The sequence below is a fragment of the Taudactylus pleione genome, unplaced genomic scaffold (genome assembly GCF_031769625.1).
Source record: "Taudactylus pleione unplaced genomic scaffold, aTauple2 ptg000094l, whole genome shotgun sequence".
Taxonomy (NCBI): domain Eukaryota; kingdom Metazoa; phylum Chordata; class Amphibia; order Anura; family Myobatrachidae; genus Taudactylus; species Taudactylus pleione.
This window is the reverse complement of record NW_028284496.1, coordinates 2,686,931-2,759,019: the sequence shown is the minus strand read 5'-3', so window position 1 is coordinate 2,759,019 and position 72,089 is coordinate 2,686,931. Positions and strand designations below refer to the sequence as shown.

The 72,089-nt window shown below is 43.6% G+C and overlaps 1 protein-coding gene and 1 long non-coding RNA gene across 2 annotated transcripts in view; one reads left to right on the top strand and one right to left on the bottom strand.

Annotated features, from left to right (window-relative positions):
- The window catches only part of LOC148526774 (uncharacterized), a 25,885-nt gene extending 20,210 nt beyond the window's left edge, over positions 1 to 5,675 (top strand). The window contains exons 2-3 of the long non-coding RNA XR_015878221.1: positions 4,760 to 4,903; positions 5,551 to 5,675. This is a non-coding gene — a long non-coding RNA (uncharacterized LOC148526774). The remainder of the gene's footprint in view (positions 1 to 4,759; positions 4,904 to 5,550) is intronic.
- A 31,709-nt stretch (positions 5,676 to 37,384) lies between these two features.
- LOC148526773 (ly6/PLAUR domain-containing protein 5-like) lies at positions 37,385 to 68,520 on the bottom strand. Its single transcript, XM_088469861.1, has 5 exons — positions 68,466 to 68,520; positions 58,614 to 58,733; positions 45,022 to 45,195; positions 40,097 to 40,240; positions 37,385 to 37,773 (listed from the first exon to the last, which is right to left on the bottom strand). The coding sequence occupies exons 1-5, from the start codon at positions 68,518 to 68,520 to the stop codon at positions 37,385 to 37,387; spliced, it is 882 nt and encodes a 293-aa protein (XP_088325987.1).
- Positions 68,521 to 72,089: the final 3,569 nt, after the last annotated feature.

Here is a 72,089-nt window from a genome sequence, read left to right as displayed (position 1 = left end):
ACATGACAGAGTGATAAAAAATATGCTCTTATTTATCACTTTCTTCAAATGTAAATATGGAATATGTAATGCCCCCCTCAGCATCTACCCCACCCCCATAGGGCTTGCACTTAATATTTTTCAGCCACTGCTTACCTGCGGCTGCTCTCTTGCTCTCCCGTCCACTCCCCACAGTGACGGCCGGCACGCAGTCCTTATTACAGTGGCGTATTGGGATTGAAAAACAGCGCAGTATATCTCTAGTAGCAGCCCTAATAGGGATGGGTCTGTTGAGAGGGTGGGGTCTGTGGAGGGAGCTTGGGTATTCTTTCCTCATAGGGCCTGATTCTGTGATTCGGTTGGACGCAGTCACGACCATCCTTACATCTTTTGCTGCAGTTGCACCTGCAACTTAATGCTAATGCCACTACAATGCCCTTCCCTGGTGTACATCTGTGCGTCTGAATGTGCTAGAACTGATTCGCTCAATGTCAGTGTCCACAGACGCAATCATGCCTTATGCATCTTTAGATGCCACCATCAGTCGTACCATTGAAACTAGCACCAGCCATATGATAGGTGAAGATCATACGCCCAAGTATGGCCGCCAATTTGAACAGTTCAGTATCCCTGTAAACAACTACTTTCATCAACACACCTGTGTCACTCTGATAACATGCCTGCCAAATCTGCGATTAGCCACAGCCATTACTCCCTGCAGCATACTACATCATATGTGTATACAGTAGGGGTGAGCGGGTTCGGATTTCTGAAATCCGACCGCCCCCCCCCCCGATCCGAGTCAGGCTTGACTTTTCACGCCTGACTCTGATCTGAAATCGAGGCAAAATGTCATCATCCCGCCTTCCGGGTCTCGCGGGTTTTGGATTCTATATAAGGTACCCGCTTCGGCGCCATTTTCTCACTCGGCTGTGGACAGTGAAGAGAGAGGGTGGGAGTTAGGGCTGGCTGGGCTGTGTAGTGTAGTGCAGTGTAGTGGTGTGCTGTGCTGTGCTGCACTGTGCTGCTGTTGTCCATAGGGGCTGTGTCCACTCCTCCAAAGTCCATAGGGGCTGGCTGGACTGTGTTGTGCAGTCAGTTGTCCATAGGGGCTGTGTCCACTCCAAAGTCCTGTGCAGTGTCCCAGTCCTAAAGGGGTGCTGTAGTGTTGTCCAGGGGGTGCTCTGTCCATCAGGGGTGCTCCCCCAAGTGCCAAAAAAATAATATATTTTTTCTGTGTTTGTGAATTGTGTGCAGTAGCCGCACGTGCATCAACAAAGTAGTGCCAAGCGTGCATCTGTGTCATAAGTAAAGGGCCGGCTTGCTTGACCGTTAAAGGGTGCTGTAACCCCAAAAGTGCACTCCAAACCAAATAAAAAATATTTTCTGTGTTTGTGAATTGTGTGCACTGTGGCTGCACGTGCATCAACAAAAGAGCAGCGCCAAGCGTGCGCCTGTGCCCATAAGTAAAGGGCCGGCTGGCTCATTTCTTAAAGGGTGGTGTAACCCACAAAGTGCACTACTCTCCAACAAAAATAAAAAATAATTTTCTGTGTTTGTGTGCGCCTTAGCCGCACATATATATCAATATAACATAAAAGGAGGACCAAACTTTCTCTGATAAAAATAAAATAGGGAAAGATCAAGAACCACTTCCTCCTAGTGCTGTTGCTGCTGCTGGGAGTTGTTCATCATCCCAGAGAGGAAGTAGGGACACCACTACTTTTACTAAACAATTGACCCTCCAACAGTCCTTAGCGAGGATGATGAAGTACAACAGCAGTCATCCTGAAGCATAACGTATAACTGAGGCCTTGACTGCTATGTTGGAGTTAGACGTGCGTCCAGTATCCGCCATTAGTGCAGTGGAAATTAGACAATTAATGGAGGTAGTGTGTCCCCGGTTCCAAATCCTGTCTAGATTCCACCTGCATCCTCAAAGCAGCAGCGACAAGCGTGTGTCTGTCTATTAATGGGTGGTGTAACCCTCAAAGGGCGCTCCATAAACAATAAAAAAATTCTTCTTTTTTTTGTCTTTGTGAATTGTGTGGGCTGTAGCCGCACCTGCATCCTCAAAGCGTCAGCGACAAGCGTGCGTCTGTCTGTTAAAGGATTACATCGGTGACAGCATCCAAGTAGGCATGTCAGACAGTCCATACCTGTATTAGCAGGAAAAAGAGGCAATTTGGAGGCCCCTGTACAAACTGGCTCTATTTTACCTGAGTTGCCCCCCCCTCCAGTGTGCACTCCGAAAGAGTGTTTAGTGCAGCCGGCAGCCTTGTCAGCGAAAGGCGTAGGAGGTTGCTTCCACAAAATGTGGAGAAGATGATGTTCATAAAATGAATTATCAACTCATCCAGGGAGACCAGCCTCCAGAACGTACAGAGGGATCTGTGCTTGTGGATTCCAGCAGGGACGAATTAATACTCTGTGAGGATGAGGATGTACACAACACTGAAGAGGGTGAGGAATCGGTGGATGAGGAGGATAAGGACGACATCTTGCCTCCGTAGAGCCAGTTTGTGCAGGGCCAGATTAATTGCCAGCTTGTTTTGTGGGGGCCCAAACGAACCAATCATTTCAGCCACAGTCGTGTGGCAAACCCTGGCGCTGAAATGATTGGTTTGTTAAAGTGTGCATGTCCTGTTTATACAAAAGGGTGGGTGGGAGGGCCCAAGGACAATTCCATCTTGCACCTCTTTTATTTTCTTTGCATTATGTACTGTTTGGGGCCTAGTTTTTCAAACTGCCATCTTGTCTGCCACTGCAGTGTCACGCCTAGATGGACCATGTGTTTGTGCCACCCACTCGTGTCGCTTAGCATAGTGATCCAGCTACCTCGGTGCAACCTTTTGGACATGAAAACACTATTGTGAGGTGTGAGGTGTTCAGAATAGACTGGAAATGAGTGGAAATTAAAGTTATTGAGGTTAATAATAGCATAGGAGCAGAAGAACCCACAAATTCTGTGATTTTAGCTGGTTTTATGCTTTATTTAAAAAAAAAAAAAATACAGATCCAAAACACAAAACCCAGAACCCAAAACACGGTTTTGGCAAAACCAATCCAGATCCAAAACACGAAGAAAGATCCAGATCCAAAACACAAAACACGAAAAGTGGCCGATGCACACCCCTAATATACAGTATATATTTTATTTATAGATATATTATACACAATACAGGAGATCAGGAGCAATAGAACTATAGACTTGCCCCCTAACAGTGCTGTCTGTGCCCCAGATCCCCCTATACCTGGATCTTTGTGACTTTGCATGTCCCTATGCCCATGTCTGTGCCCTTAGGCCCCCTCTGCCCAGACTTCTTTGATCCTGCATGTCCTTACACCTATATTTGTGCTCCTGGTCCCCACTGCTCAGATCTCTATGACCCTGTAAGTCCCTTCACCCATGTCTGAGCTCCAGTCTCTCTTCCAAGGTATACTGTATGGTACTAAACACCCCTTTAATCATACCAGTGCATCTGAGTCCCCTCTTCCAGGAGATGTGTAACCCTGGCCGCCCCTATATACCCAGGTCTGCACTCCACAGAGCCTACTGCTTGTCTCTGTCACAACATGCCAACCTGACTCACCCATCAGAATCTGTATCTGCTTCTTGCTGAAGAGCTGGGTGGAAGAGTGAGGAGATGGTGAGGCCCGTGTTCGGGGTCCGTAGTGGCCGAGGTACTGGCTGCCCGGGCAGCATTACAGCTTCAATAAGCTTCTGCCCAATCGGAGGTCAGCAGCCCAGCCGGTGGTGCAGTGGGGAGGGGAGAGTGACTAAAGGGGGAAAGAGACTGGCCCAGTGGGAACTGGCCTGGCACCCAATCTGCCCCTGCCTCCCTATACATGCCCAGCTGCACTGTCTCCCGGCTCCTCCTCTTTCGGACAGGCTCAGGGTTGCGGTCACATGTTATGTGACATCTGCGACCAGAGCAGAGTCCAGGTCACAGATGCTGATGCTAATCAGCGTGGCTCCTCTGTTTCAGCAGCAGGTACAGTAGGACATGGAATGGGGGACAATGGAGGAGGTGCCCCCTTCAGGACTGGCACCCGGTGGCAACTAACTCCATTGTCTCCCACAGTTCCGCCACTGCCCCTGCTACATTTACGATCCCAGCACTGCAATGGAGGTCGCAGGCTGGGATCACCACCACGACCATCGCGACCATTAGTGGTCAATGGTGGCGATGGTGGATTGCTCTGACCAGCTGAGTAAGCCTCAGCTTACTCAGGCTGGCCAGTGTGCGAGCCCAGGACACTGCATCCTGGGCTGGCCACCCCTGGAAAACAGGGCGGACATGCCCCCATCTCCGAGAATGCCGGCCAACCCCACTGCCGCACCACCCATTAAATACCTCTGCCTGTCAATCAGGCAGAGGCATTCAATGGTCTGCACGTGTCAAAGCAGGATCCATTCTGCACCCTCACAGAATGGGTCCTGCACACGTGCAGATTCCTTATAATGCAGATTCCCTATATTACATTTGCCAAATTTAAAAAGTATTAGAAAATTCTCACATGTTCTAAACTCTCACCCTGTTACATTTGGCTCTATATTTTTGTTCCAAAATTACTTTTAAAACCACAACTATCATTTACCTTCTTGCCTTTAGTTTTCATGTTGATTTCAGCTTCCTGAATCAGTTAAAAAAAATCAGACAAGTTCCAAAATATGTTGAATTGTTTTTAATTACTGTTTGGAGACACAAGAGCTCTTTCCCATCTTTTGGTATTTGCAATGTTTTATATTAATAATTGCTTGTTCTCCAATGACTAGTGCCATGGAAAAATACCACAAAGAATGGATTTGAATGCGGCTCCTGTTTTGTTGAAGATGGACTTACATGTGAAGAAAAACCCAAAAAATGCGTTTGTATGGAATCACAGTGCCTTAGATACACTGGGCCAGCAGCTCGGCCAGGTAATTGCAGTACTCGAAGATAAACCACTAAAGGAACTATGGAAATTATAGTAACTAGTTTACACGCATGCATGCACGCACACACCCACACATATACTGTGTGTGTTTAAGGAGGCTGCTCCTATACTTGCCCTGATGTTCAGGAAGAAGCAATATTGCAATTGCTTTATATAACTAGCCAACAAAAGCAGGCATATACCTCTTTACCTTTGAAAACCATAGAGCACTGAAACACCTTAGTAAAAACATTTGAATGGAGTACTTTACATACAGGATACCCCTATAAACCTCCCTTTTGATTACCTGCTGACCACTTGACATTTTAATCCATATAAGTATATTTAGGCATATTAATGATCGAGACATCATTTTATCTTACACTACCGACCTTGTTTTCCTGACCTCCCTGGCCTGTAGACTTTGGAGTAATTAACAAGATTGGGCCCCTTCAAATGTATTAATAATGCACATCACACCATGCCAATCTAAATGATGTTGTGCCGAGAAGCTAGTTAATTGAAGACAGATAACTTGAAAATAGTATTTATCTTTATGACAAGGGAGATATATTTTAAATTAGATTTTGCTTTGTATTTCATACATACAGTATTGCTTAATAATCGCGTTCCTTTCCTTTCTTTTTGCAGGACTTCCTATCAGGGCTTATGCTTTCTCTGGCTGTGTCACGAAGGGAGCGTGCCAAGTTGCAATGGATGATTTATTGACATCAAAGGCATATAACCCTTTGGGGCTGAGTTGTGTTGATGCATAGAATAATAATCTGAGATGCAATTACAGTAAAATAAAAGGAATTGCACAGCAAAAATAAACAGTTTGTCTGTGTCTTCATTGTAATCTGTTAACTAAGCTAAATGGCCACAGACCCGGCTGTTCAACAGGTTAAAAATTATTTTTGAAAGATCAGAGCACCCCAAACTTAATTTATTCACATGGTAGTAGATACTGTATAGAAGAATAAATGATATATTGTATAAAATAATTGCTTCTCTCAGGGCAGCTGTATTGAAGGAGTAAGTCAGTCTCCATGCAGCGTAAACATAAATAGAATAAAACAGTGCACATGATCCCTTGGCCTCAATTGATATCCAATAGTAAATATAGATATATGTATCAAAATATGTACTGTTTTTAAAAAAAATAATCATATATAAAACAAATTCCATTAGGATAACAACATATATACAGAAGAACATTGGAAAAGCAGTAGGTTACCAAATATGTCAAATTAACCATCAGCAGTAATTCCTCATTCTCCAATTTAGGCTCTGTGAGATTGTTCAATTAAGGGCCTCAAATACTGTATGTGTGTCTGGTTCATTAAATAAATTAAACTGTCCAGCTTTATGGTAGTAATAATATTACCAGCTCTGTAGAGATGGTGACGGGATCCTGAATTAGCAAAGAAGGTCAACATACAGTCTGTGGTTCCTCTTTTTGTAGAACAATCTTATGCTGGAGGTCCCAATAAAGAGAGAAAGTCCAGTAGTGAAAATGGTGGAGGTCCTTGGACACAGGTCAATGCCGACAGGATGGGTCAACTGACGTGTTTCGCCATTAAAACTGGTAGCTTTTTAAAAAGTATATCCACAAGAGACATGGCATACTGTGCCCAGCATGGCTGCTGATTAGCAGCTGTGATCCGTTAACATTCCTTACTGTACATAGAACAATGCAACAAATTCACCAAACATATAAGGGTATATATAAGAGGTAAGTGTAAGGGGTCTAGTTACTAAGCAGTGTTAAGAGAAGAGGGAAAAGTATTAAGATGCCAGCCAATCAGCTCCTATCTGCCATCTCACAGGCAGTGTTTGAAAAATGACAGTTGGGAGCTGATTGGCTGGCACCTTATCACTTTTCACTCTGTCTCCTAACACTGCTTAGTAAATAGACCCCAAAGTCTTTATATAAAGATAATAGTTATAAATGTATATGGAAGCTGTTATTAATGAGCAGGGTATTGATCTAAGCTGAATTTCAACTGTGCGGCTGAGCCAGTCACGTGATGTCAACAAACCTCATGTGGTTTGGGAGGGGAAGTAAAGCATTCCCTAGATGCCAGTAAGAAATATTAATGTACCAGTATCCATTCTAGTTCACATGATGTAAACAGATATAGTGACAAAAGAGGAACTCGTCTAATGTGGAGCGCTGCTGCAGTTTTAGGAATGCAATCACCATTCAATATATAATACTGATATAAATGTAATAAACATAAGCATAAATAAATAAAAAAAATGGGATGACCAATAGCAATATGCATCAGGATAAAAAAAATACAATAAATAATATGACCAATAAAAATTAATAAATATGGGTAGGCATGAAAAAAGACATATAAATGGGGCCCAAACTCTTATTTTCACATTGAAACAAGTGAAGACAAAAGTACCTCTGTTTTTTGTCACACTAACATATTGTCCCACAATCATGAGATTGAATTTCTTGATGGACCTTTGCACGATGGTACTGTATAATGGTATACAACTTCCAACTAACATATATATATATATATATATATATATATATATATATATAATGTGTCTGTGCCCAAAAGATCATTTCTCATAGATTGTTATAGTCTGGAAATACTGCTTTAGCGTCTCTCCCTGTAGCTGACTCCGGTTTAGATAAGTAATATTAGTCCTACCATCCTTCTGATGATATTCATCACAGAATTGATCAGGCTCTGCTGACTGGTAGGAGTAGTGATGTATCCGTCAATAAACGTGTATTGTTCCGGTCCCACACGTGAATCTGTGTACGCGGCTGCAGTCAAGATTCTCCCCTCCGGTCTCATCTCTATTTCATACACCGGAACCTGTGTTGTCAGCGGTGTGGCTATCTCAAGCACAGACGGGAGAGCACAGGATGCTGAAGTGCAGTGGATGGGGAATCCCGGTCTACGTCACAGTCAAGGGGTGTGGCTGACACGTTTCTCGGCTAACTGCTGTTTCTCCAAAAAGCTTCAACATATTGACATATAGTGACATATGTCATATAGTGACAACATTTTTTTCTTCTAAAAATGTGAAAATTGGTGTTTTCACAACATTTTCAAATTATTTTATTATCACCTAATTGTATCAATGGGCAATTGGAGGATAAATCGCAAATTTCTCCTCCAATCCCATTTTAATTATAAGTAGATCGCAATTCCTACACTTAATGGGAAATTAAATGAGCTCAAATTGACTAAAATCTTATTGTGAAAAAATAATGGGGGAAGCCTTGCGATATTCACTTAATCCAGTTCTACTCTGACAGTGCTCAGCCTTGTGTGTCTAAATAGACCAGTCTGATCACAGTAAAAAAAAATAGTTAAAGAAGACTCAGGGACCGTGATCGGTGATCCGGTGAGCTACTCTGTAACTCTGGTCAGCTGATCTCTGGACTCCTACTCTGTAACCCCTGTCAACTGATGTGTATTGTAAACCACCTTCACATTTTAGGGTCCCTATTATGGTAGTCACTAAAATACTTCAAAATGCTGTGTGTTTGAACTAGAGATGTGCGGTTTGGTTCCAGCTCTGTTCTGGAGTCCATTTGGAACACTGATATAAAACCAAACTCGGGATTTGTATTGCATGTAATCAGATCCAAAAAAACCAAAACCAGAACTGAATCCAGACCAAAACTATTATGGGTGGTTTTGCCAAACCAAAACCAAATTATGGGGGTCCACGTACATATCTAGTTTGAACCCTGTTAATAATATTTTGGTGATGCTATATTAATCTAAACTGAGAACACTGGTAGTCCTTCTGGGAAGGTAGTCAGCACCCCAGCAGATGGGATGCCTATGGTCAAAATACAAGTGCCGGAATACCAACAGTAGTCGGGATCCTGCCTCCAGAATCCTGACCACCATAATCCCGAAGGTAGGCATCAGTAGTTAGCAGGAGGGTTAGTGTTATGGTTAGGGGTTAGGCACTAGGGGGATGGTTAATGTTAGGCACTAAGGGGGGACTAGGTTTAGGGTGAGGGGAGGTTAAGTTTAGGCACTAGGGGCATGTTAGGTTCAGGCATCGGGGAGGGAGGGTAAGTCTAAGGATAGGAGTAAGGGTTAGCATTAGATTATGTACCAAATGGTATCAGGATCCTGACCACTGGCATCCCGACCGTGGTGTTCCCATACCCAACCTGTCCTGCTGATATAAAGCAAGTTACATGCCAACAGTAAAACATCCTGAGACCATTCATGTGTGGGGTTGCTTCTCAGCTAAGGGAGTGGGCTCACTCACAATTTTTCCTAAGAACTCAGCCATGAATAAAGAATGGTACCAAAACATCCTCCCAGAGCAACTTCACCCAACCATCCAAGAACAGTTTGGTGATGAACAATGCCTTTTCCAGCATGATGGAGCACCTTGCCATGAGGCAAAAGTGATAACTAAGTGGCTCGTGGAACAAAATATCTAAATTTTTGGTTCATGGCCAGGAAACTCCCCAGACTTTAAACCCATTAAGAACTTGTGGTCAATCCTCAAGAAGCAAATGGACAAACAAAACCCCACAAACTCTGACAAACCTCAAGCATTGATTAGGCAAGAATGGGCAGCCGTCAGTCAGTATGTGGCACAGAAGTTGATGACAGCATGTCAGGGTGAATTGCAGATGTCTTGAAAAGGAAGGTCAACACTGCAAATATTGACTATTTGCATAAACTTAATGTAATTGTCAATAAAAGCCTTTAACACTTATGAAATGTTTGTGATTTCACTTCAGTATACCATAGTAACATCTGACAAAAAGGTCTAAAAACACTGAAGCAGCAAAACTTTGTGAAAACCAATACTTGTGTCATTCTCAAAACTTTTGGCCATAGCTGAGATATCATTTTTTTACTACATTCTATAAAATTATAGCTAATATCTGATGTGGTAGCTATGGGCAACATCTCAACTTGTTCTCTTTTGAAGGTTTGATATATTTCCCTGTTAGTAGCTAAAATATGACTCAAATAGGTCTGTTTAATAGTGACAAATGTCTCTTTTTATATGACATGTGTAGTGAAATTAATCTGTGATCTGGTTGTTCGAGAACCAGTCTGGATGATAAGCATTGGGAATCCATGAACGAGATGTTTTTTGAATTACGCATTTTTAAGAATTAACAGCAAAACCACTTAAACTAGTTTAATTGAGACCACATTAGCCATTTGTACCCTTTTAGGCCAAGGTTATTGCAGATGGAATATATGTGTGGAAATAAGTAGAAGAATTACATCACACTTTATAATCATCCCATGTAGACTGTAATATTGACCAATAGGGAAGCCGCTACTAAAAAAGTTTCACTATCCATGTTCATTTTGTGTTTAAGTTATAATATAATAATGTAGCCACACCAATGGTGACACAGAGGTGAACATTAACATAAATTTGTGAAATGTGACGTGTTGTTGGTCTTGGGGTGGAGCAGGACCAAGCAGTGATGCTGCAGAATGAGCTTCAACACCACAGCAGCAGTAATCTCCAGAAACCTCAAGCAGGTCATTTATGTCATGACATAGGAGTACGACTAAAGTATTTTTAAGATCTTGGTGGCAGAATAGAAGCCCTGAACACATACATTTGACAAGCTAATGCATGGCTACAAGAAAGTAGATGTAGAAGTCTCAGATTGTGCAAAGCTAGAGAAACTACTGTACGGGGTTATTCAAATAGCTGTAAATCACTGGCTGCGGAAACTTTAATAGATGGTAGCATTGACAAAACAACTAATTGAGACAGAATAGGCAAAGAGTCCTGTGTCCATGAAATCCCAGGGAAGAGAAGAGATACCTTGTGTTTAAATATATTTTTGGGTCTGGTGGAACTACGAAACCCAGGAGAGCCGTGAAGTGGAGAGTTCCTTGAGGTGACTCAGAGGAAGTAATACAATACAGTCTATCCAAGATATGATCATCGTTTTACATTAGTTCAAAATGGCTGTGAATATATCCAAACATTGCATTTTGCTGTTCCATTGACTAAAAAATAAAATACATTAATCTTTTTAGTGTTATGCGAAACGAAGTAAGCTAACTTTTCCTTTTTGCCAATATTTATTTTAAAATGTTGCATTCATATTTTATATTTATACTGAATGGAAGCAACCTCTGTTATAACAAATGCACAGTTATCTCATGAATAAAAAGTTATTAATGCTTTGTGTCTGCTTATCACTTCATGTTAGGATGGTCTACAGCACCTCAAAGGACAAAAAAAGGGATAAAAAACAAAGAGTTATTATGTATGCATTAATATTCCTATGATATGTTAGCAAAAAAATATCAGTGTAAAGTGAAGTGAAAATTAGAAACTGAGGGCCTGATTCATGTTTATATGAAAATGCCATCGCAGCTGCGATCTCTCACGGATCACAATTGCGAAAATATGCTAATGACTCATTCGCTGTCCAGTGCTTAGAGATGCCCACTGACAGCATGTCACATCCACCGCTCACGCACAAAACCAGAAACATCGGAAACATTAAACGCAGATGAGTCAGCCATCAGCTTTCTGAGTCTTTGCTGCCGCAGACACAGTGGGTCTCTAGACACGCAGAGGGCTCTCCTGCTGCGAGCAAGGACTCAGCGGCTAATTTATGGACACACAGAAATTAGTATTCAAACAGTCCGACACAACTGCATTTTTCTTACCACCCCGTTACCTCCCCCAAATGCTGACTACCTGTTACTTACTTTGGGAGTGAATCCTTTGTGTGAGCGCATTCGCAATTCAATCGCTGAACGTGCGCAGTGCAGCTCACATGCATGCAAAATGCCTAACAGATCACTCAATATGAATAAATATCCACATTGCATTCATCTGAGAATCAGGCCCTGAAAGACTGTAATAATCTCTCTTGCTCATCAATAATAGTTAAACATTATTATTAAATAGAAATAGAATTGCTGTATTGTCAGCAGTATACGTTTAATTGTTTTTGTCAGGAACAGACAGGGGCGGATTGGCCGCTATCTTAAGCGGGAAGATTCCCGGTGGGCCGATTGGTCTCTGGGGCCGCTTATCATCTATGGCCCCGCCCCACCAAATCGCATCATCTTTCACTGCATTTTTGTATCGCAGGCGGTTACAGCCAGGCTGAAACTGCGCCGCCATGGAGTTGGGGGAGATCGCGGGAGGAAGGGGCCTTATACAGGTGACCAATGGTGACGATTTTATTTACTACTACCGCCTGCAGTCATCAGACTGACCCGGCGGCGACTGTGGGCTCCTTCACAGTCTGAGTATGAGGCAGCAGCAGACGATGATGTCACTTCCTGTCAGCAGGAGGGAGAAGCCCAGCTGCAGGCGCTCCCTGCACAGAGGAGCCATGTCGTCCGTCTGAGCGGAACAGGGAACTGCTGCATCCTTATCAGTGTGACTGTGGCTGGATACAGGGGATCTCTGGTGACGCAGGGGCCGAGTAGCAGAGTGCTACACAAGTAGCCGGGACAGTAGCACCAGACTGCAGGGACAGTACCCACTATATATCTGACCTGTTCTCTTCTGGGGCTCCTGGACACCTGCTAGTGACTACAGAGACACGATTGTCCCTTAGTGATGTGGAACAAGTCACCTGCACAGGGGAGAGTGAGGGGATCACCTGCACAGGGGTGAGTGAGGGGATCACCTGCACAGGGGTGAGTGAGGGGATCACCTGCACAGGGGTGAGTGAGGGGATCACCTGCACAGGGGTGAGTGAGGGGATCACCTGCACAGGGGTGAGTGAGGGGATCATTTGCACAGGGGTGAGTGAGGGGATCACCTGCACAGGGGTGAGTGAGGGGATATGCATGGGGTTATGGGATAACTTGGAAATGCTATGCATGGAGATGGCTGGGGCAGCACAAACATTGTGGTGTTTCAGTGCAAAAGGAGCTGGTTACTGTGTATGGGGTCATATGGGGGACAATGTGGGGACATATATGTATTAATTTGTCAAACCACTGTTCAGGTTTTGCCTGTAAAAGAAACAGAGTGATAATAAATGCCTCTGCATTCCTTATGCTGGCCATACATGCTACAATTATCGGGGCGATCCGCCTAATACCGGCGGATCGCCCTGATAATTGTAGCATGTGGGGGGGCGACCGAGGGTTAAATATTGCTCGGTCGGATTGTCCAGCATGCCCGACCGATGCGATATTTCCCGGTAAACTGTCGGCCGCATCGGGCAGTGTATGCCCAGCCGCGGCCGACAGACAGACATTTCCTGTGTTCCTTCCTACGGAAATGGGAAATGTCTCCTCCCCCGGGGGCGGAGGCGGATGTCTGGCTGAAACACTGTGAGAGAAATCTCACAGTGTATGCCAGCGACATCTGCGGCTGGCAGGCTGCCAGATAAAATGTCTGTCGGTCTGACAGACATTTTATCTGCCCGTGTATGCCCAGCATAAGACATCACAAATGCATGGTGATGTGTAGATATGCAACTAGTAGTGATCTGTAATTTGTACTAAAGTGTGCGCCAGTGAGTCATGTGAGCAAGATCTAAACAGACTTATGGAATTTTCTGACCGAGTCAGAAATGGCAGAAAACGTGGGGATGCCGCAAATGCAAGAAAAGGATTTTAGCAAGATTTATTTCTGCTGAATCCTTGAGATTTATGTATTTGTAGGACACTAAATTATTTAACTCTTCATCTTTCTGAGGCTCCATCCCAACATTGTTTTAAGGAGACATTGGAATAAATTAGTTTGATGAAGAGTGCACTTCTAAAATGGTTGATGTGATGTTGAAAGTTGCTGGGCATGCCCCTAGCATAGCAAAAACGAGGGGAGTGGCTTGCGGGTGTGGCATTTCACATACGGACACACCCCTTTCCACAAGGTCATGCCCAGTTTTGGCTAAAATGGCTACTGCTTAAAAGACAAAACCAAATTCAAAAGAAATGAAACGCATTGATCTCATCAAACCCATCTCCATTGTTGTCAGAGTAGTTTTTCTGGATACACTTTTTCAGGTAGGGATGTCACTTCCAGTCCATACAGGAGACAGTGAGGTCGATTCAGACCCGGACCCTAAGCCGCGATCTCTTGCAGCCAAAAGGAGCCGGGTATGCAAATTCCACGATCGCACTGTGTGGTGTAAGGATGCCCTCTATGTCTTAGAGAGCAACGGCAGTGAGCGCACGCTGGGGTATAAAGACAACCCACTTTCCTTTCTTAATACTTTGTTACTACACGTCACCTCCAGGAAGTGTATGATTAATCGATAACCTCGAGAGACATCGGAGCTGCACACAGCGCTTGAGGTAGACCCTACCCCGCCGCAAGCACTGCGATCAGTGCTGGCTGAAATACAACCAAGTGACGTGTACAATGACGCCTCCTTGGTAATTATGGACGCCCATAAAATGCCGTTGTGATGCCCAGACACGCCTGCGTTCGCACCACCACTCCCCCGTTCACAAGCACCTTCCCCTGTTACCACCCACAAACGGCGCTGTCACTCAAAGTAGCGCTTTTCCGCGGGCTTCCAGCGAGCAATTCTCCATCCCACAGACTGGTTCGCACATGCGCAGACGGGCAAAAATCACCCATAGCGAGAAATCGCGGCTTAACATCCGGGTCTGAATCAACCCCAGAGTCTGACTTCCAGAAAACACTGGATAACAGATAACCTGTTACTGTTTTTATCCTATGTACGGGTTTTATTGTCTCATTAAAATCCTCTTTGTACAGTAACATTTTACATACTGTATGAAAGGCGTCTCTGCCTTGTCTTATTTATTTAGTCACAGAGATTTTATATAGTACAATATCTGACATAAGTATAAAGCTCAGATTCATAGAAAAACCATCAGATAAGCTGGAATCAGTATATCAAAATTGTATGCAGAACAACTTTTGTGGCTTATTGTAGATGTATTTACTGTACATAATAGACTATACTTGCTTTTTTTTTCTTATGTCTTTTAGAAAGTCATTATTCCTGTTTGATCTGGGAATTCAAGGAAACAGCTACTAATTTCATTGTATATTATTTTATTACATTTATATTCAGATTATAGCTAATTATAATTACTCTTATGCATAAATACAGCTTAGATAATTTATTGATTTATTAATAGATCATGTAAAAACCCTAATTCTGGTTGGTTACAAAAACAGAAGTCAATAAGTGAAGACATTGTAAAGATAAGCAGCAGTTGTATACTGTTCAGCAACATCCTGTTAAATACACATAGAAATATATTACAATTGGTTTTTCATGACCACTTTTTTCTCATTTTATTTAAAAATAGAGGATACAATCCAAAAGGCATCACATGGTATGTACAATAAGAGCAAGCAGGATAATAATCAAGGTCAGAATCCTTTAACAAGTAAAGATTGTGGGGTCAGTTCAGACTAGGGGCCTGATTCAGACCCACTCGCGAGCGGCTGTACGCTCGCAAGTGGGTCGATGGTCTGCACTGAGCATGCGCACGACGGAGGGAGCCCCGTCGTGCGCATGCGCCAGACACGACGAGCGAAGGACTTTCCTTCGCTCGTTGTGTCCGATCAAAGGGGGCGTGCTGTCAATGTTGATTGACAGCACGCCCCCTTTGGTGGGCGTGCCGGGGGCGTGCCTCCCTGACGGGGGCGTTCCCACGGGAACGCCTCCCGTCAGAAGCCGGCCCACTGACATCACTAGTGATGTCAGTGGGAGTGATTTTGGCTCTGATAGAGCCAAAATCACTCCGGAGCTTGCGGTTGAAAACCTCAACCGCAGGCTCCGGCTCGCAATTTTGATGGTCGCGATGGTCACGACCATCGCGGCCATCAAAATGCACGCTCGTATAGCCTGTGGGTGGTGACCCACAGCTATACGAGCATCCAGGAGGACGCTCCATGAAAAAGGAGCCCGGCCCTCATGCAGAGCGTGCGCTCTGCTCAGAGCGTACGTCTCTGAATGAGGGCCTAGGTACACAGAACAATCACCTAGCACTGACTGCTAGGTGAAGTCTCACTCTAAGCAATTAGGGCATGTGTCTTACTCACTGGTGTATAAGTTGGTAACACCTGTGTACAGTAGATAGTTTAACTACACACTGGGAGATAAGCATCCATTTCAATATGTATGCAATATTCTGGAACCTTTGAGAGTAAAATTGCTGGGCTAATCTATGGAAGTGAGAACCATGAGTTCTCAGATAACATAACATATCATGCTTTGAAGATTATTAATGCCATTGTACAGTCAAAAGTGTGCTACATTTTTTTACAGCAAGACCAGCTAGACTGCTCAGTGCCTAGGCCGAGTGACAGTTCTGCCGTTAAGCAGGTGCCAAACCAGGGATTCATTTTTATCTAAACCCCTGCTGATACCACACAATGGTGAGAACCAGACCTGAGATAAAAGAAGGATAAGACCCACAACAGAAGTCTTCTACTCTAGAAATTACTGGCTAGCGGTTATATCTCCAGTTTGATTGGTCACTGATCATCGCTTGGTTCCTTAGACTTCAAGACTCTGTGAACTTTGTCACATTGTGCACCCTCCAACAGATGGACCATTTTGAATAGTGTAGCTCTTTATGTACTGCAAACACTAGCCCCCTCCACACACACACACACACACACACACACACACACACACACACGCGCACACACACACACACACACACACACATTAAACTTAACAGGTTATGCTGTGAGAGCAGTATACCTGTGATTTATGCCTGTGCATTGTACAATAAAGTATATTTTAGCTTTGAACTTATTGACTGGCTATATGATTCTGATTCTGAACCTTCCATGTTGACTATGCCAGGCTGACACAAGGAGCAGAGGCGTCACTAGGGTTGGTGTCACCCGGTGCTGTAACTCATGGTGTCACCCCCCAAAAAAGAAATCAGGAACAAGGTGCGCAGCTCTGCGCTCTCTCCCCCTACCAGTCCAGTACTCAGCGCTGCAGTTCTTCTCCCAGAATGCCAGGTGGCACGAGGCCGGCGTAATGACATCATACCCTACTTTCTGGGTAAAGAGGACCAACTGAACCAAAACGCTGCTGGTGCCAGTCCATCCTCACCGCCCCCGCAGCGGGGGTGGTAGTGGGGAGTGGACTGGTGAGCGGGGGCAGGGATGGATTGGGATGAAAAACCAGCCCGGGAAGTTTATGGAAGCAGCCCCAATGAGGGCAGGGTCTGTGAAGAGGGGTGGGAACACTCCTCCTTTAGGCTAATGCCACTACAATGCCCTTCCCAGGTGTACATCCATGTGTCAGAATGTACAAGGACTGAGACGCCTACTTTCAGTGTCTACAGATGCTGCAATCTTGCTTTGTGCGTCTTTAGATGTCACTATCGGTGGCACCATTGAAACTTTTACCAGCCCTATGTTACCTGCATCTCATCCATCTGAGTATGGCCTCCAGTGTGAGCAATTTCACTCTCTCTACACGACCACTTCAATAACATGACCCACGTCACTCGTATAACATGTGGATGCTAAGTTACATCTGCGTCTAATTAACCTTCCTCCTGTAACCACCTATGAAGGCCCAACACATTTCTAATACACTACACTACTTGGTGCGTGCGTCTGCATCTGTACTGCAACTCTGTACAAACACCATCGGGACGTATGCACGGTGCAACGCAGTCTCATGCTCAGAAGAAAAACGACACAAGAATGAAAAAACTTGGCCCTACAGAAATAAAAACAAACACATTAGCCCTACAGGAAAAAATAATACACATTGGCCCCTGACAGGAAAAAAACATTGGTCCCTATGAGAAAAAAAAAACACACAACAGCCGCCACAGGGAAAAAGCACACATTAACCTATACATGAAAAAAATTGATTCAGTGATTGCCCCCGCAGGAAAAAATAAAGCAAACATTGATTCCCACCCAGTCTCCTAGAAAGCCTGAGTGACTTAATTCTGGGAAGTCACCGATAGCTGCGGGAGCTAATTTCAGGAGACGAGCCTCCAGCCGCTCCAGAAAGTCCAGACCAGTGGGTTGGAACTTAAGGGGAGATTCAGACCTGCTTGCTAGGCAGCATTCAAACGCAGCCGGCCGATTGTTGCAAACTGCGCATGCATAAAACACGCAGTGCGCGTGCGCGAACCAGACACTGCAATTGGGAGACGATCGCTCAAGCACATAGCCAGCCTGCTAGTTTGAGTGACAGAATGGGCCGTTTGTGGGTGGTGACAGGGGACAGACAAGGGAAACGGGGGTGTGGATGTGCGTACGTAGGCGTGTCAGTGCGTTTTAACACCATTTAAAGGGTGTGCATAATTAAGATGCAGTGTCAGCATACACGTCATACGAGAGAAATAAAGACAGTGGTGCTTGCAGTGCTTGGCTAAGGGGTTGGCTAAGGTCTACCTCAAGCACTGCGTGCAGGTTCGATGTCTCCCGATGGTACCAATATTTTCATACACTTCCTAGAGATGAAATGCACAAGTGGGCAACTAACTTCACCCGGCGATTGCACGTTAAGACATAGGAGGCATCCTAATGTCTGTGCGATCACGACATTTGGATACTTTCTTTCCTTAAGGCTGCGTGCGAATGCAGCCTAGCGAGTAGGTCTGAATCATGCCCTTAGTCCCGCTCCCTCTCTCACTCAAAGAGCACCCAGCACCTTATCACTGTCCTCTGCTCTCTTCACCTCAGCATTTTTCTGCCCCATCCTCTGCCCCTTACCACCATCCTCTGCCCCTTACCATCATCCCTCTGCCCCTTACCACCATCCTCAGCCCCTCATCACCTTCCTCAGCCCCTCATCACCATCTGCAGCGCCTCATCATCTTCCCCAGCCCCTGTCTTTCAGCCTCACCATTTCCCAGCCCTGTGTCTTCAGCTTTAAACCTACCTCCTTGACACTAATTGGCCACCGCTGGCATTTTCCCAGCGTATTGTGCATGCACATTAGACTCTGCGCACAGACTAGTGCCCAGAATCTACTGCTGTGGCGCTGCGCGCTCAAATAGGCTCAGTGCTTCCGGCCACCGGAAAGAGAGGAGGGCCTAGGACAGATTCTGCACACGGGCCCCCTCCTCTCTTAATACTCCCCCTGAATAGTGTGTGTGTGTATATATAATATATATATATATATATATATACTAGCGCATGCAGGGGGGTTTCTGAGTACACAGAAACCCCCCCCCTGACCAACTATTTTTTTTTTTTCAGAGACAGACTTGTCTCCATCTCTGCATAGTCAGCGGGCCACCCTCAGAGCTGCCCAGCTGCTGCCTGTTCAGCTGTCAGCGCTTCTGCGTCAGGTGCTTTCATACCTACTGTCACGGAAACGCTGACAGCTGAACCGACAGTGGCCGGGCAGCTCGCAGTGGTCACCAGGGACTGGACTGGAGGCCCGGACAAAGAGGGGGGCCCGCACGACCGGCACCGCCGCTCCCGACCCACGCGCCCGCTATGCTGCAGTGTAAAGCCTGCAAGATAGGTTTTTTTCATTTGGAGAGAGAGACGGTGAGACCCGGCGGCCGGCGTGCAAGACGTTATGCCGCGCCACTGACAGCAGAGGTCTTTGAGCCGCAGCTTTTGACTGAGGAGCTACTACAAGCAGCAGGTAAGTGTGGGGTTGGGGCTGGATGTCTGGGGCAGGTACTGGGAGGCTGGCTATTGGACTGGGGCAGGGGCTGGCAGGCTGCCTATCGGGCTGGGGCTGGCTGTCTGGAACAGAGGCTGGCAGTGTGGGGCAGGAGCTGGCTCGGTATCTGGGGCTGGGTGGCTGTCTGGCTGTGGCAGGGGCTGGCTGGGACTGGTTGTTTGGGCCTAATATATATGTGTGTATATATATATATATTTTATAAATGGAAACCCCCCCTTAAAAATCTTGCGTTTGCCCCTGATATATGTGTGTGTGTATGTATATATATATATATATATATATTATACACACACACGTATATATACACACACACACACATATATATATATATATATATATATATATATACACACACACATTATATATATGTATATATGTATATATATATATATATATATATATATATTAGGGGTGTGCACCGGCCACTTTTCGTGTTTTGTGTTTTGGTTTTGGATCTGGATCTTTCTTCGTGTTTTGGATCTGGATTGGTTTTGCCAAAACCACCCTTCCGTGTTTTGGGTTCTGGGTTTTGTGTTTTGGATCTGTATTTTTTTTTAAAAAAGCATAAAAACAGCTAAAATCACAGAATTTGTAGGTTTTTCTGCTCCTATGCTATTATTAACCTCAATAACCTTAATTTCCACTCATTTCCAGTCTATTCTGAACACCTCACACCTCACAATAGTGTTTTTATGTCCAAAACGTTGCACCGAGGTAGCTGGATGACTATGCTAAGCGACACGAGTGGGCGGCACAAACACGTGACCCATCTAGGCGTGAAACTGCAGTGGCAGACAGGATGGCAGTTTGAAAAACTAGGCCCCAAACTGTACATAATGCAAAGAAAAAAAAGAGGTGCAAGATGGAATTGTCCTTGGGCCCTCCCACCCACCCTTATGTTGTATAAACAGGACATGCACACTTTAACAAACCAATCATTTCAGCGCCAGGGTCTGCCACACAACTGTGGCTGAAATGATTGGTTCGTTTGGGCCCCCACAAAACAAGCTGGCAATTAATGTGTCCCTGCACAAACTGGCTCTATGGAGGCAAGATGTCATCCTCATCCTCCTCATCCACCGATTCCTCACCCTCTTCAGTGTGTACATCCTCATCCTCACAAAGTATTAACTCGTCCCCACTTGAATCCACCACCACAGGTCCCTCTGTACCTTCTGGAGGCTGGTCTCCCTGGAAGAGCTGATAATTCATTTTGATGAACATCATCTTCTCCACATTCTGTGGAAGCAACCTCCTACGCCTTTCGCTGACAAGGTTCCCGGCTGCACTAAACACTCTTTCGGAGTACACACTGGAGGGGGGGCAACTCAGGTAAAATAGAGCCAGTTTGTACAGGGGCCTCCAAATTGCCTCTTTTTCCTGCCAGTACAGGTATGGACTGTCTGCCATGCCTACTTGGATGCTGTCACCGATGTAATCCTCCACCATTCTGTCAATGGTGACAGTATCATATGCAGTGACAGTAGACATGTCAGAAATTGTTGCCAGGTCCTTCAGTCCGGACCAGATGTCCAAACTTGGTCCTGCCTGTCCTGCATCACCGCCAGCGGGTTGCTTAGGATACCTAAGTTTTTTCCTGGCAGCCCCAGTTGCAGGAGAAAATGAAGAAGGAGCTGTTGACGTGTCACGTTCCGCTTCAGCTGACAGTGTGTTCACCAGCAGGTCTTTGCACCTCTGCAGGCTTGTGTCGGCCGGAAAGAGAGACACCACATAGGCTTTAAACCTAGGATCGAGCACGGTGGCCAAAATGTAGTGGTCTGATTTCAACAGATTGACCACCCTGGAATCCTGGCAAAGCGAATGAAGGGCTTCATCCACAAGTCCCACATGCCGAGCGGAATCGCTCCGTCTTAGCTCCTCCTTCACTTTCTCCAGCTGCTTCTGCAAAAGCCTGATGAGGGGAATGACCTGACTCAAGCTGGCAGTGTCTGAACTGACTTCACGTGTGGCAAGTTCGAAGGGCTGGAGAACCTTGCACAACACGGAAATCATTCTCCACTGCGCTTGAGTCAGGTGCATACCCCCTCCTTTGCCTATGTCATAGGTGGATGTATAGGCTTGTATGGCCTTTTGCTGCTCCTCCATCCTCTGAAGCATATAGAGGGTTGAGTTCCACCGTGTCACAACCTCTTGCTTCAGGTGATGGCGGGGCAGGTTCAAGAGTGTTTGCTGGCGCTCCAGTCTTCGGCACGCAGTCGCTGAATGGCGAAAGTGGCCAGAAATTTTTCGGGCCACCCAAAGCGTCTCCTGCACGCCCCTGTCGCTTTTCAGAAAATTCTGCACCACCAAGTTTATTGTGTGAGCAAAACATGGGACGTGCTGGAATTTGCCCAGATGTAATGCCCGCACAATATTGGTGGCGTTGTCAGATATCACAAATCCCCAGGAGAGTCTAAGTGGGGTAAGCCACTGGGCGATGATTTCCCTCAGTTTCTCTAAGAGGTTGTCGGCGGTGTGCCTCTTACTGAAACCGGTGATACACAGCGTAGCCTGCCTTGTAACGAGCTGGCGTTTCTGAGATGCTGCTACTGGTGACGCTGCTGCTGTTGCTGCGTAAGGTGATACATCTACCCAGTGGGCTGTCACAGTCATATAGTCCTTAGTCTGCCCTGTTCCACTTGTCCACATGTCCGTGGTTAAGTGGACATTGTGTACAACGGCATTTTTCAGGACACTGAGGACACTTTTTCTGACGTTTCTGTACAGTCTCGGTATCGCCTGCCTAGTGAAGTGGAATCTAGACGGTATTTGGAACCGGGGACACACTACCTCCATCAATTGTCTAAATCCCACTGCACTAATGGCGGATACCGGACGCACGTCTAACACCAACATAGCAGTCAAGGCCTCAGTTATACGTTTTGCTTCAGGATGACTGCTGTCGTACTTCATCCTCCTCGCTAAGGACTGTTGGAGGGTCAATTGTTTAGTAAAAGTAGTGGTGTTCCTACTTCCTCTCTGGGATGATGAACGACTCCCAGCAGCAGCAACAGCAGCAGCGGCAGCAGTAGGCGTAGCAATGCAGGATCCTCCAGAGGAATCCCGGATAGGAGAGTCAGTCATGCCAGTGACATGGCCTGCAGGACTACTTCCGATCCTGACTAAGGAGGAAATTGACGAGGAGGGAGTTGACGGTGTGGTTTGCAGGCGCTTGGATACAACAGGACAACGGGATTTAGGTGTCCCTGGACTGCTTACGGTCTTAGCCAAAGTTTCTGAACTTGACAGTAACTTTTTATGAACGCGCTGCAGGTGCCGTATAAGGGAGGATGTTCCTAGGTGGTTGACGTCCCTACCCCTACTTATTTCACCTTTACATATGGTACATATGGCAAGACAGTTGTTGTCCGGATTTGGATAGAAATATTGCCAGACCAAAGAGGTGGAATGTTTGGTCTTCTGCCCAGGCATGACCGTGATGGGCTTTTTCATCCCACGGACAACAACTGTCTCCCCCGGAGCCTGATTTAAACAAACCACATCACCATCAGAATCCTCCTCGCCAACTTCCTCCTCAGCGCCAGCTACACCAGTATCCTCATCCTGTTGTACTTCAACAGTGACATCTTCAATTTGCATATCAGCAAGTGGACTGTGGGTGCTCCTTTCAGCACTTGCAGGGGGCATGCAAATGGTGGAAAGAGCCACCTCTTCCCGTCCAGTGCTGGGAAGGTCAGGCATCGCAACCACCACCACACTTGGACTCTCCTTGGGGATTTGTGATATCTTCTTAGAAAGCACAGTTCTTCGCTGTGCTTTTGCCAGCTTAACTCTTTTGATTTTTTTAGTGGGAGGAGGGCTTCCATCGTCATGTGAAGCTGAACCACTAGTCATGAACATACTAGGGATCGACCTTAGCCGTTCCTTGCCACTCCGTGTCGTAAATGGCATATTGGCAAGTTTACGTTTCTCTTCAGCTGATTTAAATGTCTTTTTCAAGGTCATTTTCCTGAACTTTGCCATTTGGGATTGTATGTGCCCTCTACTATGACATTGGGCATCGGCCTTGGCAGACGACGTTGATGGCATGTTATCGTCTATGTCATGACTAGTGGCAGCAGCTTCAGCACTAGGAGGAAGTGGTTCTTGATCTTTCTCTATTTTATTTTTATCGGAGAAAGTTTGGTCCTCCATTTATGTTATATCGATTTGATATATACGTGCGGCTAAACACAGAAAATAATTTTTTTTTTGGTTTGGACTGGAGTGTACTTTGTGGGTTACAGCACCCTTTAACGGTCAAGCCAGCCGGCCCTTTACTTATGACACAGGCGCACTCTTGGCACTACTTTGTTGATGCACGTGCGGCTACTGCGCACACAATTCACAAACACAGAAAATAATTTTTTTTTGGTTTGGCCTGGAGTGTACTTTCGGGGGTTACAGCACCCTTTAACGGTCAAGCCAGCCGGCCCTTTACTTATGACACAGGCGCACGCTTGGCACTACTTTGTTGATGCACGTGCGGCTACTGCGCACACAATTCACAAACACAGAAAATAATTTTTTTTTTGGTTTGGACTGGAGTGTACTTTCGGGGGTTACAGCACCCTTAACGGTCAAGCCAGCCGGCCCTTTACTTATGACACAGGCGCACGCTTGGCACTACTTTGTTGATGCACGTGCGGCTACTGCGCACACAATTCACAAACACAGAAAATAATTTTTTTTTTGGTTTGGACTGGAGTGTACTTGGGGGTTACAGCACCCTTTAACGGTCAAGCCAGCCGGCCCTTTACTTATGACACAGGCGCACGCTTGGCACTACTTTGTTGATGCACGTGCGACTACTGCGCACACAATTCACAAACACAGAAAATAATATTTTTTTTGGTTTGGACTGGAGTGTACTTTCGGGGGTTACAGCACCCTTAACGGTCAAGCCAGCCGGCCCTTTACTTATGACACAGGCGCACGCTTGGCACTACTTTGTTGATGCACGTGCGGCTACTGCGCACACAATTCACAAACACAGAAAATAATTTTTTTTTGGTTTGGACTGGAGTGTACTTTCGGGGGTTACAGCACCCTTAACGGTCAAGCCAGCCGGCCCTTTACTTATGACACAGGCGCACGCTTGGCACTACTTTGTTGATGCACGTGCGGCTACTGCGCACACAATTCACAAACACAGAAAATAATTTTTTTTTTGGTTTGGACTGGAGTGTACTTTCGGGGGTTACAGCACCCTTAACGGTCAAGCCAGCCGGCCCTTTACTTATGACACAGGCGCACTCTTGGCACTACTTTGTTGATGCACGTGCGGCTACTGCGCACACAATTCACAAACACAGAAAATAATTTTTTTTTGGTTAGGACTGGAGTGTACTTTCGGGGGTTACAGCACCCTTTAACGGTCAAGCCAGCCGGCCCTTTACTTATGACACAGGCGCACGCTTGGCACTACTTTGTTGATGCACGTGCGGCTACTGCGCACACAATTCACAAACACAGAAAATAATTTTTTTTTTGGTTTGGACTGGAGTGTACTTTCGGGGGTTACAGCACCCTTAACGGTCAAGCCAGCCGGCCCTTTACTTATGACACAGGCGCACGCTTGGCACTACTTTGTTGATGCACGTGCGGCTACTGCGCACACAATTCACAAACACAGAAAATAATTTTTTTTTGGTTTGGACTGGAGTGTACTTGGGGGTTACAGCACCCTTTAACGGTCAAGCCAGCCGGCCCTTTACTTATGACACAGGCGCACGCTTGGCACTACTTTGTTGATGCACGTGCGACTACTGCGCACACAATTCACAAACACAGAAAATAATATTTTTTTTGGTTTGGACTGGAGTGTACTTTCGGGGGTTACAGCACCCTTAACGGTCAAGCCAGCCGGCCCTTTACTTATGACACAGGCGCACGCTTGGCACTACTTTGTTGATGCACGTGCGGCTACTGCGCACACAATTCACAAACACAGAAAATAATTTTTTTTTTGGTTTGGACTGGAGTGTACTTTCGGGGGTTACAGCACCCTTAACGGTCAAGCCAGCCGGCCCTTTACTTATGACACAGGCGCACGCTTGGCACTACTTTGTTGATGCACGTGCGACTACTGCGCACACAATTCACAAACACAGAAAATAATATTTTTTTTGGTTTGGACTGGAGTGTACTTTCGGGGGTTACAGCACCCTTAACGGTCAAGCCAGCCGGCCCTTTACTTATGACACAGGCGCACGCTTGGCACTACTTTGTTGATGCACGTGCGGCTACTGCGCACACAATTCACAAACACAGAAAATAATTTTTTTTTTGGTTTGGACTGGAGTGTACTTTCGGGGGTTACAGCACCCTTAACGGTCAAGCCAGCCGGCCCTTTACTTATGACACAGGCGCACGCTTGGCACTACTTTGTTGATGCACGTGCGGCTACTGCGCACACAATTCACAAACACAGAAAATAATTTTTTTTTTGGTTTGGACTGGAGTGTACTTTCGGGGGTTACAGCACCCTTAACGGTCAAGCCAGCCGGCCCTTTACTTATGACACAGGCGCACGCTTGGCACTACTTTGTTGATGCACGTGCGGCTACTGCGCACACAATTCACAAACACAGAAAATATATTATTTTTTTAGCACTTGGGGGGAGCACCCCTGATGGACAGAGCACCCCCTGGACAACACTACAGCACTCCTTTAGGACTGGGACACTGCACAGGACTTTGGAGTGGACACAGCCCCTATGGAGAACTGACTGCACAACACAGTCCAGCCAGCCCCTATGGACTTTGAAGTAGTGGACACAGCCCCTATTAACAACAGCAGCACAGCACAACACAGCCAGCCCCTATGGACTTTGAAGTAGTGGACAACAGCAGCACTACACTACACTACACTACACAGCCCTAACTCCCACCCTCCCTCTTCACTGTCCACAGCCGAGTGAGAAAATGGCGCCGACGTGTGTACCTTATATAGGATCCAAAACCCGCGAGACTCGGAAGGCGGGAAGATGACGTTTTGCCTCGATTTCAGATCCGAGTCAGGCGGGAAAAGTCGAGCCTGACTCGGATCGGACTCGGATCGGGGGGGCTCGGGGGGGTTCGGATTTCAGAAATCCGAACCCGCTCACCCCTAATATATATATATACTAGGGGTGTGCACCGGCCACTTTTCGTGTTTTGTGTTTTGGTTTTGGATCTGGATCTTTCTTCGTGTTTTGGATCTGGATTGGTTTTGCCAAAACCACCCTTCCGTGTTTTGGGTTCTGGGTTTTGTGTTTTGGATCTGTATTTTTTTGAAAAAAAGCATAAAAACAGCTAAAATCACAGAATTTGTAGGTTTTTCTGCTCCTATGCTATTATTAACCTCAATAACCTTAATTTCCACTCATTTCCAGTCTATTCTGAATACCTCACACCTCACAATAGTGTTTTTATGTCCAAAAGGTTGCACCGAGGTAGCTGGATGACTATGCTAAGCGACACGAGTGGGCGGCACAAACACGTGACCCATCTAGGCGTGAAACTGCAGTCGCAGACAGGATGGCATTGAAAAACTAGGCCCCAAACTGTACATAATGCAAAGAAAAAAAAGAGGTGCAAGATGGAATTGTCCTTGGGCCCTCCCACCCACCCTTATGTTGTATAAACAGGACATGCACACTTTAACAAACCAATCATTTCAGCGCCAGGGTCTGCCACACAACTGTGGCTGAAATGATTGGTTCGTTTGGGCCCCCACAAAACAAGCTGGCAATTAATCTGTCCCTGCACAAACTGGCTCTACGGAGGCAAGAAGTCGTCCTCATCCTCCTCATCCACAGATTCCTCACCCTCTTCAGTGTTATGTACATCCTCATCCTCACAGAGTATTAATTCGTCCCTGCTGGAACCACAGGTCCCTCTGTACGTTCTGGAGGCTGGTCTCCCTGGAAGAGTTGATCATTCATTTTATGAACATCATCTTCTCCACATTTTGTGGAAGCAACCTCCTACGCCTTTCGCTAACAAGGTTCCCGGCTGCACTAAACACTCTTTCGGAGTACACACTGGAGGGGGGGCAACTCAGGTAAAATAGAGCCAGTTTGTACAGGGACCTCCAAATTGCTTCTTTTTCCTGCCAGTACAGGTACGGACTGTCTGACATGCCTACTTGGATGCTGTCACCGATGTAATCCTTTAACAGACAGACGCACGCTTGTCACTGCTGCTTTGAGGATTCAAGTGCGGCTACAGCCCACACAATTCACAAAGACAGAAAAAAAAAAAGAATATTTTTATTGTTTGTGGAGCACACTTTGAGGGTTACACCACCCTCTAACAGACAGATGCACGCTTGTCGCTGCTGCTTTGAGGATGCAAGTGCGGCTACAGCCCACACAATTCACAAAGACAGAAAAAAGAAGAATATTTTTATTCTTTGTGTAGCACACTTTGAGGGTGTCACCACCCTTTAACAGACAGACGCACGCTTGTCGCTGCTGCTTTAAGGATGCAGGTGCGGCTACAGCCCACACATTTCACAAAGACCGAAAAAAAAAGAACAATATTTTAATTGTTTGTGTAGCACACTTTGAGGGTGTCACCACCCTTTAACAGACAGACGCACGCTTGTCGCTGCTGCTTTAAGGATGCAGGTGCGGCTACAGCCCACACAATTCACAAAGACAGAAAAAAGAAGAATATTTTTATTGTTTGTGTAGCACACTTTGAGGGTGTCACCACCCTTTAACAGACAGACGCACGCTTGTCGCTGCTGCTTTGAGGATGCAAGTGCGGCTACATCGCACACAAGTCACAAACACATTAAAAAAATAGTTTTTTATTTTTTGGAGCACTTTGAGAGTTACACCACCCTTTAACAGACAGACGCACGCTTGTCGCTGCTGCTTTAAGGATGCAGGTGCGGCTACAGCCCACACATTTCACAAAGACCGAAAAAAAAGAACAATATTTTAATTGTTTGTGTAGAACACTTTGAGGGTGTCACCACCCTTTAACAGACAGACGCACGCTTGTCGCTGCTGCTTTAAGGATGCAGGTGCGGCTACAGCCCACACAATTCACATAGACAGATAAAAGAAGAAGAATATTTTTATTGTTTGTGTAGCACACTTTGAGGGTGTCACCACCCTTTAACAGACAGACGCACGCTTGTCGCTGCTGCTTTAAGGATGCAGGTGCGGCTACAGCCCACACATTTCACAAAGACCAAAAAAAAAAGAACAATATTTTAATTGTTTGTGTAGCACACTTTGAGGGTGTCACCACCCTTTAACAGACAGACGCACGCTTGTCGCAGCTGCTTTAAGGATGCAGGTGCGGCTACAGCCCACACAATTCACAAAGACAGAAAAAAGAACAATATTTTAATTGTTTGTGTAGCACACTTTGAGGGTGTCACCACCCTTTAACAGACAGACGCACGCTTGTCGCTGCTGCTTTAAGGATGCAGGTGCGGCTACAGCCCACACAATTCACAAAGACAGAAAAAAGAAGAATATTTTTATTGTTTGTGTAGCACACTTTGAGGGTGTCACCACCCTTTAACAGACAGATGCACGCTTGTCGCTGCTGCTTTGAGGATGCAAGTGCGGCTACATCGCACACAAGTCACAAACACATTAAAAAATAGTTTTTTATTTTTTGGAGCACTTTGAGAGTTACACCACCCTTTAACAGACAGACGCACGCTTGTCGCTGCTGCTTTAAGGATGCAGGTGCGGCTACAGCCCACACATTTCACAAAGACAGAGAAAAAAAGAACAATATTTTAATTGTTTAAGATATTACTGATATTACTGCTCCCACAGGCTGCATAGCCGGAGGCTGCCATAGTCTGTGTTAAGATTCAAAGTGTTCTGATTATAAGTGTAAATACAATTTGATAACTAAGTCGGAGTTACGCTGCAGATCTTATTTGTCATATGCGCACCATGCAAAGACTGATGTGACTTCTTCTCTGCATTCCACAGGTAAATTACAACTACTGCTCCCATCAGATGCTGTTTTAGTGATTGCCTCAGCACAGTTTTGAAAATTTATACTGGGTAAATTACAACTACTGCTCCCATCAGATGCTGTTTTAGTGATTGCCTCAGCACAGTTTTGAAAATTTATACTGGGTAAATTACAACTACTGCTCCCATCAGATGCTGTTTTAGTGATTGCCTCAGCACAGTTTTGAAAATTTATACTGGGTAAATTACAACTACTGCTCCCATCAGATGCTGTTTTAGTGATTGCCTCAGCACAGTTTTGAAAATTTATACTGGGTAAATTACAACTACTGCTCCCATCAGATGCTGTTTTAGTGATTGCCTCAGCACAGTTTTGAAAATTTATACTGGGTAAATTACAACTACTGCTCCCATCAGATGCTGTTTTAGTGATTGCCTCAGCACAGTTTTGAAAATTTATACTGGGTAAATTACAACTACTGCTATACTAAGAGCAATTTATCTAAAGGAAGTTAGGAATGTATTGTGAATCTGTGTTGGCCTCCCCCTTCTCACAAATTGTTTATCTTAGACTTTATTGCATCCCAATTTAGTGTGTGTTAGAGCTTTTGGGGTGGGGTCCCAATCAGTGAGCACAGAGACACATGTTTGTAACTTTAGATATTACTGCTCCCACAGGCTGCATAGCCGGAGGCTGCCATAGTCTGTGTTAAGATTCAAAGTGTTCTGATTATAAGTGTAAATACAATTTGATAACTAAGTCGGAGTTACGCTGCAGATCTTATTTGTCATATGCGCACCATGCAAAGACTGATGTGACTTCTTCTCTGCATTCCACAGGTAAATTACAACTACTGCTCCCATCAGATGCTGTTTTAGTGATTGCCTCAGCACAGTTTTGAAAATTTATACTGGGTAAATTACAACTACTGCTCCCATCAGATGCTGTTTTAGTGATTGCCTCAGCACAGTTTTGAAAATTTATACTGGGTAAATTACAACTACTGCTCCCATCAGATGCTGTTTTAGTGATTGCCTCAGCACAGTTTTGAAAATTTATACTGGGTAAATTACAACTACTGCTATACTAAGAGCAATTTATCTAAAGGAAGTTAGGAATGTATTGTGAATCTGTGTTGGCCTCCCCCTTCTCACAAATTGTTTATCTTAGACTTTATTGCATCCCAATTTAGTGTGTGTTAGAGCTTTTGGGGTGGGGTCCCAATCAGTGAGCACAGAGACACATGTTTGTAACTTTAGATATTACTGCTCCCACAGGCTGCATAGCCGGAGGCTGCCATAGTCTGTGTTAAGATTCAAAGTGTTCTGATTATAAGTGTAAATACAATTTGATAACTAAGTCGGAGTTACGCTGGAGTTAAACTGGAGGAAAACGAAACTCAAAACCAGAGCACTTTCTGAACAACAAGAAGCAACATACTTATGTGAATGAACAAAATCAACATCTTCTGCTGTATCCAGGCAACTACTTACTGCACTCACTGCTTGGACACTGCAAGTGCTCCCCTGTCTGTGTGCTGCTCTTGTTGATTGATCTTTGTTGAACAGAACACTTTGGACTGGATCAGCTCGGGTACATTGTAATTTTGTCCTCATTCATTTTGTATTGCCTTTTCCAATTGTGTCACATCTATCCACATTAATCATTTGTTTATAAACTAATTCCTGCACCCACTACTCACATACCTCTCCTTTATATATCACTTTTGGAGCTGCGCTCATACATTAGCAGCACTGTTCTTTACATGTATTTTTGAACATTTAACAACTTTAATCCACACTGACTCTATATCTCACTGTCTCTACATCACACAGCCTCCACTCCAGTTTACATCTCAATTATTACCTTGTCCACAGCATGAACACCCTTACTTCACACAACCCCCATATTCTATGTCCACATAATCCTCTACTTTATCCGTCCCTCTCTTCCCCCTCCTGTTTCCTCCACTTGCTGTTCTTCCTTTTTTTCTCTCATCAGTCTGCTTCCAACCCTCTGCTTCTTTCCCCCACTTCTCCTATACCTCCACTCTCAACCACCTCCCTCCATGGTCTTGTTACCCCACTACTAAGCCCCATTCCCTCCTCGTTCTGTCTGTCACCTCCAGGGCTGCCAAGAGAAATTCTGGGCCCGGGTACTGCAACATCCTGTGGGACCACATCATGTATGGCTGCACCCATTTGTGAGTGGGTCTAGCATGTGAGATGCACCCACTCACAGGAGCATGGCATAGCACCCAGCAGCTGGAACTAAAGTAGTCACTACTGTATTAGGATGGCGGGACAGTCCCATAATAGCTGCATTTCTTGTCAGGCTGTATATAGATGCTAAAATGTAACACACAAATTAAAGTGCTTCTACTTTACTTTGTACATCTCTCATGTAAATAACACAAACAATCTATTTTCTATCATAGAGATAGATGTATGAAGGACTTAATTTTTACATAACATCAGGTCGTCTTATACACACACATTCCACAGCACATATCCTAACCCACTGCTCCATGCTCCTTCTTCACTATCTACCCCTCTGTGTCGCCCCTGTCTGTCTGCCCTTCCCCTTTAGAATGTAAGCTCTCACGAGCAGGGCCCTCATCCTCAAGTGCTTCTCCTCCCCCTACTTATAGTATAATTTACTCCTAACTCCCTACAATGGCACCTACCACCTGGTTGCTCATGTCCTGCTGCTTGTGTTTTGCAGCTGAGTTTATAACCTTGTCCTTGTCCTGCATTGTTTTGTATTACTATTAACTGTTTTTCTTGTGTGCTCATTTATGTACTGTGTAAGGCGCTGCGGAACCTTTGTGGCGCCATATAAATAAAGGATAATAATAATAATAATAATAATAATAATAATTGTTTGTGTAGCACACTTTGAGGGTGTCACCACCCTTTAACAGACAGACGCACGCTTGTCGCTGCTGCTTTGAGGATGCAGGTGGAATCTAGACGGGATTTGGAACCGAGGACACACTACCTCCATCAATTGTCTAAATCCCACTGCACTAATGTCGGATACCGGACGCACGTCTAACACCAACATAGCAGTCAAGGCCTCAGTTATACGTTTTGCTTCAGGATGACTGCTGTCGTACTTCATCCTCATCGCTAGGGACTGTTGGAGGGTCAATTGTTTAGTAAAAGTAGTGATGTTCCTACTTCCTCTCTGGGATGATGAACAACTCCCAGCAGCAGCAACAGCACTAGTAGGAAGTGGTTCTTGATCTTTCCCTATTTTATTTTTATCAGAGAAAGTTTGGTCCTCCATTTATGTTATATTGATATATATACGTGCGGCTAAAGCGCACACAAACACAGAAAATATTTTTTTATTTTTGCTGGAGAGTAGTGCACTTTGTGGGTTACACCACCCTTTAAGAAATGAGCCAGCCGGCTCTTTACTTATGGGACACAGGCGCACGCTTGGCGCTGCTCCTTTGTTGATGCACGTGCAGCCACAGTGCACACAAGTCACAAACACAGAAAATATATATTTTTTTGGTTTGGAGTGTACTTTGGGGGTTACAGAACCCTTTAACGGTCAAGCCAGCCGGCCCTTTACTTATGACACAGGCGCACGCTTGGCACTACTTTGTTGATGCACGTGCGGCTACTGCGCACACAATTCACAAACACAGAAAATAAATTTTTTTTTGGTTTGGACTGGAGTGTACTTTCGGGGGTTACAGCACCCTTTAACGGTCAAGCCAGCCGGCCCTTTACTTATGACACAGGCGCACACTTGGCACTACTTTGTTGATGCACGTGCGGCTACTGCGCACACAATTCACAAACACAGAAAATAATTTTTTTTCGGTTTGGACTGGAGTGTACTTTGGGGGTTACAGCACCCTTTAACGGTCAAGCCAGCCGGCCCTTTACTTATGACACAGGCACACGCTTGGCACTACTTTGTTGATGCACGTGCGGCTACTACGCACACAATTCACAAACACAGAAAATAATTTTTTTTTTGGTTTGGACTGGAGTGTACTTTTGGGGGTTACAGCACCCTTTAACGGTCAAGCCAGCCGGCCCTTTACTTATGACACAGGCGCACGCTTGGCACTACTTTGTTGATGCACGTGCGGCTACTGCGCACCCAATTCACAAACACAGAAAATAATTTTTTTTTTGGTTTGGACTGGAGTGTACTTTCGGGGGTTACAGCACCCTTAATGGTCAAGCCAGCCGGTTCTTTACTTATGAGACAGGCGCACGCTTGGCACTACTTTGTTGATGCACGTGCGGTTACTGCGCACACAATTCACAAACACAGAAAATAATTTTTTTTTTGGTTTGGACTGGAGTGTACTTTCGGGGGTTACAGCACCCTTAACGGTCAAGCCAGCTGGCCCTTTACTTATGACACAGGCGCACGCTTGGCACTACTTTGTTGATGCACGTGCGGCTACTGCGCACACAATTCACAAACACAGAAAATAATTTTTTTTTTGGTTTGGACTGGAGTGTACTTTCGGGGGTTACAGCACCCTTAACGGTCAAGCCAGCCGGCCCTTTACTTATGACACAGGCGCACGCTTGGCACTACTTTGTTGATGCACGTGCGGCTACTGCGCACACAATTCACAAACACAGAAAATAATTTTTTTTTGGTTTGGACTGGAGTGTACTTTCGGGGGTTACAGCACCCTTTAACGGTCAAGCCAGCCGGCCCTTTACTTATGACACAGGCGCACGCTTGGCACTACTTTGTTGATGCACGTGCGGCTACTGCGCACACAATTCACAAACACAGAAAATATATTATTTTTTTAGCACTTGGGGGGAGCTCCCCATATGGACAGAGCACCCCCTGGACAACACTACAGCACCTCTTTAGGACTGGGACACTGCACAGGACTTTGGAGTGGACACAGCCCCTATGGAGAACTGACTGCACAACACAGTCCAGCCAGCCCCTATGGACTTTGAAGTAGTGGACACAGCCCCTATTAACAACAGCAGCACAGCACAACACAGCCAGCCCCTATGGACTTTGAAGTAGTGGACAACAGCAGCACTACACTACACTACACTACACAGCCCTAACTCCCACCCTCCCTCTTCACTGTCCACAGCCGAGTGAGAAAATGGCGCCGACGTGGGTACCTTATATAGGATCCAAAACCCGCGAGACTCGGAAGGCGGGATGATGACGTTTTGCCTCGATTTCAGATCCGAGTCAGGAGGGAAAAGTCGAGCCTGATTCGGATCGGACTCGGATCGGGGGGGCTCGGGGGGGTTCGGATTTCAGAAATCCGAACCCGCTCACCCCTAATATATACACATATAATATATATATATATATAAAACTTTTCTGACACTGCAGATAGATATTAGATATAGATGTTATAATTATAAATGGGCATGCTGTAGCAGATGTTCACTTACTGTCACTCGCAATCAGGAATGGCATGCCAGCAAATGCTCCTGTTCGCTGCTGGTCCTGGATGGCTGCGGGTGCTGGTCCTGGCCGGCTGCGGGTGCTGGTCCTGGATGGCTGCGGGGCTGGCTGCAAACAGGCTTGAGGCGGAGCTGTCAGTGATGAATGACGGCTCCGCAAAGGCTTATGGTAGGAGCTGCTGCAGCTGGGCATGCGCAGCAGCTCCCCCGTCAGCCATTTTCATTCAAACTCTAGTGCCTGTAACGCTGCCCGATCGGAGCTCTCCGATCGTGACAGCCAGGCTGGAGCAGATGAGTGTAGGGCAGCCCCTTGTATGAGAGGGATTTTATTACTAGCGGCGGGGGTGGGTGCGGGAGTATGGCGGCGGGGGTGGGTGCGGGAGTATGGCGGCGGGGGGTGCGGGCATCAGTGTGCAACTTTTGGTGTCACCCCCTTGGAGGGTGACACCCGTTGCGGCCCGCACCCCCCGCACCCCCTTAGTGACGCCACTGACAAGGAGCTACATCAGAGTAGTTATGTAGTTATGTGATATCAATGATCATACTGTCATTAGTCAATATTTTGACATCATGATATTGACAGGAGATTGCCAACACTGTTTTCATGTCATTTAAACATTGTAACGGTGTTGGCATTATAGCTTTTAACTTGACTGTAAAGCGTCATATTTAAAGTTATAATATCCACACCTTAACAATGCTTTAAATAACAATACAATAGTGTCGGAAATCCTCCGTCAATAACAAGCTTTTCAACATAATCACTGTAGACAGAATGGCCATCAACATACTAACTACTTCCTGGATGGCTTCTTAACATTAACCCAGTACTTTCACAAAAGGACTTCATTGGTCCTCAGTTACAGTGGGGGTTCTTAATGGGCACTCTCCAGTGATTGAAGTTTGGTGAAAGCATGTTTAACTGGGAATCTGGCCAGTCAGGGGTCCATCTTTGATTCTGAATTGCCACCACTGCTAAGTGGCATGTATATATTGTGATAAAGAGGGAAGAAACCAGGCGCTGCCTTGCTGGGTTGGTGGGTGAAATTTACCCGAACCATAACATTGAATAATTTGCACTTGCAGAACAGTTATGCAAAGTGCAAATATGTAAAGTCTATACTGTGTCCTTGAAGAGACATACGTATTTACAGTGTGAATATTTGCAAACAAAAACTATGTTTTTAGATATTTATGAAATGACGGTTACATTTATGTACGGAAATCACACTTAAATGTGTTCCTTATATTTATATATGTATTGGTCCCATTCACTGCAGCATGACTAGGTTAAATATTGAAAAAGAATAAAACAAACTAGACCCAGATATGGATTAGGAGAAGTGGAGGCCCGTGTGCTGTTCCCCTGTGGCACACCTCTCTTGCTGGTACATTTGCCAAGTAGACCCTAGCACTATGCATGCACAGATCCCTGGGTACATGCAACCGTGCCATTTTACCTGTGATTGCTCTCTTGCATATGCACAACATTTTTCAGGAAAATGGCACCCATGCCATTTTCCCAGTGATATCTGTGGCGCAGATGGACAGTTAAGTATAATTTATGAGTGCCTTAATAATGGTGGATATTATTCGACCGCCAGTATGGTATGCTGATCTACTACTGATTGAAGTGATTGTAAAGAAACCCCTATATACTTATTACTTTCGGGTTGCATGTGAGTTGGGTATGCAATCCCCTTTATAAGCAGCAGGGTGATGATCTCAATGTTCCACCAACTAAGGCGGTGTAAAGAAACCTTTATGTGCACATGTGGTGTTCTCTCATTGTGAGTAGGGGTACGCATATATATGTGTTACAGCAAGTCCTTACTCAGCACATATGGAATTTCTTTTTTTCTACTAAAATATTACTACACATTGGACTTTCTTTTTTATGTTATTTCTTCCGTATAAACTTTCACTGGAACGGAGTAATTGGTTTCCTACATAACAGAAGGACAAGAAAAAGAACTTCCTCCATTTAACAAGGAAATTTTTTTCAATTATTTATAGTGTGTGTTGGATTGTACAATCCGTTGTTTGGACAACATAGCGCCATTCTTGTAGGGATTGTCTCAAGTGTTTATTCGTTGTGGCTGTAGCTGTTCATTCTAAATAGGCTTCCCTGTGCTCTACATCCGATGAAGGCTATTGCTTGCAATAGCTGGCAATAGCCTTCACTGGGGGGGGGGGGTGGGGGACTTTGATAAACATCCCATTTCTGCAAGATTTAGGGCATTATACCTTTGATAAATCACCCCCTAAAACATAGACATGGACTTTGATTTGGTGATTTTTCCAAGTAACTACTTCTGCCAGTGTATGTGGTGTGATTCAAAAGCAGTTACATAGGCCAAAATGTTTACATATTCATAATTAATATTGGTTTAGGTGGACATTCAAATAAGCACTAGAACAAATGACGATACATTTGCAAGAATTAAGGAGAATTAACAATTTGTTTAACCAAATTTTTGCCATCATGAGTGATCTGGAAAATGCATAATATAGATTGTTTCTGTGATTACAATGAGGGGGCAATAAGAATCAGAGTGAGCAGGAGCGCATAGCATGGGCTCATTTGTGTAATGCTGTTAGTTGTTCTATGGCTCTGAGATGTTTCTCTGGCAGCAGGAATGACATGTGTTGTATTTATACTGGGAGAGGAAAGAGTTGTACTGGGGCTATCAGTTGTAGGAGGAAGTGTTGTACTGGGGCTATCAGTGGTAGGAGGAAGTGTTGTATTGGGGCTTTTAGTTGTAGGAGGAACTGTAGTCTTCAGATTCCCATTGCAAAGACTTCCTGAGCAGTATACGGCAGGAAGCGAGATTTTGTAACACTCTGTAACAATTTCAATAGACCCATTGGTGGATTGAGAACATTGTTTTGCAAACAAATCAATAGAGAAGTCACCTGAAAAAGACAGAGAGGATAGAAAGAAAATTAGATACACTATGAGCGGACAAGGTGTATGCACTGGACTAATAGTGTACTTGATTTAACCATTAACCATCCATTATCATTAAAGTACAACAAATAAGAGAAGTATACCATTCATTACCTACAGTATAGCAGCCTGTCAGGAATGTAAGAACAGAGGTCCTGATTCTGAATTGTATCTACAGCCATCAAGTAATGACAGCCTGATTGATACCATATGCTTATGTGAGTTTCACGTCTATGCTGATTATCCGTCTGTCTTCAAACAGCCCACTGTTATTCCACCCGCAGCTGCAGCCGTCATTATTAGAATCAGGACTGGGTGCAGAAGATCTATCAGCAACAGACGTCTCATCTCTTTTCTGCTCACGGAAGGTGTATTAGTATAATAGGAGTTATAGCTGGGATTATAGAAGTGACTGGTATAATAGTACATGGTATAATGGTTACAGGTGCACTGAGGTGTATTAGTATAATTGGAGTTATAGCTGGGATTATAGAAGTGACTGGTATAATAGTACATGGTATAATGGCTGGCTACAGGTCACTGAGGTGTATTAGTTTACTGGGAGTCCTCAACAGTGAAGAGAGCAGCATGTTAGTGGGATATGCCTCTCCCTACCCCATATTGGAGGAGGTTTCCCTGGCTGTCACTGACCAGAGCAGGCTCCTCCTGCAGGAAACCTGGCCATTTGGGCAGTGCAGGAAGCGGGCCAGGTGAGTGCTCTCCGGCAGGCCCAGGAAAGTCTTGGGCAACCAGCATGGATCTCTCCTCCTTATGGTGAGCCGCGGGGCAGGCTGGGAGAGGAAGTGAGGGCAGTCACAGTGGTTCAGCCAATGTCTGGGGAAGGACGCACGGCTGGGCCCTTCCATTCTACGGTGCTCTGGGCAATGGCCCTTTCAGCTTGTGAAATGAGCCTCCCCTGGTCATCTACATGAACAACATACCCGGCTTTAGAATGATGACCAGACAGTTGCTGGTACCAGGTCTTATACTGTAATATCAGACTAATATCAGACGCTAGCAATTACCTAGTCAGAATTTTAAAGACATGAACTCAGCAGATCTAATGGCTTATCTGTATATGTGATCTATGGACTTTATTTATGAAGCAGCAGGTTGGAGCTGAAAATTTAAAGCGGCACTAACGTTGAGTGTATAGCACACATGCCGCAACTTTACAAAAGCCGCCACAAATATAGCAACTCGACTCTTTGAAGGTTTAATATCATACAAAGGTTCAACTGAAATTTTTTTTTTTAAATAAATCAATAATAAAAATAATAAAAATAATAATTAATAAATATTTTTCTGAATGTCCTTCCAACATATGGTTTCACAAATATATCTAATAGATGTTCGCCCTAATAAATATGAGTCTGACTCTTACTGATAAACTCCCCTTGTAGCTATTATACATAATATGTGTTGCTAGAGTGTGCCATAACTATGTTATTCAGCTTTGTGTTGCATTGTTGGTAATATGCTAATATTTTACCAGGCATATGAAACATGTTAGCAAAAGCAGCAATGTAGACAAGTATTACTTCTACATATTCGTTTATCTCCATTTATGTCCAAATATTAAAATAGGATGTAGTTGGAATCCCGGTGCTGGTATACCGACAGGGGTGACAATGCCGGCACAAGCATCCGGGTGCCTGCGATCCCGGTGGGTAAAAGGTTTAGGGGGAAGGTTAGGTCTAGGATTAGGGGCTAGGCACTAGGGGGAGGGTTAGGATTAGGGTGCTGCAGGGTGAGAGGGTTAGGGTTAGGCTGCGGGAATGGTGAGTTAGGGTTAGGAGGCAGGATAGGGGTTAGTGTAGGCAGGGGAGCCGAGAGGGGTGGGGCGGGTACAGATAACCCGGGCCCTACAGCAGTCTCCTATGCCTGTGAAGGGAGCGATCACACTGATTGCGCTCCCCCTGGCTTATGAGCAGGGATGAGGGGGCTCAGAGAGCGCCTCCCCTCCCCAGTGCGCAGCACCGCCTCCCATGATTAAGCCACACCCCTGTTACCCGGGCCCGCCACGGCTCTTGGCGGGCCTGAGTGTAGGAGTACCTACCTACAGGCGTCTGTATTCCGACCCTCAGAATTCCCATTAAAATACATCAATTAAAATATACTGTATATATATAGATATATATATACAGTATATATACACAGTATATATATATTTATATATATATATATATATATATATAAATATATATATATATATATATTAACTTACATTTTCAAGTTAAAGTTCATTTCACTGAAAGTTGCATAGGCAGGTAGAAAAGTGTAACTTACCTATAGTCAGACGGCCTTTTGCTTCATAACAACTTTTAGAGCCAACTGGGCATTTCACAGCCTCCGCTACTTCGTCAGAGCATTTTGTCTCATTGGTGCTGATGCAAGAGTAGCACATCCGGTTGTTTCCTGAGCTGTCCAGTCCTGGAGGGTATATCAGATGGTCATGTTAATCACTGCTGCCTTGTACAGTACTTATCTGTAACTCAGTGGGGCTGATTCTAAACTGGGAGTAAAGCTAACAAAAAGAAAGTCACTTGGCACCTGGACAAACCATGCTTCAGTGCAAGGGATGCAAACGTATTTATTATTCTTGCATGCAGGGTAAAAACTGGCAGCTGTTGCATGTACAGTAGCCCACAAATGCTGGACAGCTGTATTTTTACACAGTAATTTCTTTTTTAGCTAGAACATTCCCAGCTCAAATCTAAATCTCTCCCTTATGTGCTGTGCAGCATAGTTGCGCTATTTCTGTTTTGCTCCCAATTCAATATCAGCCTCATTGTCCTATTTTTTTTATAAGTACACAAATAGTAGAAGTAATAATAAAAATATAATAATAATAATAATAATAATAATAATAATCTATATAATCTATATAATAATAGCAGAAGGATGACATTTATGGTCTTGGCCTATAGATTTGCAGAAAATTATTGGTGGTGTAATTGGTTGCTTCATTTCAGAGTTATTTGGTAAAATGTTCGCTCGCTATTTACAGTGCACCACCATTGTGATCCTGGAAGATGTGACAAATGGTGAACTCTCCCTGTGCACCTGATAGATGACCTGGAATATGTGACCTGCTGGGTAGTCTACAACCTGGGACCGTTGTTTACAGCCACATATATCTGTGCGTCACTTCTTGAGATTATTAACAGCTATTTTTCAGACTGCTGTCAAAATGGAAAGTTTTCAAGGAATTGAAAACATCAATGATATTAAAAGCAAAACACAGTATATTTTGCTTGTAATATCTTTTCATTTTAAATTTCATTCTTAAATATGCCAAGAAGAGTGAGATTACAAAAAGAAGCTCACTGTACATTTACTCTCATGTGCTTGTTTATTTTGCCTCTAAGCTCTGCATTTTATGAATCTTTTGAACAGATAGAATCAATTGTGACTCCCCCCCAAAAAACTGGGACACCTTCATGTGTGTAGCATGTCCAACTTACTTAAATTTGTTCATATCTTGTCCATTAAACAAAATCTTGTTTTACCATTTTAAATGATCCATCAGACAGCATATTTGTAGAGATCCAACTTAACATACCCTGACCCCAGTATAGAAATTAGGAACAATTCTAGTTACTTTTATCCAAGGGGTATATTTACTAGGTTGATTTTGGTAAATGTTGTCTTTTTGGTGTATTTATATGTGATATTAAGGCAATTTTTAAATTTAGGGATTTACTAAAGGCAAAATCAACTATAAAATAGACTATAAAACCGAATCCTGACTTAAATCTGCCATCAACTAAACATCAGTATTTTCACAGGATCCCCTCGTTTACTAACAGTCAGTTTGGAAATTGACTACAAATTGACTACAAGACTGACAGATAAATCCCCAAATAAATCGTATAATAAAAAGCAAGTGATTTTAGCTTCTAAACACTATTCTATTGGTAGGAATTCAATTATGATGCCTATAAAAGGGTGTGGTTCACTGTGGCTGTATAAATCATGGCAATACTAGGCTATTGGATGATGTCCACTTTCCTGTGGTATGCAAATTACCATTTCACTGGATAGTCCCAAGAGGTAGAATTAGATGAACCACAGCAGCTTCTTTAGGTACCCCAGAGCCTATGCAGGCCTACTGTAGGTTCTTCCATGGTTGGTTAAACCTCAATTCATTGTCTGCTGGTGAGGTCATACAAATGTTCCACCTCACATGGTCCAACCTAATGATGCTGTATGACCTCATCAGACATTGCATGGTCATGTGTTGTATCAGGCCTGTACAATCTGCTGTGCGTATTTAATTGTTTTTGCCAATGGCTCTGTTTAGTGTCTGGGAGAGTGCTAAGAATTTCTCAGATTACTTTTAGCTGCCAAGTGACCCAAGTTATGGCTGCACAGATCCCCTCTGCAACACCAACATCTGCTTTCCCAGCCAGACAGTCACCATGTCTTGGGTAACTATCTATAGTCTCTCAAGTATGCCTAATGTCCTGGGAGCTATAGATTGCACACACATATCTTGTGTCCAATCTAGCACACTATGCAGTACCACTTTCCTGTCTGGTGTGTCACTCTCTGCTCTGCTGCTTCTAGCATGTTCAGCTGATGCAACAAGCTCCTGAGATACAGACAAGAGTGTTCTAGAAGCACCAGTTCAGAGATCAACACCCCAGACAGGAGTTGCACAAGTTGCTACATGTGAAGGGTATTTGAATGAACACTACATATGGCTGAGACCACCCAGGAATACTGCTCACCTATACATCAACTGTCAACACACATATTCTAAGAATGTGCAGGTGGTCTGTGATGCAAAACAAAAAATAATGAGTGTTGTAATTGTTTCTGTCATTATGCCTACATTCTCAGCAATTCATCTCTGTCAGCTAAATTTGATGCAGATCAAATGCCAGAGTGATGGTTTCTGGGTAAGTCACCTGGATATGTTAACTAATCAGCTACCTGAACTTGTTAATATATGTGATTTTTTTTTCAACAGGCAATTTAGGCTATGGCTGTTGCTCCTGGCTTCTGACTCCATTGACCCATCTGCAGACTCCTGCTGAGGATAACAAGGTACAAATAGCCAATCAATCGGTGATAGAATGCACATTTTGTATATTAAAATATAGGTTCAGGTGTATTGAGAAATTGGGTGTCAGATTAGTGTTAAATTTATTTCAAATTATTTCTTCAGTAAGTATATTGTTAAACTGTTTGATTTTAAGCACCTATATGAAATCACCACTCCTCCATCCTCTCTCACCACAAAACTCCCATTTAATTTGCTTGCGTGTGTGCCAGCCTTTCTATAATGAGTGTTTGTGGCTTACAGTGTATGTGGTATGTTTTGCACAATAGGAGTACATTAGGAAGTGTTTGTTGATTTTCAGGTAATTTTGCAGGTGATTTTTCACATTCCAAATAGACAATTTTTACACTCTTGAAAGTCGACCCACATCGCATTCGAGTTAATTGAATGTTAGTAAATTAGAGATTTCGCTAGTGATTTATACAGTCGATTTTGAGTCGTTTAAAATTGACATAAAAATCGACTCAAAAATAATAAATATACACTGAAATGTGTTTCGGACTGGTTCACTTTTATAGAAACATTAATGCAGATCTTGTTTCAGTATTACAACCAGTATTGGTCTTTCCAGGACTCTCTTATTTTACCCCAAATCTTTCATTGACAATTTTTATTTTTATTCTCCCATGATTGAAACTCCTGAGACCCCCAAATCAGCACAACAAAAATTAAGTAGAGTCCCCATACACTGATGTAACAAGGTATGATGGCCTTCATAGAAAGCACCTGCTCGGGTTCCCTCCTGCCATTTCTGTTTATACAATACTATGGAACATTTACATACCATCTACCCCTCTAAACATCCCTTCCATTGTATTAAATAGATTGGGAGAATTAAGTACAATGATAAGTATTCCCAAACAGCACCATTGCACAGGTAAAATCACATAAGGGAGATATAGCAAGACTTGGCGAGAGATAAAATGGAGAAGTTGCCCATAGCAATTAATTTGCCATGGGCAATATGGTTGTTGTTTTGGCAAGGCTGCGTAAGAAGCTGAATCTTACTCAGCCTGGCCAGCTCCTGGCTGCTTGTGAGACCAGGATATCTGCATCCTACTTTGCAGACCCTGGCCTCAGCACTCATCCCCCCATCATTCCAGTAAAGCATCCTGGCACTGCTGCCTCCCCATGTCCAAATGGCTGCAGCCTGTTAATCAGATTGCAGGTCGGAGGGCACTGCAACTGGTATCGCAGAACTCGTTCTGTAAATAGGCAGAATGGGTCCTATGCATACGCAGTTCACCCTCCATTGGGTTAGTACATAAACCATTGGTTTTACATACTAAACTGAATCAGACCCATAGTCACTATTTTCAATTATATTATTTTAAAAAATTCTTCATTCCTATCGCTGACCTGCATCTCTATGCCAAGGACCTTCCACATAAAAGGCACAATGTACAGTAAATATATTTTTTCCTTATGCAATAAAAAGTTGTCTCAATGTAGTAGTAGAGCAATTGAATGTGGACCTAAACTCCAGTAAAACAATTCTTGTTGTAAAACATCATCTAAAATGATCTATATCAATAAGAATTGTAAACTGACCCACGTCAACTTTATAATGTATACATTTGATGAATGGAAACTGCCACAATGATTTATCTCAATTTAGGTGGTCATCCAGGTTTTTGGAAAGCCCACAAAGGCCCAGACCAAAGGCAGCTGGGTTAAAGATTCACCACTCATATCATTCAACAATGAAGGCAAAAAATTGAACTCATTTTGACCATAATCCTATGCAAAAATCTACCCATGCCTCTATTAAATGCACCATGTCCACGGTTTATAATGACACTTTGCTGAGCTCTGTCCATTTAGACTATGACGATGGAATGCAGTAGTGGTTGAAACTATAGATATCTAAGGCACTGGTTGTGGTGGGGGGGGCATTTGTATACAGTATATAAACATGGGGGCAAATAATATAGATATGGCCTTGAAAGTTACTCTGTTGGGCAAACTGTACCTAGTGCAAATCAATTTTTCTAATAATAAGAATATTTAACTACTATTTGGAATAGTGTTCTGCAAACAGGTTATTCATTAATTTAAACCAGAGACTTGGGACTTCACAGAAATATTGCAGCATTCAGTACACAATTGTAGTATTTTTGTTGTTGCTCTTGTTTTTGCTAACCTGGTGTTTGAGTTGGTAGTCTGATGAAGTCCAAGATTTTATCATTGCAGTTTGATGAGCTGCATTCAGATTTCTGGCCTCTAATTTGGAATCCATGGACATCAGAACTAGCGATAACAGTTGACGGAACACCTTTTCCACAACCCTTCTGTATCCTGGTCTCTGTCCGGGTGCCTGGAGGGGAACATATATAAGATGCAATGAAATTTGATTTTGGGATTATTCTTGACCATTGTATTAAAGTTACCATCATGTACTAGTGTGGGACTAGTTTTATGGCTACAAAATTAATCATATATTATTCTCTTTTGTGGATTATTTATTAATATAAATTAATCTAATGCTGGGTACACACTAGACGATATTTTGAATGATTTGTCGTTTTCTGTTGGATCAAAACAACAAATCGTTCAAATAGTCCAGTGTGTACGCGCTATGCACGCTCCTGTGGTGTCATCCGTGGCATCTGCCGAACATGCTGCTCAATCTGAGGATGTGACTGATGACCCCATGCGTTTGGATGCAGCGTGGGAACAATATATTGTGTGGTTGTTCACCAGATTGCGGTGTGTTCGGACTGCATGATATGTCATTTGTCACATCTTCCATCGACCTGGTACATAAGTCATCTAGTGTGTACCCAACTTAAGAAGTAAAATTCCTAACTTTCCATCACTTTGAATGAGAAATTTGAAAGTGACTGTTAGGCCACACAGAGGGGGTCTCATTCAGACCCGGTCACAAGCGCCGATGCGCTCGCAACCGGGTCGATGGTTAGCCCTGCGCACGCGCAGCGGCCGCACTGTGCGTGCGCAATCCCCGAGGTGAGAGAGAAACTCTCTTGCTCCGGAGCTCTCTACAAAAGGGGTGGCTGTCGATGTTGATCAACAGCTCGCCCCGTTATGTAGGCGGGGCGGGGGGGTGGTTTCACAAATGGAGGCGTTCCTTAAGGAACTCCTAACGTTTTGTGGGTGGCCGGACTGACATCATCAGTGATGTCAGTGGGGAGCTTCCTGCTCGATCAGAGCAGGAAGCTCCCTGGGGCTTGCGGTTGCCAAGACCCAACCTTAGGGTCTGGTCGCAAGCCCCGATGGTCGCGATGGTGATCACCATCGTGACCATCAACCTGGTCGGTCACTAAGCTGTGGGTGGTAGCCCACAGCATAGCTAGCGACCAGGAGGCCGCTCTAAAAAATAGGAAGCGGCCGCCCTCATTCAGAGAGAGCGATCACTTCTTGCAACCGCCTCTGAATGAGGGCCTGGGTCCTTACACAGTATGCTGGATTTATTGATATCAACAGGGTAACAGCAGTAACACAGCAGTATCAGCGGTAAGCACATACTTGCCAACTATTTTTTTCTCCTCCCTGGGAAAGTCCAGGGAGCTGGGTGGCAATGGGGGGCCGGACATGACGGTCCGCATCATAAAGCCATGCCCCATCGCAGTAAATTGCCTTGATTTACGCAGCATTAAATAGGGGGCAAAGCCAAATGATGCAATTCTTGCAGAATTGCGTCAGTAAGCCCCAACCCCTACACAGGGACCTGCAATCGCCGCAGAAATTCTACCCATTCTGCCCAATTCTCTAGGAAGTGAGCAGGAATGCGGGAGAAATGCCTACTCTACCAGGGGTGCGGGTGGTTGCCCAAAAAATTAGGAGCTTCCCGCGACTTCCTGTAGAGTAGGAATGTATGGATAAGCAGAATAGCGGTATTACAGGGGTTAACAGCGGGTTTTTGATGTCTAACCTCCGGGGCTAAGTACTGTGCATCCGCACTGACTGCACTTCTGAACCTGAAGCCGGCTGCTTCCTGCCTCTGGCAGGAGAGCGTGACCGGCAAACGGAAAGAAGAGAAGCATGTTTACTGCTACAGAGAGACGATCAGCATAGCACCGCTCAGCAAGACACCGGAGGGATTTGGCATGGTAAGGCAGGGAAAGCTTTAAGCTGTCTGTACCCCACATTTACCCGGGTTCTGTTCCAGACCACCAAACCCCATCAAAAGAGCTTAATATTACAAGTTGGCTTGATATGGAACATTGGCCCTCATTCTGACCCGAACGCAAGTGGCCGTTCGTACGTTCGGCGTACGTACAGACATATGTTAATTCAAGCACTCGCTCATAATTTCGAACGCATCTAAACATCCTCCCCAAACTCTACCAACCCCTCCTCTAACTAACGAGCGTGCCAAATAGCGAGCGTACATCCTCAATGTGGCTTGCAGGAAACACACGCACAAGTACAAACCGGAAGTGGGACTGTCAGATTCCGATTACCTGCTCCTTTATTCTGCCTACCTCCCTCAATCGTATCATGCCAATCAATATATCAATTATCTTAATTGCTCTTTTTTTTTTTTGGCAATGCAATAAACTTTACTCTTGTCCGTGTTTGTGTTTACCCGCAGAATACGTATGGCTTAAACATTCGCTGTTATTTGTCAAAATACATGTTTGAGACAATTAAACATTTGTTTTATTTGTTTTTAACCACGCATATTTTACTGGGTTCATTTCTTTATTTAAATTTGCTTACGCATGTCACTGCATCAAGCCTATCATAAATCGCAAAAGATTTGTGGCCCTGTCGAACACATGACTCATACACTAACCAATAGAATTGGTCCTGTTAATTACCCAAATACATTAGCCAATCAAATTTATTTTCGGGTCTTTATTAAAATTGATTTTTACAAAATACACCATTGCCATCATGAGAGCCTCGGCATTCACCAGGCGCGAGCTGATGGTGTTAACCGAGGTCATGGACAGGCGGATCACCAGCCAGCCTCCCCCCATCACCAATAGGGAAAAGCGTTCCGCATATGCGGAGGTACGTGGCCGCCTGCGTTCCTTCGGCTCACGCCGCCAGATCGGCCAGCTGGAGCGCAGGTGGTCCGACCTGCAACGCCGGACGCCCCGCTTGCTGGCATGCTTTCGCATGCAGATCGCGGAAAGTAAGTTTTTGTGACTGTGGTTTTCATGTTTTTCTTTGTGGCCATATCTGCATGGCCATGTTTTCATGTATGTCCTATTTATTCTTTGTAATCATATCTGCATGGCCATGTTTTCATGTATGTCCTATTTATTCTTTGTACTCATATCTGCATGGCCATGTTTTCATGTATGTCCTATTTATTCTTTGTACTCATATCTGCATGGCCATGTTTTCCTGTATGTCCTATTTATTCTTTGTACTCATATCTGCATGGGCATGTTTTCATGTATGTCCTATTTATTCTTTTTACTCATATCTGCATGGCCATGTTTACATATTTGTGTTGTCATAAATTAGCGTTTAACTAGGTCAGGGTTGAAAATAACCACAATTTGTTTCCCATCTTTTAGGGGCAGAGCGAAGACTACGGCGTCATCGCCGTCAAAGACGGCGCTCTCAGCCCCTCTCCCCAACCCCCAGCCAAACCTCCACACCCCAAAATTCCATTAGTTCCCCCTCCTCCCCAGCCTGCACAGACCCTGTGGAAGATGTGTCGGGGCTCCTTCCCCTCCATCCCAATTCCCCCTCCCCTCCAACCACCCCTCTCGTAACTACCACCTACCCTGAATCCCAAATCACCCCTCCAAACTCGTTGGGGAATGTTGGCACCTCCGAGGAGGACGAGGGAGTTGCTTCTGTCCCGGGCGCGATTTTGAACGGTATGTTTGTTTGTTTTTTTACTTTTTTTATAAAAGTGTTTGTATGTAATCCTGTGTCTGTGCCTTTTTTTGGGGGGTTTGTCATAATTTGGTGTTGATTTCTGTTTGTCTTTACCTTTTACTGCTGATTTCCCCATACACATATCACACCTGTCAGAATCTGATGTTTTTTGTTGCAAATTTTAGGGTGTCCATTTCTGGGGCCTTGGTTTTTTTGGGGTAAATCTGCTTTTGGTCACAATATTGTCATTTTTGGATAGCTTTGTTTGGCTTGTTTTTTAATGTGGTTTCATTAATTATGTATTAAGCCCCACACTTTTCTAACCCACACAGGAACAGAGGCGTTTGGCGGACTTAGCCGGATGCGTAGAAAGGATGCGGGGCTACGTCATCGGGCTGCTGGTGGTCCTTGACCATATGTCTGTCATCCTGCGTCCCTAATTTATTTTTGTTATTAAAAAATAGTTGTATTAATTAAAATTTTGTACTTAACGTTCTGTCTCATTCCTTGTCTCCAAATCTTAGATTGTTTACACTGACATAAGTAGACTGTTCCAGCAAGTAATGGCAATTAATGTCACTAAGATTGTGTGTTTTATTTTTTAGGAAAACAGGCACATGAAACACCTAACAGTAACAATCTGCTTGGCCTTTTTTTGTGTTTGACAATTTATATTATTACTACATTTTACATGTTCCAATTTGGGGGGCAACCTGCTTAGGCCAAGATTACAAAGACTACTGATTGTACAGGATTCCTTTTGGTGTTGGTTTTGACCCAGAAAGCATCTTTAAATTTAGATCAAATTGCGTCATTACAGGATTAACCCTTAATAAATTTTAACGTGGGTGAACCTGGTTACACTTGCTTGTAATGGGCAATAAAATGACCAAAATGACACTCTCAAAAAATGTATTCACAACATAACTAAAATAACAAAGTGTTGACTCACAAACAATACACACAGTGAAAACCAAAAATACAACCCATAAAACACCATATGAAAAAAGAAATGAAAAATCAAGAACTGGTTGATGAAGGAGCATGCCAACATGATTCCACAAATGTGGCGTTGCAATATGGGTTCCAGAATATATATCCAATGTGACCCCATGAAGGTTTTTTTTGGGTAGCAGGAAGTAGTCATCGTTTGAGTCCCAAAGATTATGAAATCAAACAGAAGATGGGAAACAAAAAACAAATTAATTAGATGTTCTCTAAAAATTCTTACCACATTGTGTCTAAACACTTTTGTGTTGCCAATAATTACCTAAAATATCTGGCCACCACATCGCATATGGCCCCCCCACATACTGACCTCGGACCAACCTTGGGGGGGCCATCCTCTGGCTGCATTGGGACACCACTCCTTATGGCGATGTTGTGAAATATCCCACACAGGACCACAATTTTCGAAACCATATCCGGCAAATACATGAGCTCGCCACCAGAGCGGTGGAGGCATCTGAATCGGCCTTTTAAAAGGCCGATACAGCGCTCCACCACTTGCCTGGTGGCTGTAAGTGCGGAATTAAAATTACTTTGTGGCCCTGGTGTGGGAGCCAAATAAGGAGTGAGCAGCCAGGGTGCGCAAGGGTAGCCACTGTCTCCTGTGAAAAAAAAATGACAACATCAGGATCACTGTGTATCAAGCTAAACATTGTTATGTACTAAAGGTCTCCACTTACCCAGAAGCCACGCATCACCAGCTTGTAGGTTGTTTAATTTGTGCCATATCCCTAATTGCCGGATGACGAATGAGTCATGTGCACTTCCGGGTAATTTTGCATTCAGGGACAGGATCTGGGGGGAGGCATCACATACCACCATTACATTCAGGGAGTGATAGTGTTTACGGTTGCGAAATATGGCCTCCAGACGTGCGGTAGGCTGAAGTGGTATGTGAGTACCATCCACAACCCCTATGATGTGTGGGAAGCCAGCTATTTGGTAAAAATTGGCCTTGGCCACACTAAGGGCACCCATATCCAAAGGCATTTTAATAAAATGATGGAGGTGCTTGAAAAGGGCCTCCATCACTGCCCTCAGGATCCGGGAAAAGGAGGATTGTGAGATTCCCGCCACTATTCCCACCGTTGTTTGAAATGATCCTGAGGCACAGAAATGTAACACCGCCATAAATTGCGTAAGTGGTGGTATTGCTGTAGGACTGTCAATTTGCCGCTCAAGATCACTCTCTATTAATGAGAGAGTGTCTATGATGATTTTGGGCGGAAGACGGTAGCGTCTTAACACCTCATCATCGGGCATTCCAAAAAGGGTGACACATGTTCGATATATCTGGGGCCTTGCACGCCTACGATGCCTACGCCTGGGACAAGATTGAGGTTGGTCGGCTTCCGGGAGCATGGCCACAACAATCCGACCAAGATCAACCTGAAATGGCAAGATTTGAATGTAAGGCTTTTTTGGGCAAAAATATTTGAAAAATTACTTAGCTTGATGATACAATCCAATGATGCTTACATGCCGGGGTATTGTCATGATTGTCCAAACCTATAAATAATAACAAATAAACAATGCAACAATTTAGGGTGGGCATTTAGGAATCTAAATTGGGTGCAAGACAAAACAGAAAAGGGGAGAAACACACATTTGGGCAAAGAGCAAAACGACAGTGCGCAGACTACCTCAATTTGGGCCCAAATGTATTAAACAAATGCTAAAGGGAAAACACAACCAATTTCACGGATCAAAATAAGCAGATAATAATGCGCTAATTAGTTCGCAAATACAAGTCTCAAAATAAGCAGATAATAATGCGCTAATTAGTTCGCAAATACAAGTCTCAAAATAAGCAGATAAAAATGCGCTAATTAGTTCGCAAATACAAGTAAAAAAATACGCAGATGAAAAAGCACGAATTAGTTCATACATTTCGGACTCACAAAACCAAAGGTTAAAAGTGTAAGGTCAAACAAAGTTGCGTTAAAAAAAAAAACAACATTTAATAAACAAGTGAAAAAATAAACTTACCAATAGAGGATATATAAGTCACCGGATAAAAAGGTTGTTGGGGCAGAGCCAAAAGAAACCTAACAAAGGAGATTTTTGAATAAATTAAAGAGCCAAAATTCACAAAAAGAAGGAGACACAAAGTGAACAAAAGTAAGACGGCCAAAAACTTACCAAAAAATAACTCGACAAAGAAAACAACCACAGCAAAAAAAGCGAACGGAAAAAAAAAAAAAAGACAAACCAAAAACCACTCCAAACAACGCCAAATCCAAATCCCGCCAACAATCCACTCCGACCAACGTAACCTCCAACAACCAACAACCGCCACCTCAACTCGAGACGCCCCAAGCCATAAATAGTGTTTATTTTCCCGCACAAATTAAGGAGGGATCATAGGAACGCACAATCAATGATGCGGACGAAAAATAAGGACGCATGTATAAATACGTCACGAGGCAAAAAAAACGTTCTGGTGTATTTCTTGTTTGGAGATAAGAAATGGCTACAGACCAGGGAAACAATGGCCAACAGTCTGCCGGTAAGTATTTCATGCATTTCAAAAAAATGATTATTTTGAAACATAATATAGTGCAAGTTTGCAAGCTTAAATTTCTCAACATTTAAACAAATAGGTGAGGAGGATGACATGGAAGAGGCTGCTGGGCCCAGTATTCCGGCCAAAGCAGGGAAAAAGAAAAGGCAGCCACAATTCACAAGAAAGGAGATGGAGGTTTTGGTTCAGAAGTGTGTGGTTATCCTGCCACAGACAGACAGGAATATGAGTGCAAGCCAGAAGTGGAGAATGTGGGAGGAGGTAGCCAGTGCTGTCAATAGGGTGGGTGATTATGTCCGTCTAGCCCGGGATGTCAAACGGCGGTAAGTAAAAACTTGACCCCCCTAAAACCAAAACCCCCCCAAAAAAACAGAATAATGTTTCCTTTTTCACCCACAGATGGGGCGACTTCAAATATCGCCTGAAGCAAAAACTGGCGGACAGGGCTAGGCATGCAAGGAGGACAGGTGGGGGTCCCACCCCTGTGTCATTGGAGTTGAATGATTTAGAAGAGCTGGCACAGGGGTGTGTGCATGCTGTGGAGGTGTTTGGCGTGTCCAACATGGATACGGACATGCCAGACTTTGCGGCTCCTCATGTTGTCCCAGGTAAATATTGTGATGTCACCAACTCTGAAATGTTATTGTGCCAATATGTAGATTCTAATGTGACTCTTTTCTCATTTTTCCAACAGAGACACAGGCGGATGAGTCTGCTCCAGAGGGGAGCCTTGGCCGGAGAATTTCTGCTGGCTCTGCAGGGGAGGAACCAGTACATCCGGCTGAGGACCCTGCAGAAGCCAGTCCAGGGCAATCCCCCTCGCAGGCAGTGTCCCTCCTCACAGAACTCAATTTTAAATCGGATTTCCATACGGAGATTCTGCAGAGGATGGACGCCAGTCTGGTATGGGTGGCTGAGGCCCTGGAGCAAAATGCTGCGGCCAACGTGACCATTGGTCAGGCCCTGGCGGAAAATACCAGGGCCAACATCCGCATCGCCAATGCCCTGGAGCAGCTCGTTCGCCAGCACATGGTGGAGCCGACCTCCCTTCCTGCTGGAACATCAGGATCCTCCACCTCTGGCACAACATCAGCCAATCCTCCAAATGTGCCTAGCCCTGTGCCTAGTCCAGAGGCCACAACATCTGCCTCTGGACGGGCCAGCCCGATGACATCCCGGACCCGGTCTGGCGCCCACCCTCCCCCAGCCAAATGGGGGAAAAAACGTTGACAGCACTGGCTACTTTTCCCACACTCCTTCTGTGCTTGCCCCATATTCCTTTCTGGCCAAAACTTCCCTCTCCTTTCTTGTGAATTGTTTTTTTTTTCAGATTTAAGTTTCCATACCTTTTATGTTTGCACAAATTTAAAAATTAACACTGCCAAAAATATTTGGGGCAAAAATGTGCCTGAAAATGTTTTTAGTTTCCAATAAATTTTGAAAAAATGTTCGACATTGTATTCTGACATTATTTTAGAAATGGTTTACATTTAATCTTGGCCCACAAGGCAAAAACGAGCTCCCAAAAAATGTAAACGAAATAAAAAAAAAGGCCTCTTTAAGGAACACTTTAAAATTTACATAAGGATGCAAATTCTCCAGACAAAAGCAAAATGGAAAAATACACACAAACATGATGACATTATTGTTACAATAGCACAAAAACCAAATATCAACCAAAAAAAACAGACCAACAAATGTACGCTAATTGATTGTGTAATCCTGACATTAGCAGCTATGATTTCCACCTGCGTACGGTTTTGTGCTAACCCAAAAAACTGATTTCAAAACACATTACAAGCTGGTTTTCAATACAAAACTAATTGTTTTTCTGACAAGCCGTGATTAATCGATGAAACATCGTGGAGGGCCGGGGCGGAGGAGAAGGCCATCGCCAATGTGATTGAGTAATCCAGACCCTAAGCTGTGCGAGCAGTTTGAACGGAAAGAGGATCATCCAGTGACGTATGAGTTGGTACGAACACATTTGACGTTCGCATCAGATAATGTATGTACGCGCAAAAAACGCCTCGCCACCCCTGCGTTTTTCCATCTCCACCCCCGTCAACGCCCAAAAACGCCCTGTTCTGTCAATCACATTTGACATGTCACTTCCTGTACGCTATTTGACGAATGAGACAAAAAAAACTCGCAATATGCCGTACGCACATGCGCAGTGTTACACCGACGCAAGCGCTTTCTCAACATCGGAACGCAATGAGCGTACTGCTGTTAACGAGCGGCTCTGAATGAGGGCCATTGTTTGTATTATCATGTAGTATTGATGAGTGGTGTTATATATATTTATACAGCCTCATCTTTATGTTATAGATATTCATGCAGCTTCATCTTTATTCACACTTTCACTGCAGCAATCATCTTTTTGAAAAAATTATGTTTGCCTAATCTGATTGAGCAACTTATGTTAACACAGCGCATCCCTGCAATTTTACTGTTTACTGTATATATCGAATGGAACGCACTTATGATGTCAGTCCCTGTGTTGTCATATCAGCAACGTTATCTTCAATCTCTACAAAGGTGACACTGACAGACTTCCTTTTCAATAACTCTCCAATGAAGTGATGTCTATGAGCTTAGACATCCATGATGATTTTCATGACCTGCTAGTAACTAGTTATCTACATAAACAACAATGATGAACAGTTTCTGCTCTATTGTTTTGTGTTATAGACAGAGAACAGTCTCTAAAAGTACAAAGTCCATCTACAAAAGCAGTGCATCTAACCTACCATACCAGCAGCCGCTGCTGTGCTTCAGACAGTACAGGTTGAGTCTCCCATATCCAAAATGCTTGGGACCAGGGGAATTTTGGATAACAGAAAATTCCGTATTTTGGAATATTTGCATTTTATAATGAAAAATCTTGGTAATGGGACCCAAATATACACACAGAATACATTTATGTGTTATATACACCTTATACACACAGTCTGCAGGTAATTTTATACAATATTTTCAATAATTGTGTGGCTCAAACAAAGTTTGTGTACAGAAATGAAATTCATTTATGTTTCATATACACCCTATACACACAGCCTTTGTATACATTATTTTTAATAATTTGTGCCTTAGAGAAAGTTTGTGTACATTGAACCATCAACAATCAAAGGTTTCATTATATCAGTCATGCCAAAACAAAATCTGTGTTTTGGAAAATTCCGTATTTCGAAATATTTGGATATGGGAGACTCAACCTGTACAATGTTTTCTTTAATAAACATACTTTTTTCTTCTTGGAACAGGTCATTACTATAATGTTTAGGAGGTTCCATATACAACTCTTTATCTAAATCTTCATAAAGAAAAGCTGAATCAAAATCTAACTGGTACAGCAATAAATCATACATGGCAGATATGGCTATGACTAAAAGCAGTGTACTCTAACTTGCCACAGGGGAGAAGACTTCACTTGAGTCAATCCTGGATTTCTGTGTATAACTCTTAACAACTAGATGGACTTTGTAACAGACAACAGTTACATATTCATTTAACATCTTACAGAAGACCTTGTTCTTGATTGTCTGGTGTTGACTCTATACAGGAGTCCACGTTTTGTTGTCATGCAGTGATGCCATTTCTATGTCTATTGCTGCTTTCCTAGTCGCTGCTTGATTTTACCTCTTGGATATTTTGGGGTTCACAGAAAGCGATATCTGCAGATTCCTTGTGATTTCTCTTCGGGGGGGAAGGGGGAATTCACAAACACAGAAAATATTTATTTATTTGGTTCTTACATTGTTCTTACAGATCCTGTTCTGCAACTGGGTATCCACACTGGCAGTCTTCCGGCTGTAGTCATATCCAACTAAACAAAACATGCTGTGATTCTTGTCCCAGCCTCACGGTATGTGGTGCTGTTTCACAGTACACTACATCCCTGGACTTAATAAGTTTTTATTTGCAATGCCCCATAGTTTATATCCCTTACTCTTTTGGCAGTATCCATGCAAGATACACTCCACTGACTTCAGATCCAGCTAGCATCTCTTCTCTTTTGGAATGTGTGCATAAGCTTTGCATCTAAACGCTCTGAGAAGATTGACATTTGGCTTTCTTCCAGACTAGTGTTCTTTTACAGCAACTGTGGGAGCATGATTCTTTAAGTATAATGCAGTAGAAGCTGCTTCTGCTAAAAACACTTTTCCATGCCCATGTCACTCAGCATCTCTCCACAACTGTGCATGCTCACTGGCACAATTTTATTCTGGCATGCAATGGTTAATTGGTGCTCAATGCCATATGTTTGGCATTGTTACATTCTTGTTTTCATATTCTCCACCATTGTTAGAACTGAAGAGTTTTAATTTCTGACCCATTTTAATCTCCACCAGACTTTTGTATTCTATTTTGTTCATGACTTCACTCTTTGCTTTGATGAAATAAACGCGTTTCATTCTTGTGACATCATCTATGAACTTCAGGAAATATCACTATCCACTTATTGATTTTACTTCCATCAGGCCACCAATGCTAATGGTGCCTTAGTTCTGTTTACTGACTTTGGAATGGACAGTGGGTCTGCTCTCAAACATCGGTCTCTCAGTATCACTTATGATTATTTCCATCACCATTCCATCAAGAAGCTTATGGACATTATCGTACCCCAGGTGGCCTAGCCATCTGTGCCACAGTTCCCCAAAATTACTTATTTCAGAAGCCATTATTGCACAAAAATCTTCTATGTCTAGGACATATAGTTGCTAGCACCGGGTTGCTGTTGCTATCACAGTCCCTCTTTTATTTTGAACAATAAACTTGACCTTGAAGGCTTTATTTTCTAAAATGCTTATGTCAATGAGGTTTGTCCTCAAATATGGTACAAATAACACATTTAATATGTCTGGGACTTTGGTTTTATCTTTTAATTCAGTAGCACCGTTATTGTCCCAATTTTTGTTGCAGTAAGGACTTAGGGCCTGATTCAGAGCCACTTGCAAAAAGCGAGCGCTCGCTCTGAATCAGGTGGATCAACATCAACAGCTGCCCCTTTTGGATGCGAGCGCTGGAGCGAGTGCTTTTTGCGTGCGCTCCAGGGCTCACGCTTGCGCAGTGCGCATGCTGCGAGTGCACACTGGCCCACCATCGACCCGCTTGCGAGCGCTATGCGCTTGCGAGCGGGTCTGAATCAGGCCCTTTGTCTGTAATCCCTCTGATTGTTATAGGATTACATAGGCTCAGTGATATAAATCATTATTGATTGCAACAAAAATGTCTTGTGGCTCCCAAGTCCATGTACCAGCAATCCTTCCTGTAACTGTCTATTATATTTAAAACTGATTTGTTTCTTTTGTCAAACTTCTTTTGCTGCACACAACTTACATCTCAGTCTACATTCAGAGGCTTTATGTCTCAACATTAAATTTGAAAGAATAGGAACAGGGTCCTGAGTCCAGAGGCTGCCTATTCCCTGAGGTATATCCCACTGGGTGCAATGCTGGCAGCATGACTATGAGTGCATCACAGCCTGGCCATCCCTCTATATTGCTCCACCTCCAGTCTGCCCTGTTTCAACCTTCTCTGAGTAATCATTCTGGCCATGGGTTGTCTGAAGTGACCATCTGGCATGTGTGGTGGACAAATAGAGAGATGGCTGAGGATGGATGAATGGATGGTGTAGAGGACTGGAGCTTTGGTGGTGAAGGTAAGTAATTTTGAAGGCATGAGGGGGGCTCTGAGCTGTCAATATCAGGACAAAAAGTGGCTGAGTCATATAAAGGGCATTTCATGTCTACATCTTAATGGGCTCTGACCATATAAAGGGCATGGCTGAGAGGGCTCTTAAGCTGGTATATAAAGTATAAAGGGGCATGACTGAGGGGGCTCTGAGCATTTAAAGAAGTGACTGAGGGGGCTCTGAGGCTAGCATATTAAGGGGCATGACTAAGAGGGCTCTGAGGCTTGCATATAAAGAGGCATGGCTTGGAGATCTCTGAGTATATAAAGGTACACAACTGAGGGAACTCTGTGTGGCATATTATCAATCAGGGGCATTATTGTATGCCATATTGCCAAATAGAGTCATTTCTGTGTGTCATATAAATTTGGGGCACAGATGTGTGACATATTACTAATAGGGGGGCAGGTGTGGCATTTTATAAATTTAAAATAATTAAAAATATATTTATTTCAAGATATTTGTATTAGTTTATTGTTTATTAGAATAATATTTTCTCAGCAAAACAATGTTTACCTACTTACCGGGAGGCAAACTGAGAGAAAACATTTTGTGGCCCCCATATAAAGTCATTTTCTTAGTACGGCAATCTAAGAAAAAAGTTTGGATGCCCCTGGCCAAGATCATGTTATACCCTTTGTATACTCACCAGTAAAATAAATAATAATACTTTTCTTAGCTGAGAAATGTGAGAATTTACCTGCTTTCATATGGACAATAGTTCCTGTGCACGTGCTTATATCACTTCTGCAATTTTCAGCCTTAGTGCACCCCAATTCCACAGCATCATTACAAACATGACACTCCAAGCACAGGATGCCTGAAACATAATAAGAGATACAATTTATATTGTGTGTGTGTTTGTGTGTGTGTGTGTGAATTAGGAAACAGTGTTTTTTTATGTCTGAAATATTTGGTGTGTGTGTGTGCGTCAATAGCATATATTTATGTGTTTGCATTCTATATGTTTGTACCGGTGAGGAATGTCAGGTTTAAATGTAACATGGGTAATTGTACAGTAGGTGGTTGGCTAAAGCAAATTTATTTTGTGTACGTAGTTGCCTCCACTCCACTTTGATTTAACCTCTTGGACGGCAATGAAATGTAGGGTCACTGGATCTTGGTTGTGCTGGTTTTTGTAGTTGTTTGATATGTTGTGTTACTGGATTCTAGTTTAGAATTGTCACGTTGTACGTCCTATGTATTGTAGTGCAGTATGTGACCACTTTCGTGTTGGATGAGATATTCTGTTGGATCTTGTATTGTTCTTTGCCTGTTGTGTTTGAAGAGAAGGTGGTGACAGGTCTCCTCTGTGTTCTGCACATCATATTGATTATTATATTTGTATCATTTGAACACAATCACTCTTATTGCTATCAGTATAATATATTGATTTATATCATATCCACGGTCCTTGCTTTTCCTATACTGTATGTGTAATTTGCCTTAGCACAATACCTACAATCACACCTTTTGTGTTCAAACTTATACAATCCAAACACACATATATACTAGGGGTGTGCACTGCCCACTTTTCGTGTTTTGTGTTTTGGTTTTGGATCTGGATCTTTCTTCGTGTTTTGGATCTGGATTGGTCTTGCCAAAACCACCCTACGGTGTTTTGGGTTCTGGGTTTTGTGTTTTGGATCTGTATTTTTTTTTTAAAAAAGCATAAAAACAGCTAAAATCACAGAATGTGTTGATTTTTCTGCTCCTATGCTATTATTAACCTCAAAAACCTTAATTTCCACTCGTTTCCAGTTTATTCTGAACACCTCACAATAGTGTTTTTATGTCCAAAAGGTTGCACCGAGGTAGATGGATGACTATGCTAAGCGACACGAGTGGGCGGCACAAACACGTGGCCCATCTAGGAGTGACACTGCAGTGGCAGACAGGATGGCAGTTTGAAAAACTAGGCCCCAAACAGTACATAATGCAAAGAAAAAAAAGAGGTGCAAGATGGAATTGTCCTTGGTCCCTCCCACCCACCCTTATGTTGTATAAACAGGACATGCACACTTTAACAAACCAATCATTTCAGCGCCAGGGTCTGCCACACGACTGTGGCTGAAATGATTGGTTCGTTTGGGCCCCCACAAAACAAGCTGGCAATTAATCTGGCCCTGCACAAACTGGCTCTACGGAGGCAAGATGTCGTCCTCATCCTACTCATTCACCGATTCCTCACCCTCTTCAGTGTTGTGTACATCCTCATCCTCACAGAGTATTAATTCGTCCCCGCTGGAATCCATCACCACAGGTCCCTCTGTACGTTCTGGAGGCTGGTCTCCCTGGAAAAGTTGATAATTCATTTTTATGAACATCATCTTCTCCACATTTTGTGGAAGCAACCTCCTATGCCTTTTGCTGACAAGGTTCCCGGCTGCACTAAACACTCTTTCGGAGTGCACACTGGAGGGGGGGCAACTCAGGTAAAATAGAGCCAGTTTGTACAGAGGCCTCCAACTGCCTCTTTTTCCTGCCAGTACATGTACGGACTGTCTGACATGCCTACTTGGATGCTGTCACCGATGTAATCCTTTAACAGACAGACGCACGCTTGTCGCTGTTGCTTTAAGGATGCAGGTGAGGCTACAGCCCACACATTTCACAAAGACAGAAAAAGAAGAATTTTTTTATTGTTTGTGGAGCGCACTTTGAGGGTTACACCACCCTTTAACAGACAGACGCACGCTTGTCGCTGCTGCTTTGAGGATGCAGGTGGAATCTAGACGGGATTTGGAACCGGGGACACACTACCTCCATCAATTGTCTAAATCCCACTGCACTAATGGCGGATACCGGACGCACATCTAACACAAACATAACAGTCAAGGCCTCAGTTATACGTTTTGCTTCAGGATGACTGCTGTCGTACTTCATCCTCATCGCTAGGGACTATTGGAGGGTCTATTGTTTAGTAAAAGTAGTGGTGTTCCTACTTCCTCTCTGGGATGATGAACAACTCCCAGCAGCAGCAACAGCAACAGCACTAGGAGGAAGTGGTTCTTGATCTTTCCCTATTTTATTTTTATCGGAGAAAGTTTGGTCCTCCATTTATGTTATATTGATATATACGTGCGGCTAAGGCGCACACAAACACAGAAAATATTTTTTTATTTTTGCTGGAGAGTAGTGCACTTTGTGGGTTACACCACCCTTTAAGAAATGAGCCAGCCGGCTCTTTACTTATGGGACACAGGCGCACGTTTGGCACTGCTCCTTTGTTGATGCACGTGCAGCCACAGTGCACACAATTCACAAACACAGAAAATATTTTTTTATTTGGTTTGGAGTGTACTTTGGGGGTTACAGCACCCTTTAATGGTCAAGCCAGCCGGCCCTTTACTTATGACACAGGCGCACTCTTGGCACTACTTTGTTGATGCACGTGCGGCTACTGCGCACACAATTCACAAACACAGAAAATATTTTTTTATTTGGTTTGGAGTGTACTTTGGGGGTTACAGCACCCTTTAACGGTCAAGCCAGCCGGCCCTTTACTTATGACACAGGCGCACGTTTGGCACTACTTTGTTGATGCACGTGCGGCTACAGCGCACACAATTCACAAACACAGAAAATATTTTTTTATTTTGTTTGGAGTGTACTTTGGGGGTTACAGCACCCTTTAACGGTCAAGCCAGCCGGCCCTTTACTTATGACACAGGCGCACGCTTGGCACTACTTTGTTGATGCACGTGCGGCTACTGCGCACACAATTCACAAACACAGAAAATATTTTTTTATTTGGTTTGGAGTGTACTTTGGGGGTTACAGCACCCTTTAACGGACAAGCCAGCCGGCCCTTTACTTATGACACAGGCGCACGCTTGGCACTACTTTGTTGATGCACGTGCGGCTACTGCGCACACAATTCACAAACACAGAAAATATTTTTTTATTTGGTTTGGAGTGTACTTTGGGGGTTACAGCACCCTTTAACGGTCAAGTCAGCCGGCCCTTTACTTATGACACAGGCGCACGTTTGGCACTACTTTGTTGATGCACGTGCGGCTACAGCGCACACAATTCACAAACACAGAAAATATTTTTTTATTTTGTTTGGAGTGTACTTTGGGGGTTACAGCACCCTTTAACGGTCAAGCCAGCCGGCCCTTTACTTATGACACAGGCGCACGCTTGGCACTACTTTGTTGATGCACGTGCGGCTACTGCGCACACAATTCACAAACACAGAAAATATTTTTTTATTTGGTTTGGAGTGTACTTTGGGGGTTACAGCACCCTTTAACGGACAAGCCAGCCGGCCCTTTACTAATGGGACACAGGCGCACGCTTGGCGCTGCTCCTTTGTTGATGCACATGCAGCCACAGTGCACACAATTCACAAACACAGAAAAAATATATTTTTTTTAGCACTTGGGGGAGCCCCCCTGACGGACAGAGCACCCCCTGGACAACACTACAGCACCCCTTTAGGACTGGAACACTGCACAGGACTTTGGAGTGGACACAGCCCCTATGGACAACTGACTGCACAACACAGTCCAGCCAGCCCCTATGGACTTTGAAGTAGTGGACACAGCCCCTATGGACAACAGCAGCACAGCACAACACAGCCAGCCCCTATGGACTTTGAAGTAGTGGACACAGCCCCTATGGACAACAGCAGCACAGCGCAGCACAGCACAGCACAACACTACTCTGCACTACACTGCACAGCCCAGCCAGCCCTAACTCCCACCCTCCCTCTTCACTGTCCACAGCCGAGTGAGAAAATGGCGCCGACGCGGGTACCTTATATAGGATCCAAAACCCGCGAGACCCGGAAGGCGGGATGATGACGTTTTGCCTCGATTTCAGATCCGAGTCAGGCAGGAAAAGTCGAGCCTGACTCGGATCAGCCTCGGATCGGGGGGGCTCGGGGGGTTCGGATTTCAGAAATCCCAACCCGCTCACCCCTAATATATACGGCTGACACATACACACAAATACACCTGCTACACACCTAATATTTCAGAACCATAGAGAAACACTTTTCCCTAATTCAGCACTAAACACAACACACAAATCCTAGGTGCGGTGCTACCACCTGTACATCTTTCCCTCACACATCTAATAAGGTCGGACCCCTTTATATGCAGCAGATCCTGCACAGAAGGCCGTCTGGACATATCTGCAAGATACAGCTTAAAGTGATATTTAAAAAAAAAATTTAACCAATGATTCTCTGGCACTAAATACTCCAGCCTGGGTGGTTCAGCAGTTTCCCCAGTGTTTCCACTGCCTGTTCTGCAAAGGTAAATCAATCGCTCAGTCCATTTGATATGTAAGTATGATCTGTGGGCCTGATTCACTATGGATTGTAATTCTGCTTATACGCATGGAGCGCAATTGCTAATATCAGCGGGGATATATAAATGTTTGCATTAACATTGCGATCACAGCCTGACATAAGGACGTCCACTTCCCTTACTAACATCCGTATACTAGGGTAACATAGAGAAACAATCAGTAACATCGAGGCCACGCAATGGATAATATATGAACGCTCCTGCAACGGCAATGAAAGGCACTGGCGCGCCTGCGTTCGCCCGACCCTTCCCCGTCACCACCCACAAACGGCACTTCCTGTCAATCACTCTGCTCTGGGTCTGCGTAGCCTCTGCAATCGCAGTTCCGTTTGCAATTGCTAGATTGCGCACGCGCACTGATATGCATACGCATGCGCAGAACGCAATTATCCACCGATTGCGTGCATATTAGCAGCTGCGTCCATGCTGAAACAGGCCCTGTCACTTTCTTATAGACCCTACTTTTATAAAAGAAATGTCTCATACACTTCTTTATCCGTTGTACACATATTATATTAAAAATAAAATGACCGCAGGACTTAAAATACCTTTTAACTCACATTTTCAAAAAAATTAATTCCTGCTTATCTTACATGATTTACTGACACCTTATTTATGTAGATTTAAAATGAACGCAAAATGATTAGCTCATTGGGTGGATGGGTGAGAGAGTTCAGAGATTAGCAAATGTTCATAAAAACACACTAATAAGATAAATATTAGTTATTAATATTGATGTGCTAAGGATATTTTAGACATTTTCTATGCTGAGGAGTAAAAGCTTTAGGGCCTCATTTAGTAATGAGTTTTATCACCAAAACAAGTGATAAATATCACTGTGTATGATAATGGTGCTCCAGCCAATCAGCTCCCAACTGTCACCTGTTAGAAATAGGACAGTTGGGAGCTGATTGGCTGGAGCACCATTATCATACACAGTGAAATTTATCACTCGTTTTGGTGACAAAAATCGTTACTAAATGGGGGCCTGAATATTTAATTGGTTGACACCATGGTCAATGTCCTGGTGACTAATATACATAATTTGAGTGTCACACACTTAATAAAACTTTTACTTTCCTCATGTTTTTTTTACTGCTCTTTATAAGTAAGGAAGTTAAATAGTTTTCAGGGGCTGGAACAAGTACATAGTAAAATTCTATATTTCCAGGGAGATTGATAATAAAGACTGCATAACGTAATAATCTATTTCAGTGCACTGATGCCATTTATCATATGTCCTTTTGGTAACACGTTTGCTGGGCATACATTTACACATAAAATGTCTGTCATACCGACAGACATTTTATCTGACAAGCTGAAACCCGGCAGACACCGTGGTTGTACACCAAGAGATATTTACAGTGTATAGCTACACGACATCTGCGTTCCTCCTTTGATGAGCAGACATTTCCCCTGTGAAGGAACAATGGAAATGTCAGCTGTGGCAGTACATACACGGCTGACCAATTATCAGATCTATCGGACATGCTGGACGACTTTATATGTCTGACAGACCAACGGAGCCGGCTCGAGGCACGTTGGACCAGTGCGGTCAAACAGGGGCGTCACACCATAGAGGGTGCACCCCTACCAACCATTTCCAATTTCAGAGGGACAGTCCCGCGGGCGCTTGGGAGGTTGAGCACCTCCACCGCCGCAGCTGTGCAGTGGTGCCGGACCCCGGAGAAGAGAATGGATGCCACGTGCACTCCGCTACTGACAGAGTGCTGGGCTCGCCCCCAGCCTGACATTAATCGGGAGGCGTGCCATACAGGCATGCCCCCAAATAAACTCATTTAGGTGGTGTGGCCTATGTTAATTAGGCCAGACCCCCATTTCCGTCCGCGCAGGTAACGGGCGCGCAAGTAACAGGCGACTAAGTCTCGTTCTGCAAAGGGCGCGGCTCCCCCTGGAGCCGGTCCTGCTGACCAATAATTACTGGTCGTGGCCATACACTATGCAATTAGTGCCCAAATCCGACCATAATCAGCAAGTCGGGTTCAGAATTATATAATGTATGCCCCACTTTAGACCTGTGTGCAATCATGGTACAATTTCAGTGCGCTATTATTAATTATTGTTATTATTATTATTATTATTAGACCGTCAGCACCTACCCCCTCCTTTCCCAAACCACCCCTGAACATCCATCTTACCAACTCTGACTTGTTTCTCCAATGTATCTGGAGAGGAAGACATGGCCCTCATCCGATCCCCCTCCCATTCCACCTCTCCCCTTGACCCTTTCCCCTCCCACCTGCTGCAATGTTTTATACTGTAGGTCACTATTTTCTTGTTTTTGCTCATTTGTAAGGTGCTGCGGAAACTTTGTGGTGCCATAAAAATAAGGGATAATAATAATAACTAGTTGTAGTAGTTTAATGGTAATAACAGTATAGTTAAAAATAGATATAGGCATCCTCATATCCTTGACTATAAAATGCACTTTGGCAATGTCAAGTGAAATATTAATAAAATGTATTCTTTGTTTACATCATTTTCTAAGTAAAATTTTAAAAAAATTGATATGTGGTCCCTAATATCTAGAATTTAGGCTGCCACCAATATAGCTTCCTACCACTTTCCAATGTGCTGCAAAACTATTTACTGACATATCTTTGGCTCAGAGGGGGAATCCAATTGTTTTTGGCCGCCTGATTGGCAATACAGGTTGAGTCTCCCTTATCCAAAATGCTTGGGACCAGAGGTATTTTGAATATGGGAATATTACGTGTTTTGGAATAATTGCATATCATAATGAAATATCTTGTGAATGGGACCCCAATATACACACAGAATGCCTTTATGTTCTATATACACTTTATACACACAGCCTTCAGGTCATTTTATACAATATTTTTAATAATTTTGTGCATCAAAAAAAGTTTGTGTACATACATGAAATTCATTTATGTTTCATATACACCTTCTACACACAGCCTGAAGGTAATTGTATACTGTATTTTAATAATTTTGTGCTTTAAACAAAGTTTGTGTACATTGAACCATCAGAAAGCCAAGGTTTCACTTTCTTAGCCATACTAAAAATATTCCGTATTTCAGAATATTCCATATTTCGGAATATTTGGATATGGGAGACTCAACCTGTATTCAGTTGTTTTGCTGATAAACATAGGCGCTGCGCTCATCCATTCGCCCATTACTGTTATAGTACATATCACACCCAAATGTACCGGGATTAGTGGCTTAAAGCGACTAAACCTATGCACACTACTAGGTGTGATGAATTTGGGAACAGGGAAGCCCCATTTTGGGCAGATTTCTGCTCGCCATCTCGAAAAGGTGCAAGCAGAAATAATTGGCACCCAGCGGCACAAACAATTGAATAGCTCCTATCACTTTAACGTTGTGACCATGTTAAAACTATTTTATTCACCCAGAGAGTTTTCAACATATCATCTATTGAGAACTGAGCTCTACCCATATTAATTACAATTTATTAAAGGATTATACGATGACATTACATTTTTGAAACTTTTATCAGAAATTTTTCTATTGTCTACAAATCTAGTTGTAGCAGTTTTTATTACTGACCAACATCTGAGATGATAAAAATGCAAAATAATTAAGTTACCGACGGTACTAAAGGGACTCATACATTAGCAATCACAATAGAATGATTCGCAGATTTTGTGATATTTTCACCAATCTAAAGATTCCCCAATCTACCAATCTGCCCCCATACATTACAGATATTTTCAGTGATTAGCAGATAATTTTCAGGAAAGACAGATCTGCCAATCTGAAAGGCCCATCCTTTTACTAGTGTATGTTACCATAAACTAGCAATCTCCAGCCCCGGTTTGTCGGTGGAATCCAACATGTTGGACAACCTGATTTACCGATTCCAATCACTTTTTTGGTCTGAATCTTTGATCGGTGTACGCCATATATTCACAATTTTTTACCTCAATCATCTGCAAATCAGGCAATTGCCCCAATCCACTGCAGATGTACAGTATGGGAGTCTTAATCTTGCGGCATGCTACATTGTCAGTGCACAGCAGGAAGTAGAAATTACCCATGAATAATACAGATCTGTGTATGTTATAATATTTGAATGTTTATCTTCCAATATTTATAAATAAAGGAAAAACTTTTTTCAAAACATTATAAATGTTGGAAGCAAAAATGTGTAATGGGCACATTTCTCCATGTATTGCAACATTTGATAATACTATGAATGTTGGAGAAGATTTTGAAGGTATACTACTCAATAAACATAGCTTATGTCTTATCAAAAATAAATTGTATGCGTACAAGTGCGTCTGTTTCAGGGGAGTCAGCGCACAGTATTAGGGTCCCATGGTCATGTTTTGTGACCCAATTAGATATTAATTAGATATGCATGATAAAAAGGCTAATGACTTCGATAAGATCCAGAAACAAAGAGATACTGTGTTCGCTACGTTTCACTACAGAAAGAGTAGAATTTGTTGCAGTGAATTATACACTATAGCAAGTCTTTCAAAACAGATTATTGTTTAGTTTAATCTTTTATGGCTTTGGATAGTTAATTTCATTGCAAATAAAAAAAACTGTATGGCAATGGTATTGTTTGCTATGGTAAACTATGAACTATACTCCAGCTGTATAACTGAAACCACATGCAATGTGCATAAAAGAAAAAAAAAAAAATATATATATATATATATATATATATATTTAGTATATAGTCCAACAAAAGCATAGCAATTGAAACAGTTAATAGTAGAACTTATCTTACTAAAAAATGGAACATACCGTACTATACTTTGGTACTGTTTCAGCAATCTTACTAAAGTACCTAATATTGTATCCATACTCCATAGTAGTGTAACTGCACCTTCTGGGTGGCTAATGATGAAGAGATGAATTGCACTTGCCTCCATCCCATCTAGTAACCAGTACTGTATGTTTGTATTTTTCGTTTCTATTATTAATAAAAATACCTTCAATAAAATATAATTTTAAAAACAGAAAACAAACAAAAAAATGCACTTAAAATGCATATAATAAAAACAATATTTTTCCTAAAAAAATAAAAAATATAATAGCATTGTGTTTACTTTTGTTGTTTGCCTTCATGTCTAAACCTATAATTGTTCTATTGTGTTGCCCCAAAGGCTCAATCATTATTAATTGTGCATTTCGTCAGAACATCTTCATCATGGGTATATTATTTATTCCTATTTTTATTTTAAATTACAAACATAAATTATCCTTACCTGATACAAGGCTACAGGTGAACAAAGCCAGGAAAAGAGTTTTACTGATTGTCATTGTTCAAAATACTGTAATAACCAACTGGAACCACCACTGACAGCTGAGCAATGATGTCCAAGTAAGTTCCTCTAAAACGTTTAATAAGATGGGCTTGGCTCAGCTACTAAAGATGTGCGTCACTTGGGCTCTTTACCCTCTGCTATCAAAAGGCAAAAAGCCACATCTCCTGATTCAGTCTTACTGGGTGAAATGTATTGTTTGCCACCTGATATTTTATTGTCTCAATCATGAACACTGAACCACACCTGATTTATAAAAAAAAATTCCAAATAAAGCTGTGAAAAGTGGGAAATATAAAAAAAAAATTCATAACTTTTAAGTGACTAAGAATAGTTACAGGACATATCACATGGATCAAAGGGTCTATTCATTATCCCTTAAATTCTACAAAAAGTAGGTAAAAATTTACATTTTCAATTATATTTGTAGATTTTAAGTAGGGGTGTGCACCGGCCACTTTTCGTGTTTTGTGTTTTGTTTTTGGATCTGGATCTTTCTTCGTGTTTTGGATCTGGATTGGTTTTGCCAAAACCACCCTTCCGTGTTTTGGGTTCTGGGTTTTGTGTTTTGGATCTGTATTTTTTTTTAAAAAAGCATAAAACAGCTAAAATCACAGAATTTGTGTGTTTTTCTGCTCCTATGCTATTATTAACCTTAATAACCTTAATTTCCACTCATTTCCAGTCTATTCTGAACACCTCACACCTCACAATATTGTTTTTATGGCCAAAAGGTTGCACCGAGGTAGCTGGATGACTATGCTAAGCGACACGAGTGGGCGGCACAAACACGTGGCCCATCTAGGAGTGACACTGCAGTGGCAGACAGGATGGCAGTTTGAAAAACTAGGCCCCACACAGTACATACTGCAAAGAAACAAAAGAGGTGCAAGATGGAATTGTCCTTGGACTATGTTGTATAAATAGGACATGCACACTTTAACAAACCAATCATTTCAGCGCCAGGGTCTGCCACATGACTGTGGCTGAAATGATTGGTTCATTTGGGCCCCCACAAAACAAGCTGGCAATTAATGTGTCCCTGCACAAACTGGCTCTACGGAGGCAAGATGTCATCCTCATCCTCCTCATCCACCGATTCCTTGCATAAAACAGGAAAAAGGGATTTAGGTGTCCCTGGACTGCTTACGGGCTTAGCCAAAGTTTCTGAACTTGACAGTAACTTTTTATGAACACGCTGCAGGTGCCGTATAAGGGAGGATGTTCCTAGGTGGTTAACGTCCCTACCCCTACTTATTTCACCTTTACATATGGTACATATGGCAAGACAGTTGTTGTCTGGATTTGGATAGAAATATTGCCAGACCAAAGAGGTGGAATGTTTGGTCTTCTGCCCAGGCATGACCGTGATGGGCTTTTTCATCCCACAACAACTGTCTCCCTCGGAGCCTGATTTAAACAAACCACATCACCATCAGAATCCACCTCGCCAACTTCCTCCTCAGTGCCAGCTACACCAGTATCCTCATCCTGTTGTACTTCAACAGTGACATCTTCAATTTGCATATCAGCAAGTGGACTGTGGGTGCTCCTTTCAGCACTTGCAGGGGGCGTGCAAATGGTGGAAAAAGCCACCTCTTCCCGTCCAGTGCTGGGAAGGTCAGGCATCGCAACCGCCACCACACTTGGACTCTCCTTGGGGATTTGTGGTATCTTCTTAGATCGCACAGTTCTTCGCTGTGCTTTTGCCAGCTTAACTCATTTGATTTTTTTAGTGGGAGGAGGGCTTCCATCGTCATGTGAAGCTGAACCACTAGTCATGAACATAAGGAAAGACCTTAGCCGTTCCTTGCCACTCCGTGTCATTAATGGCATATTGGCAAGTTTACGTTTCTCTTCAGATGATTTAAATGTTTTTATCAAGGTCATTTTCCTGAACTTTGTCATTTGGGATTGTATGTGCCCTCTACTATGACATTGGGCATCGGCCTTGGCAGACGAAGTTGATGGCATGTTATCGTCTATGTCATGACTAGGGGCAGCAGCTTCAGCACTAGGAGGAAGTGGTTCTTGATCTTTCCCTATTTTATTTTTATCGGAGAAAGTTTGGTCCTCCATTTATGTTATATTGATATATACGTGCGGCTAAGGCGCACACAAACACAGAAAATAATTTTTTATTTTTGTTGGAGACTAGTGCACTTTGTGGGTTACACCACCCTTTAAGAAATGAGCCAGCTGGCCCTTTACTTCTGGGACACAGGCGCACGCTTGGTGCTGCTCCTTTGTTGATGCACGTGCAGCCACAGTGCACACAATTCACAAACACAGAAATTTTTTTTTTATTTTGTTTGGAGTGCCCTTTGGGGGTTACAGCACCCTTTAGCGGTCAATCCAGCCGGCCCTTTATTTATGGGACACAGGCGCACGCTTGGCACTACTTTGTTGATGCACGTGCGGCTACTGCGCACACAATTCACAAACACAAAAAAATATATATTTTTATTTTGTTTGGAGTGCCCTTTGGGGGTTACAGCACCCTTTAACGGACAAGCCAGCTGGCCTTTTACTTATGGGACACAGGATCACACGCTTGGCGCTGCTCCTTTGTTGATGCACGTGCAGCCACAGTGCACACAATTCACAAACACAGAAAAAAAATATATATTTTTTGCACTTGGGGGGAGCACCCCTGATGTACAGAGCACCCCCTGGACAACACTACAGCACCCCTTTAGGACTGGGACACTGCACAGGACTTTGGAGTGGACACAGCCCCTATGGACAACTGACTGCACAACACAGTCCAGCCAGCCCCTATGGACTTTAAAGGAGTGGACACAGCCCCTATGGACAACTGCAGTGCAGCGCAGCGCAGCACAGCACAACACTACACTGCACTACACTACACAGCCCAGCCAGCCCTAACTCCCACCCTCCCTCTTCACTGTCCACAGCCGAGTGAGAAAATGGCGCCGACGCGGGTACCTTATATAGGATCCAAAACCCGCGAGACCAGGAAGGCGGGATGATGACGTTTTGCCTCGATTTCAGATCCGAGTCAGGCGGGAAAAGTCGATCCTGACTCGGATCGGCCTCGGATCGGGGGGGCTCGGGGGGGTTCGGATTTCAGAAATCCGAACCCGCTCACCCCTAATTTTAAGGAATGGGGCCAATCATTGTATAGGTAACGCAGGAGATTTCACAAATACATCCTGCTTACGTCTCACTGCCGATCTATCACACCAAACCCTGATACAATAGTATGGGGACCTAAATTCATCAATCACTGAAAATACACATTTTCTGGAACTTGACTGCTGGAACTGATTCCATCTTCAAGTGATAACAGTTCCCAAACACCAGCTCCATCCTATGGGAAGGTCCAGGTTTGCGACAAGGGATCTTTTAGGATCTTTTTGTTCAAGTTCAGATCCTTCTGCAGACTATCTGTACACAAGTGTGAATACAATTCATGCATATACACATACACTGCTGAGGCAGACTCAATAGTGTTAAGTTTAATTGTTACAGAAGTAGCGGTAATATGAATGGTTGGGATAGCTGATTTCTGGATTAGTTGTCCCCACACAGTATCAATGTAGA

Bases quoted from the DNA above. Each gene is read 5' to 3' on its own strand.
- LOC148526773 (XM_088469861.1), bottom strand. From the start codon at position 68,520: ATGACAATCAGTAAAACTCTTTTCCTGGCTTTGTTCACCTGTAGCCTT. The intron at 45,196-58,613 runs GTAAATTCTCAC...GTTCCCCTCCAG, and splicing joins TATTGTCCATATGAAAGCAG to GCACCCGGACAGAGACCAGG. The intron at 40,241-45,021 runs GTTAGCAAAAAC...TATACCCTCCAG, and splicing joins ACTACCAACTCAAACACCAG to GACTGGACAGCTCAGGAAAC.